This window comes from Malaya genurostris, chromosome 1, assembly GCF_030247185.1.
Source record: "Malaya genurostris strain Urasoe2022 chromosome 1, Malgen_1.1, whole genome shotgun sequence".
In the NCBI taxonomy this organism is placed as follows: Eukaryota; Metazoa; Arthropoda; class Insecta; order Diptera; family Culicidae; genus Malaya; species Malaya genurostris.
Window position 1 is genome coordinate 74,441,803 of NC_080570.1, and position 72,089 is coordinate 74,513,891.

Sequence of the window (72,089 nt, forward strand, 5' to 3'; positions counted from 1 at the left end):
ACCTTCGACAAAATGTCTCCAATAGCTACATTTTTTGGCTCGAAGTATGCTCTTGTACTTGGTTTCTAAAACCATAAGTTTTTCAAAATTCTGAGGAGTTCCTCCTCCCCGTTTTAGAAACGTCTTGCAAGCATTTTGTTTTGCGAGTTTAGCCTCTGAGCACTCTTTGTCCCACCAGGGGTTGGGAGGCCTTCTGTTAGTCGTTGGCCCAGGAAAGCGTTTAGTTTGGGATTGTTCTGCTGCCTCCAGAATCGAACAAATGAGGAAGTCATATTCTTCAAGTGGAGGGAGCTCTTCCATTGAATTCAAAATACTAGAGATACTACTTTGGTATTTAATCCAGTCGATATTTTTTGTCAAATCATATGGAATACTAGCGGAAGTAGCAATGCAATTGCTACTGCTAATTGAGATGATGATTGGTAAATGATCGCTACCGTGTAAATCAGGCAGTATTTTCCAGGTGCAATCTAGTCGAATTGATGTTGAGCAAAGAGATAGATCTAATGCACTTGGGCGTGCCGGAGGTCTTGGGATCCGTGTCATGCTACCCATATTTAATACCGTCATGCTAAAATTGTCACAAATGTTTTGTATTAAAGATGATCTGCTATCATTGTAAACGGAACCCCACATAATACCGTGCGAATTTAAATCCCCCAGAATCAATCGTGGTGCAGGAAGGGCTTCAACCATTTCATTAAGCTGTTGCTGTCCAACTTGTGCTTTTGGAGGAATATAAACCGAAGCTATGCAAATATCTTTGCCTTTAATGTTTATTTGGCAAGCAACAACTTCTATACTAGAAGTTGAAGGGATGTTTAATCTATAAAAGGAATAGCATTTCTTAATTCCCAAAAGCACTCCACCATACGGAGAGTCTCTATCGAGACGTATAATGTTAAAATCATTAAAATTTAAAGCTATGTTTGAAGTAAGCCATGTTTCGCATAAAGCAAATACATCATATTTTTGACTATGCAATAATATTTTAAATGAATCAAGTTTTGGCATGATGCTTCGACAATTCCACTGCAGGACAGTGATTGTATCATTTGCGACGGGTGATAAATTATCCATCAAAAGATACAAAACCTGAGACAATTGGCCATTGAGCTGATAACTGCTTCAAAAAGGTTCTAGCTATTGGAAGGAATGCCATTATGAGGGTCTTTAAGGGTTCAGATATATTGAATGCTGAGAAAATCCATTCAACAATTTCCGAAAACTTCAGTAATCCTGTTGGTGGCTGTGAAATGGAGCCCACTGGATTATTATCTTTTTCTGTACTAGATCCTGGATTGGTTTGTGAATTTGACAAACCAGGAGGCACAGTCTTTGGTTTTGACTTTTTTTGTTTAACACGGGGATCTTTTTTTGAAGATGAAATTTTAGGTGTCTTTTTTGGTAATTTGGAGGAAGACTTCTTTCTCTTAACTGACCCTTGGGTAGTGATAAACGAATTACCTTCACTATTTTCGTCAGATTCAGAGTCCTCTGGTTCCTCTAGATTTGAAAACCCGTTTTCGGTTTCCAAAGGGGGGACATCAATGACCGTTTTAAGCATTTCTGCATATGTGCGCTTAGACCGTGCTTTTAAAGAAAGCTTAATTTTGTCTTTGTGCACTTTAAATGCAGTGCATACTGAAATATCATCATGAGGACTATTCCCACAATAAATACATTTTTCAATTTCCTTGTTGCAATCATTATCTTTATGAGGCCCTTCACACTTAATACATTTTGGTTTATTACTACAGTAAGTAGCTGTGTGGCCGAATTTTTTGCAGTTCGTACAATTCATTACATTTGGAACAAAAAGCCGAACAGGGAGGCGAATTTTATCGACATAGACATGGGACGGCAACGCAGACCCGGCAAATGTCACTCGAAACGAGTCTGATGGGCGATAAACTTTTTTTTCCTCTTCATGAACTACTGAGTACAGTTGTTTGCACTCCAGTATTTTCACACCCTCAAGCATAGAGTTCTTGAAACGACCAACACCATGCTTGAGTAAATCATCTACCGAAAGACTCGCTTCGGTAACAACACTGTCAATTTCGACATCTTTGGAGGGTATGTAAACTTTATACTCTTTATTGAAATGTTCCGAAGAGACAATATCATTCGCGTGTTTCAAATTATTTACCACAACACGAATTTTATCGTTATTTACTTTTATGATCTCTTTGATTGAAGAGTATCGTGATGTCAAACCTTTATTAATTTGAAAAATGTTTAATGGCTTTGATATACGTCTAAAAAAGACTATCCAAGGCCCAGAAGAGCTCTCCTGATATTTTTTCGTTCGTGGGGGTATCGGATTCATGCTAGGATTCACGTCCATGGATTCATCCATTACATTAAAATTTTTAACTAAACTTTAAATAAAATTTGAAACCAACACTACACAGTACTCAATCAGAAGGAAAAGAAAAAACTTCTACCTTGAAATTGTTGTCTATCTCCGTTGCACTGCCGTGTAGATCCTCGTTGCTCTAGATGTTCTTGTTGGATGTATCTGGACGTTGATACAATGCTGAAGCTCACTGTAGCGATAGAATATGATGTGATGCTACTGCTACCTGACATCCAGCACCACTCGAATTCCGATTTGCTTTCGTCTTCGCCAGCTGTAACCAGCGCAGGTCACCGGTGTATACCTGCGTGTTGTATGGCAGTGGAAAGACCGAGTTGTCTTGTCTCCTTCTTCCTAGTGCTCCGCACCGATATGCTTCTGCACCGAAGTGCCTTCGCACCGGTGTGCCTTTGCACTCTCCTGCTTCTATGTGCCTTTGCACTCTTCCTCTTCGATGTGCCTTTGCACTCTCCTGCTCAGCACTTGTGGCTGTATATTGCGGCCTGGGTAGAGTTTGGGAAACGCCCTTTGTTGTTTCCTTCACCAGCTTGGCCCAGCACTAGGGCTCTCTTATGCAGCACGACTATACGTTTTAACGGCTGCTGCCAACAGGTCTCTACCTGTAGTTCAACCGTTGTCGTATTTAACGCGTGTAAACCAACCAGCGTTATTAAACTGTACGCTTCTATACACAACCTTCTCGGTTGAACGGCTATTACTGAAATGATTTATCATTTATCTTTGGTATGGTTATTTTCATAGGAACGTTTGTAATGTTGTTTTCATCGTTGATTTGATACTATCACGTAATGATGCTTTGATCCCCTACGGTTGGTCGATTTCGATATCCATCATCGTAGTCTTTGTTCTCATCTATTTGTACGAATTCCCATTACTAGAACCAACTACAGATGCAATGAACCTTTTACAGTAGGTATTGCTTTTTAGTATTTGCTACGAGAACATTGATTTTCATTTTTTACGAAATGTAATGTTGTTTTTTACACAATGAAATAATAAATCGTTATTTGTTCAATGACTTGATGTATATGAAATGTGTTTATCAGGTGCCATATCAATCAAACAAAAAGATTAGGTTCGTTTACACCAAATATTCATTATCGACATATTCGTATCTCAACACTCACTTTATATCGGTATAGCTGGTATATCTATGTTTCCGGAATTCAAGAATTTTAGGTAAAAAATTATGTGTCCATTTCAACCCCGCACAGACAATATCACAATAATAATTTAATTTTCACTGATGCACAGAAATGAAATATCTAACAATTAAAAAAATACAGTGAAAAGTTTTAACATGAACACGATTGATGCCAAACTGAATTGATTCGGCGTTATCCAGCTAACTGACGTCTGTCTGTCACACAAAAGCGCGCTTACAAAGTCAATCCATGGATCGAAATAATTGTTTGTTTATATGATATTTAAGCTGTCCGGTTAAGCCACAGTCTTTTTTACTTATCAATTCAGTTGAAAACATTTGTAAACATATACGTAAATATCTCAGGCTTAGCTTGTAAACATTAAATACGCCTTTAATGAAGCATTTGGATATTGTAAACTCATTGGTATAGAAGATGAAGAGGTTTTAACCATTTTGGAGGTAGAGATTGACAATTTCCGCTCCAGGTTTGTAATAAATAGGTTACCTATTATTAAAAAGAATAAATAAACGAGTGAGAAAAGCGCAAGATTGAGCAAAATGTCAAAATAATTGAATATGCGAATCGTACTTCCTTGCGATCCATTCATTGATTTATCCGCTATTGCGTAACGAAGTTATTGCAAAATAAGAATTGATCGGACGATTTCTTAGAACCTAGGAGTTACACACTAGTCAGTGCTTAATTCTATTCGGTTTATTCGGTTTTGGCTTCTCATAATTTTCTGCCTTATACTTTTATGCGATGACCAAGAATAAACTGTTTTCTCACTTAGACGTATTCTAGGAATTCGGCAAATAATTTCAAGTTTCAATTATTTTCACATTGATAAGCAAAATAGTCACACGAGTTCGTTGTATAACAAATTTTTCCTTGTCAGTAACGGATTTTACTAGGTTTCATGTTCAGGAATCGCTCTGTTTAGAACACATATATTATTGCTTGTTTTGGTGAGTTCACTAAAATTGCAACCAAATGATATGGAATATTACCACAAAGGACCCATAATAAAACATTCAAATATATACCGAAACTATAATTTACTTCTAAGTCGGTTAGCTTGTTGAAGGCCTGTAAAATATGAAACAATGAAGAAAAACAACGAAAGAGCGGCGTGCGATAGACCGCATACCTCACACATAGTTTTATAAGGCCGACCAAGCTTGTAGTGGGCATGTTTGTTTACCTCAGTTTGCACGTCAACCTGATATTATTTTCCCCAGGATAGCTTGCCCCTATTAGAGTCATTGATTGGATGACCTTTTTCATTCTCCTGCTTATGTGTACTCTTTTATAATGTTCTGTTGTGCCTTTTCCTCTCACGGCATTTCAAAGAGATGATTGAAGTCATGCGACATTCATTTATTCCTGGATTATTTGACCTTCTCACTAAACACGCCTGTCATTGATTGTTATACTATATGGTTTTCGACAAGCAGAAAAATGTACGTCATAAAAATATTTGTAACTTTTTATAGATCCGTTCATTTAGCTTATTTCATAACTTTATAAAATTCGCATGCGACATATGCTCTATACAATTTACATGACGATTCCAAGAAAATTCACAATTCAAAAAAGGATCGATCGGTAAACATAATGAATGGCTTCGGGAAAATCAAAGTGGCTGCATTGCATTTTTGTGTTACCGACAGCGGCTACTGGTGTGACAAGGAGTGAATTCATTCAAATATGTTCTATCGATGTCGGGTGACTGCAGCCATTGATAATTTGTTTTGTGCTCAAACGAACACATAGCAAAGTAACATGAAGATTTGATAGCATGCTGGCTGAAAATCGTTGTAGTCCTTTAATTTACGTGTATTGTTGTCCTTACCCCATCGAATTGTATGTTCAGGTCATCCCTTACGACCAGCTGTTGCCGAAAGTTATCTTTCGGAAAACCGGTTTGTTCATTCAATAACGTCCCGGTAGGAAAGTATTTGTTCATAAGTTTCTCTAAAAATATTTTGTCCTGGACATTTTTAGCAGACGAAACGTAGAAACATGGTTTTTATAACGATCTTAAAATTATTCTTGTAGATAACGAAAAGTTAAACTATAACTATAAATTATGAAAGAAATTATGGTCGGCTAGTAGATCAAGGTCATATAAAAGAGAGATGATCATCACCATAGTTTATAAAATGAAAAGTCTTTCATCGTGGGAAATTTCAGAAGTGAAAAGAAATAAGCAACATTATTTTTAATTATCACCTTCACCTGACGTTTGCCAGCGAACATCAAAAATCGTGATTCTTCATTTAAAATCATATAATTATACTCTACTCTACGCATTTTCCACTAACCTCATCTGCAGTCGCGGTTACCGCTAACGAGTTATTTACATTTTTCGGCGTGGGTATTTTAAGTACTGCTATGTGAAAATTTGAACTCATAACGTTTTAACATTTTAACAAAGGATCAACACACCGACACTTCACAATGTTTCGGTATGCCGGAGATAGTCTCAAATTAGAAATATAAACAAATGCTGATTGTCGAACAGAGATGAATCTTGAGTGTTGATATCAAAGTTAAACACTATTTAACCGATTAAGGCTTTGATTAGGCAGCTCAAGAGACATGGAGCTCTTTGTGTGGTCATGACTCGACCAGGAAGGATTCCTGAATTGTTGAAAGATTCGTTGCAAGGCCGTGCCTTATGTGAATTGAATGCGTCATTTTGCGTGTCTTTAAAAAATTTACCACAACAACATAATCTTTTCTGCATATCATTGGATTATTCAATTTTCGTTGTATTTGATAACCACAAATTACACATCATTAAAGTTTCCTTGCAACCTCTAATTTAAGGTGCGAAAAAACTTTGTTATGCCCGCGAAAAAATGTTTTTATCGTAATATGTGGAGACCTTTAGATTCTACATCCCATTCTCCAAAACCAATTTTATTTGGAGTTTATTATTTATTTGGTTAATAAATTTCTATAGTTTGCAGATCATAATAACCTATGACCAAATAAATTCATATGAGATTTGTTGAATTCTATCTTAGTTAGGTCATGTTAAAAGTCATTTATAACGGAGGTACGGAACAGAGTCGTCAAATGGTGAGATAACTAAGTCCTCACAAGTCCCTATCTCATGCCTCCCCGAGCGTCTATGATGACATTTGGTCAATAGAACGGTGTCGACTGGGTGCTATCGCCTTCTGCGTTAGTAGCAGAATGAGAGGGTGCGAAATGGCTTGTAGTTTGAAGCCCATCCTAAAGTGCAATATTTATCATAGTATATTGCAACATGTGGTTCTGTTGCTTGTTGCATTTTTTGTTATATATTGAATTGAATTATATTACATTGTATTATATATTGTTGTTATTACTATTATAATCATTATTATTTTAATTCTTATTAATATTGTTATAATTATTATTATTACTATTATTATAATTATTATTATTATTTAAAATGAAATAATATATTTCTTGCAGTACTGCGACGAAAGAAGAGCATAACTTACACTGCGACATCAACTGTTATACATTGTATCATAGCATATTATCTTCTGTTATGTTATATTATGTTGCATGGTATTATACTGCATTGCATTATATCATATTATATTGTATTATATTATATTATATTATATTATATTATATTATATTATATTATATTATATTATATTATATTATATTATATTATATTATATTATATTATATTATATTATATTATATTATATTATATTATATTATATTATAAGTATATGTATTGTTTTATATTGTATTATGTTATAGTATATTGCTAGAATATATTGTGTAATGGTATATTATATTGTGCTATATTATATTATATTATACTGTGTTATATTATTTTATATTATGTTATATCACAGCAGGCCCGTATCTAGGATTTTATTTCGGGAGGGGCCCAAAGATTTAAAAATAATGTTACTGAAGATTGCTTATGTACCTAATTCTAAGTGTGCATTTTACGGCTGTTTTTGACATAGATTGAAATTTTTTTCACTGGAACTGATAGTTTTACATTTCATTACGTTTACTGTCTTGTTATTTCTGTAACATATGTCTGAGACATTCTAAATAAAATTATATTCGGATCTACTGTAAGTCTACCCGCATACATTGGTAATGCCTTGAACTGATGGTGGCTTCACACATACATACATACATACATTTAAATCGGAGGTACGAAACATTTTGAAACTCTTTTAAGATGGTCTCAAAATTGTATCAAATTGTAGTTCATATTAGTCTTTGGTTGAACGAATCGACTTTCACTATACTGGTTTCCTATTTTCGATTTCGGAAATACCGGAAATAGCAGTCAAAATTTTAAAATGCCGCTTCATTTTCTCTTATATGATTGGAACGTTTCCATTTACTTCAATTCAAATGTAACACATGGATCAATAAGTCCCGAGACTAACAATGGAAACAACATTTTTTTTGCAAATTTTTTTTTATTCACCTACATAATCACCTTTTAGGGTGATACAATGGTTCCAACGTTTTTCCAATTTTTCAATACCATGTTTATAAAAAAAAATGTATCTTTCGCTTCAAAATAAGCTCCAGTTTCAGCGATGACCTCCTCATTTGAGCCAAATCTTTTTCCCTGGAGCATTTTTTTAAGATCAGCAATGAGCCAGTAGTCACTGGGGGCTAAATCTGGCGAGTATGGGGGATGGGGAAGCAGATCAAAGCCCAATTCGTTCAATTTCGCCATTGTTTTCATCGACTTGTGACAGGGTGTATTGTCTCGATGAAAAAGGATTTTTTTCTCTGCCTGTGCGATCGTTTTTTTGCGATTTCCTCCTTCAAACGCACCAGTAAGTCAATATAATAATCACTGTTGATCGATTTACCTTTTTCGAGGTAGTCAATGAAAATCACGCCATGCATATCCCAAAAAACCGACGCCATGACTTTGCCAGCTGACTGCTGCGTTTTCGGACGCTTCGGACGGCTTTCGCCAGCTGTGCGCCACTCAGATGACTGCCGCTTCGACTCTGGAGTGTAGTGATGTATCCATGTTTCATCCATGGTCACGTAACGACGCAAGAAATCTTTTTTGTTGCGAGTAAAAAGCGATAAACTGCTTTCTGAATCATCGACTCGTTGCTGTTTTTGTTCCATCGAAAGCAATCGCGGCACCCACTTGGAAAAAACCTTTTACATGCTCAATTTTTCATGAAGGATAGTAAATACACTTCCATATGATATCTGTGTCATCTCAGCAATCTCACGGAGCTTCACTTTACGATCTTTCATTATAATTTTTGTCACTTCACTCACATTTTCCGGTGTAATAGCTTCCACAGGTCTACCCTAGCGTTCCACGTCATTTGTGTCGGTACGACCACGTTTAAACTCGGCGAACCACCGACAAATCGTTGCTTTTGATGGACAAGAGTCCGGATAACTTTTTTCAATCCATTGTTTCGCTTGCACGGTGTTTTTACCCATTAAAAAACAATGTTTTATCAAAACACGAAACTTGGTTTACCCATTTTTTAAACAAACTACAAAACGACTTTACTCCAACCTCGATAACTCAGCTGTTTCTGGTCGGATCGACTTATAATTTTGACCCGTTTCAAGCAAAGGTTAGTACTCTAGAAAGATGTGGTTACTGGTTTACTACGAGCGCCATCTCTGCTTCAGTCTCGGGACTTATTGATCTATGTGTTAGTATGTAAATGTCTATGCAAATCAAATTTTCAAAACTTTTTCAATTTGTAGTGTTTTGATGAATCCTGTTGTAATATATGGAATGTAATAAATAATATGAGAAAGGCATCATTGTACCACTAGGCTTTTAAGTGATTTACCACTACTGCCGGAACCGGTATCGGTATTGCCAAAGCCATTTCATTTGGCCATTTACCAACAAGATTTACAAATTAGTGCAGGTTTTTAACGTTCTTTGCATCGTCGTTTAAACAACAGTTGGAAATATTTAACATTCTTCGCCTTATAATTCCAAGACCGGCGAAAATAGTCCGGGTTGGCTGTTCAATGCATAGGGCGCTGGTCTTACAAGCCAGTTGTCGTATGTTCGAGCCACGACCTGGAAGGATTCTTAGTGTCAGTAGGATCGTACAGCCATGCAATGATCCTGTACGCTATGAATCGGCTGCGAAGTCTGTTGAAACAGAGAGGCCACATTCCACAAAAAGGAATGTAATGCCAAGACTTTGACTTTTTGAAAATATCGCAACACTTTTAGATATTGGGATCATTTTTTTTAAATCGATAAAACCGTTTCTGATAAATTGAAGCAAGTTCCATTTTAGATTTTTATATTTTGTATATTATAATTTCAATCAAAATTAATTATGAAGGTAATTTTAATTTGAATTCGAAGAAAGCAACGCAGCAATTTTTTCAAAAATAACGAATGTTGCTCGATCCAGTTATGTTGCGGTGTAGTAAAATGTATCCAAACATGCCGGGTTATACTGATTTCGAATATGCAGCCAAACAAAAAAATACGGAATAAGAAGTGATGATGCTTTTCACCTCTTTAGTAAGTGTACGTTTGCCTTATTCCAGAAGGTTTAAAAGAGATCGTTATAAATTTCAGCTTATCCGAACCTCTTCACTCGGCGTGAGATAAAAATGTGTTACTGTTCCTGCTGCTGGCCGGTTTGTCTTTTTCCTGTTTTTGTTTTTATTATGTGCTTTTGCCGTTCCCTCTGTTGTCAGCCGATTTAGAAGCTCTCGATTTAGCTAAACGATTACTAATAAAACCTATAACGTTTACGATTATTTTATTCAAATTGTCCCCCTGTTGAACGATGTCACACCGTACCGAAAATCACTCTACCGCCAGTCAGCGAGGGTGCGATGAACGAAAACTGTAAAAGATGACCACGGGATACGGTGTCATTTGGTGTGGGATGACGTGAGAAATAATTTTTGTGGCACTCGGAAGACAGGAGATCTCTAGGTTCCCGAAAATTTGTGAACATGCCAAGGATGAATAAATGATTGACTTTATGGACATTCCTATCTGTCAATTCGGTTGGCGCTTTCAGTTTTTCATGTTGTACTGTATCGTATCGTAAGAACATAGGCGCCACTTCTGAAAGAACACACTAATGCCTTAACTGCAATCACGTTAAATTATATATTTGAAAGTTGAAAACGAAACCATTCGCTCAAAATCGGCAATGAGTTCGATTTATTCAAACATGAACCTACGCAACCAAAAGGTATGTCGTCAAAGTAATCGCAGGACATGACATCTAAAATATACAGTGGACCCTCTACTGATTTTCTGTTCAAATGTTAGTTTTCGTTTCACTTTACCATACGACTTGTCTTTCATTGGCTTCCTGTCCTCGAGGTTCGTCGCTGACCGCTCGAATCTCATACAATCCCAAAATCGTCACGGTCTCTCACGATCGCATGTGACCAACCGATATATCGTCCGTAGAGTCCATGCACCATTCTGCTGTTCTAGAGCAGACAGTCTTTGACTTAGGCCGATGGTCTGAGCGAAATTCTCATGCATTCTATTGCAAGTTCTCGATCCTCGTGCGACGATAAAGGGAAGCCTTTCGAACATGTGAAACAAGGGCACAACACGACAGCTCGACATCACGGTGGGTCTCCATTCGATTTCTTTAACTGCATATTATAATGTTTTGTCGTGAATACGACTTACTTTACTATGAGGTGCCTTTTCAGAATTTACCCTCTTATAGAGTGATAAGTTTTTGATCGTGAATATCTCTTGTTGTATCTAACGAATCAACATAATTTTTGCTACATGCCGTCGGAAATATGATCACAATTTTATGATAAAATATTCAGTTGTGTGACATAATCTCAAATAATTCAAAATTAAACTTTTCTGAAATGTTTGGTATAAACGAGTATCAAAGAGGATAATTCATAAGGCGCGTTTGCCTTGTTCGCTCAGTGATCTGTGAAAGGATTTATATAATCTAACTACCAATAGAATCGAAATTTTTCAACTTCAACGTGTATAGCAACAGCATTGAAGTATTTCAATAACACAACATAGAAAATCCTGTCTCAGTTGACCTATATCAACACCAGCCAATCAGAACGCGTTCTGGGGAATAGAACAAAATATCTGCTGCTGTACAACAATCGTTCGAGAAAAATGTTCCGAACAGTGTTTAATATCGTAGTGAGTTCCACAATTTGGTCCTTCTGAAAGGCAGGAATGAATCCCGTACAGCATCCGGATAGTTTCTTTCAATGAAATGCAAATCCGAAATGAAATATCGAAATTAAAATTCTATATGCTGCTATTTAGGACAAACGAAATCAGCTAAGAACAAGCCTCTCAACCAGGGATGCCAGGTTCACAGATTGTTCTGTGGTTCACAGATTTTCAATTTGCTGCACAGATTTTAAAAATGACACAGATTTTCACAGATTTTTGCTCATCAAATTGGTTTTGATCTGCTATTATGGTACGAAAAAACGGGCACAGATTTTCACAGACAAGTTTTTGGCTTGGTCACAGATTTTTGAAAAAATGACCTGGCATCCCTGCTCTCAACAAAAATTGGATCAGTTTGGATGCTATCGCCACTGCGAGCAGATGTATTTTGTGTCGTTTGCAAAGCTAGTTTCGCCTCCGACAAGAGCGATTACGTCACAGCTGCCAGTCATTTGTTTGAATTGGTGAAAAAACAACGGTGGAGAGCATTACACAAAATCAGCCGTTCTAATGGCTCTAAAAGTTTTCTAAAGAACTGTTCGGATTTCTTGCTCGCAGATCGAAGGGAAATATCCTCAGTTTAGTGCAAATCTAGAACAGTTTGGTTAGATTTGTGCACTTTTCGCTGTGTGAAATTCACAGTAATTTAGATCAAGTGAAACCTTCTTTGTTTTTGCGAAAAATGTTGAAAAGGGGAATGCTTGCATAATTCATACAATTAATCAACTAATTGATATTCGGAAGTGTTAAGGAACATGTCAGTTGTTTTCGTATTCACGACATCAAGTTATGTCTCTGACATTACCCACCCACCTTTTTATTTTAAAGCAAAGCTAAGCAAAGACCTGCCATTACATTCCTTTTGTGGAATTTGGCCTTTCTGTTTGAACAGACTTTGGAGACGATTCACAGAAAGTACCAGATTTTGGTCTACGTGGTTTATGAACGGTCCCTTACCTACAAATTGAAATAGTTTTGAGCCAAATTTAGAAGATTTTTTCTGTTTTGAATGGTCACTGACGGTTTGCAATTGTTAATGCATTCCACCTTATTCGTCCGGAAATGGAAATCGTATCTGAATGAAATTCGATAGCTGCCTATGGGACCAAAAGTTCTTACAATTGAGTGATTTTTTGTGAAAATCGATGGCGCTATCTCTGAGAAAGTGGAACTTTTCACAACTATTCCGGAACCGGGATCGGAAAAGCCGAAGTTCGGTGGGAATATGAATCTATGCACGTTCTGTTGTAGTTCTCACAGTACAATTTTTACGAAAATGAAAATTCAATGAAGTCAGAGAAATCGGAATGAAGAATTAAAAATAGTGAAATAGAACATATTCAAAAATTATGAAACGATTTGTGCATCCGAACATTTCCACTCACAACGATTTGAGTTGAAATTCATTGGAAATGGTTTACTACCTCATTTTTAAGTAAACAATGTTAATTAATTTCATATTCCCCTTGAATTCTTCTAGAGCCTAAAGAAAAATTAGAAGACATTGCTTCAAAGAACATTCAACATTCAACAGCAGATTTCGATTCCCTCTATGTAGTATATGGACCCTCGAATAAGAATGTTGAAAAACTAATAATTCATGGTAACTACAACAGTTGCTAATAATCTTCGAATCATATCGAATGGTAACATGATTATATTAGGATTATGTGCGTTCTAGAAATTAACTCGAATTTATTTGTTGTAATTTGTTTGTAATTTGAAAATGCTTTAAAAAATGTTCGAAACGAAATTCGGCGATTATCGTGTGGAACACAGTGTATTCAACCCACCGTGTATTCCATGAGACTTGCTCATGTTTTCTTTACTGACTTTCCATACGATGTATGGTTGTCGAAGGGTGACCAAGCGAGAGCAGCAGTAAACAGCTCCAGCAGAAGCAGCTTCGAAACAACGACGGCTAACGTTTGTTCCTCGGTCGTTAAAACGTAAGTGAGGACGTTGGCGGAAGAAGCGCATCGGCTGCGGTGGTGTAGTGTGAAGAGAGAAACCTACGGTGCGGTGTATCATTTAGCGTGTTTTCTTTCCCGTTTTTTATGTTGTGCCTTTTATTATTATTTGTCCGATTCTCATTCTTCACTTCACACAACACTAATATTCAATTTAAAATATTTTAACAGACGGGACCACACACATACAGGCACGCGCGGAACCGGCTTGCAAGTTGGAGGCGATGATCATCCACTGCCGGCTGCCTGCGTCGCTTGGGTTCCTACAAATCTGTTCCTGCGGATCGCTGAATTTCGTTTTGGTTCTTCGGCAGCTTGTTAGTGAGTGGAGGCAAAAGAGAATGTGATGACGGTCGCCTGGCCCGATGATGATGATCATGAGGTGCGCGTTTGGGTGATCGTCAGCAATAGTAGCAGCAGCCGCCAATAGGTATGTAAGGATGTTGAGAAGTCCAATGTGCAGAAGTTGAAGCGATCTTTTTGGATAACCGCATGTGTGTTCACGCCAAACACGAGTGCATGCAGAAGGAGATCGACGTACCTTCTTGGGAATAAAATAAGCTTGGATTCCGGCGGCGTTTGATGATCTTGGAGACCCTGTGTGAACGAAACGATTACGGCTGCGGGAAAGAGCACGATGGGTGCCGAGCAGGAAATCGAGAGTGCGGAATGCGAGATTTTAAACGCGCTTTATGTGAGCCAAAGATAACGAGAAAGACATGGAATGGGATGCTGTTTCAGTTTATTGAGAAACGTTTTAAAAAATGGGATTTTTTATCTTTTGGAACTTCAATTTTTTCCATCTCACAGTATTGGCGGAAAATACAATGTATCAGCTCCTTGCATTTCAGTTTTCCTACATGCGCATAAATTTTATAATGCATATTCGCAGTATGATAGATGAGACAATGCTTGAATAGCAGCTTGTTGTAATTTTATTTTGGTTTGTTACACATATGTAGCCTTTGCGGTTCGAACCGGGATGTGTTTATAGTAGCTAAATATATGATGATGGAGAATAAATGTAAAATTACGGCGCTGTATTGAATGTAAATCTTCAATATCAAATATCCTGTATATATTTCACACGCTAAACTTCATTCGGGAACAAGCAGCTCGCTACTGCTACCGACTGTTCGTTTCGATTAGGTTTGTTCCGGAACTCAAGGTTGTGTATAACGACTGGATTGGAGATTTATCGGAAGATATGCGGCTTTCTGAGTCATATGCAAATAGGCAAACGATTTGTTTATGAAACCGCTAGACGTTTCGGCCGTTTTTGTTGGGAAAATCAAATGACTATCGTTTCTGGTTTCGGAGGTAAAATGGTATAATTGACGTAACCGAAAAATCGCCCGTTTTTTACAGCTCATTTTTTCCTGAGAAGATTAAACGACAGGACTCATTGCTAGTAATTTTTTTTCGTATATGGATAAATCGATTCCAAGTTTATTCGAGACTTATATAGGGTTGGAGATAGAGTTCGGAGATCAAATGGCTGACATTTCAAGTATCGGAGATGTGATTGTACAAAGGACGTAATAATTTTTCTCTGTCCGCACAATTATTTCAGAAGGTGTCCAGTGATCAAGCTCAAAAATGTTATTGTAGATACATTTGGTTGGAGAAATTTTGCCGAATATGTGACGTAAGCTTTTATGAACTATCTTAATTAACCTGAATGAAAAAATAGCTAAAATTCGGCATTATCACACCACTAGGTGAATTAAGAATAGGTTTTGTTTTGAGAATCCGTTGAGCCTCAATAGTAGGCATATTTTTTCCAAAATACTTCTAAACAATATTTAGATATTTTTTGAGGTCACAATAGAGAATATTTTCGGATTTTTCCCGATCAATAAGAAGAGTTGCTGCCATGATTTCGGTTATTCTGGTTAGCTGAAATCAGCATATAAGTCTCTAATGTCTAAATTTAATATAGTGGAATTAAATGGAAATCATTTTTCTTTTTTAAATAAAAAACTGTTTTATTTTGCCTACTGGTGTAATGATACCTTTTTCATATTATTCCTTGTCTCCTATATTGCACAGCAGAATTCTTCAAAACACAAAAAATTGAAAAAGTTTAGAAAACAATTTTGTTGTCAGTGACCATCGATTCAATCATAAGGGACATTCTATAACAAACCGATAATAATAATAATAATAATTCAATCGTTTAAACCATACTTCTACAATGATGTCTCCAACGAAAAAATTGAGATAAATACTGTTGTATACGCTAGTTTTTAACTAAAAACCTCTTCTTAATCCACGTAGTGGTGTGATAATGCCATTGTCTTTCCATTTAAGTAGTCTCATTAGAACATTTGTTAGACTCTATCGTCGGTAATTCTTTCATCTCCGAGAAATTTTTGTGCATTGAAAACACTGGGGTTTGTCGGTTACGTCACATATAACAGTACATCTCTCGAACCGGAAATGTTCGTCACAAACCTTTCAAATTTGATTTACATTGTTAGCTTTGAATAAGCTTAAGTTTATCAAAGAAGGTTCAGTCAATAAAAAACCTGCGTTTAGCCGGTTACATCACTTATACTATTATATCTACAGAACCGGCACTTATTCCATTGTTCACCTCAATCTTATAAAACATTCCAATTCGTTCGAGATCGATAACAATGCTCTCTTGTCCAGTACTGAAATTTTCCAACTACAACAATTTGAGCACTTTTCATACGATTCCCACAACTGTGAAACAAATTTACTATTTCATGGCTTTTGGCATTAAAATGCCTTACTCTTCACTACACGGGCCGGGTATTAAAAAAAATACAAAACTAAATCTTTTTTGTCATAATTTTGGTGATAATAACTCATTCATATGTTGATGGATTGATGCAATTTAAGGCCATCGTCCAAGTACCATGCGCGCATAAATTATTTGTTTAATGACAGAAACTCTTTTCAATGGAATTTTTGATCAAAAAAAATATTTTTATTTGCTATATTAGACAATATCTTCTCACTGAATTTCATTGAATTTTGAGATAATTATACTTCTTTTCCTAAAAGTGCCTAACTTGAATTTTTGACTGTGGGTAATGATCACCTACACAGAAAGAAATAATGAAATTTACACGACATGTAAATCAATAGTGACATGTAACAGATCGGCTGAAAAGTTCGTATCGTTTCTATGAGAGTGCGCCACTAGAATTAAATCCATACCATTTTCAGTTAGTACCAACCTTCAAAAGATACTTGTATAAATTTGACAGCTGTCTGATTATTAGTTTGTGAGATATTGCATTTTGAGTGAAGCTACTTTTGTTATTGTGAAAAAAAAAATGGATAAAAGGAATTTCATGTGTTGATGAAACACTACTTTTTGATTAAAAAAAGTGCCGCCAATACCAAAAAATGGCTTGATGAGTGTTATCCAGACTCTGCACCGGGCGAAGCAACAATTGGTAAGTGGTTTGCAAAATTTCGTACTGGTCATATGAGCACCGAAGACGATGAACGCAGTGGACGTCCAAAAGAGGCTGTTACCGATGAAAACGTGAAAAAAATCCACAAAATGATTTTCAATGATCGTAAAGTGAAGTTGATCGAGACCCTAAAGATTGACACCCTAAAGATACCAAAGGAACGTGTTGGACATATTATTCACGAATATTTGGATATGAGAAAGCTTTGTGCAAAATGGGTGCCGCGTGAGCTCACAATCGATCAAAAACAACAACGAATTGATGATTCTGAGCAGTGTTTGGAGCTGTTATATCGAAATAAAACCGATTTTTTTCGTCGATATATAACAATGGACGAAACATGGCTCCATCACTCCACTACGGAGTCCAATCGACAGTCAGCTGAGTGGACTGCACGCGATGAACCGAACCCAGAGCGTGGAAAGACTCAACAATCGGCCGGTAAGGTTATGGCGTCTGTATTTTGGGATTCGCATGGTACAATTTTCATCGACTACCTTGAAAAGAGAAAAACCATCAACAGTGACTATTATATAGCGTTATTAGAGCGTTTGAAGGACAAAATTTTAAAAAAACGGCCTCATTTGAAGAAGAAAAAAGTTTTGTTTCATCAAGACAATGCACCGTGTCGATGAAAACCATGTTGAAATTGAACGAATTGGGCTTCGAATTGCTCCCTCATCCACCGTATTCTCCAGATTTGGCCCCAGTGACTTTTTCCTGTTCTCAGACCTCAAGAGAATGCTCGCTGGTAAAAAATTTAGAAGCAATGAAGAGGTAATCGCTGAAACTGAGGCCTATTTTGAGGCAAAGAACAAATCGTACTACAAAAATGGTATCGAAAAGTTGGAAGATCGCTATAATCGCTGTATCGCCTCTGTTGGCAATTTTGTTGAATAATAAAAACGAATTTTGGCAAAAAAATGTGTGTTTCTATTAAACGATACGAACTTTTCAGCCGAACTGTTAATAGACATGGGTTGAATCGAGATCAAAATCGAACGCTATGGCATGGTTTTGAGATCGGATGTTTACTTTTTGAGTTATACGAAGTTTTATGTCAAAATTTTGACAGTATCTGTCACACTTTACCTGGAAAACAGAATGTGTTTCTATACTTAGATTCCACGCGGTAATAGCTATCCAACAAGCCATAGATTGTGAAAATCCGTCCATTTTCAACGGAGATATCGACATTTTTGTATAAGCGACTTTTCCCCCTATTCCAGCAGTAGGAGTTTTGAGCGCTGTATGACAAAGAAATGCTTGGGAGCAACATAAAACACAATTTTTTATACTGTTGCATTCATTTGTTTCTAAGTACCCAAAAGAAAAAGACTGTGTACAGCGTGATATTTTGCCTCGGACCGATTTTTATCACGGTTCGTTTTTGGCAACATAATCGTTCGAATATACCATATGTAAACCAGATGATGGCAGAATTTTCGAGTTGAAAGTAATTCCATAATTATATTGATTTAAACTACTTATAGCAATAAATGCTGGGAGAACAGAACTTCCATATACCATACGACTCAGTTAGTCGAGATCAGCAAATGCGTGTGTGACAAATAATTTCACTCGATTTTCTCGGAGATGGCTAAACCGTTTTCTACAAACTCAGATTCATATGAAATGTAGTATACTCCCAAACAAGGTTCCTGAATTACGTTTGGATCCGACTTCTGATTGCGGAACCACAGGATGATATGTGAAACGAAATTAAAATTATGCAATTCATTTTTCTCGTAGATGGCTGAACCGATCTAAGATTCAAATGAGAGGTCTTAAAATCTTACAAAACATCCTAATTTTTTGCCAGATCCGACTTCTGGTTTAGGAGATACAGGGGGATTAGTATAAAAATGTCCATTTCACATAAATTAATTAGGTTTATCGGGTTTGCAGATTTGGATAGTCGATTACCAAATAAATTTATTTCACTTTAAGCGGTATTCGTTTTTGGATTCGGAATGTACCCCCAAATTGTAATTCGCACTTCAATTTCTCAAAGATGTCTACACACTCCTCAGGTGAATTTAACTGATTTCGGTTACACCGATTTTAGAATTCCGGTTCCAGTATCGAATCGTTTCTCAAAAGGCCTAATCGAACTTCAAAAACAAAAACTTAATTTAAGGACTTAAAGTCCCATACAGAATTGGTGAGTTTTATCCGATTCTGGAATTACAGGATGATGAGTTTTTAAAATTCATACCGCTATATAAGATGTAAATTGTTGGGCGTAATAATTTATGGCCATTCGAATCATTTTGAATTATGCTAGTTCCTGAATACCGGCTCTGGAAGCACCATAAATAATGACGAAAAACTCTAAAGTGAAACTTACTTCGACATCTCATGGAATGTTCAATCGATTGTAATCCTTTAAGATTGAAATTCGATACGATTTGCAGTTTCGACATTACAGGGTAATGAGTGATTAAAATCTCAATTTACCGTTTAAAACGACGATAATAAAAATAATGTCATGAGAATTAAAACACCTAAGAATATCCATGCAAAAAACACATGCGGATTGATAAAAAAAGGTATCATCTCACTGCTAGGTGGATTAAGTTGGTGGAAGTTTTCAATTGGAATTTTCTGTATTTTTTTGAAAGAATTATGGGTGTGTAATGTCCGAGAAATAACTGGAAATAACTGTCGTGAATACGAATAAAACTGACACTCTTTCTTTATACTTCCGAATATCAATTAGTTGATCGATTGTTTGAATTATGCAAGCTTTCTCCTTTTTCACTTCTAGAATATGAAACGATACACCTAAACTAAAGTACAGATTAGTTACATTGAACATTCTGACATACAATTAAATATTACGAAATAATCTGAATAGTTAATTATGATAAAATAATGGTGGTTCTGAAAAAAAAAAACCTTTTATGAAGGCGTTCGTGATGGAGAGAGACGAGTTGAGTTCGAATCTATTCTGAGTCGGTGCTATGCATTTTATATAGCAAATCAGCAGAAAATTCTACTACAAACTACAACTGGTTGAAAAATGGGCCGTATACAGTATAGTGAAGGAAAATTTCGCATAATTCTTTGGGTATACAATTATGGTTCAAAATAGCAACATGCAGAATTTTCATGTCGGTTATATCATTCTGGGTTTGGATATTACAGTGAAAGAAACTTTCATATATGCTGGTCGGACACAACAATCTTTTGTGGATCATTATTCAACGTCACCTAATAACATGCATCAAACATAGCAAACAATTTACCGGTTGCGCTGGTCGTGAACAGAAATCTCTACTTACGAACGGAAGCGGGAGTTTGTCAAACGACTTTTGTTGTGAATATTATTATAAATACTTCTCGAACACACCTGACGCTGATATATTAGTAACCGAAGGTTCTAACGTCCTAAAATTAGCTTCAGAAACCTAGTCTCACTGATAGTGTTTCACAACTATTTTCCTTTGTTCAAATTCAAATCTGTTGAGTTAGTTTGCATTTTTAATGATTATGATCATTATAATCGGTCGTGATTCGTACACAACTCTGTAATTTTTTCTAACCAACGATATTGCAGCACCTCATATAGTGGTAATCATCTGTTGGAGTTCGCTAAGCTGTCCATTCCTAATTTTACTCATAGTTCATATGGGAATCTGGATATCTGTTTTCTATTATTGTCCTTCGACTAATAGGATGACTTTGGGTGTAACTGCCTATATAAACAAAGAAGAAAATTATACCCCGTACTCCGTTGCATAACCAAGGTTCAAATTATGTATAAATTTATTGGAAATAGAAATCGTTTGAGCGCAAAATCGATAACATTAGTATGAACTGGGCGTTCAAATTTAATCCCAAGTTCCTTACCAGAGGAAGGTGAGAGTTTAAGCATTATGAAATACATTCAAAATTGCACGTACATTTTCAATGTAAGAATTATAGCGATAATAGGTTTTCAAAAAATCTATCGGATAAAATATTTAGCTTTCAGTTTTCCATGAGCATTGACGCAGTTTATATTGTATCTCATTGCTCAGGTGTAATATCAAATTCGCATGAGTAACATTACTATGTTACATGCTTGTTAAATTATCCATGAGCATTACGATGCTTAATTAAAATGCTTGTTACAAGCCCGCCTAAAAAAGTTCACGTGAAGCTTTTTGTGTGAAGTTCAATTACTTGTGCAGTGATGGCGCTACAATAGCAAAGAAGTTTTCACTTATCGTTCGCCATTAATATAAACAAGGTATCTTTCTTTCGTCTCTTATGCTGTAGGTGGATAAACCGATAACTCGACATCGTCACGTACGCAAGAGCCGTAGTCAAAACAAAGAACTGAACAAACGAAAGTCTAGCATCAAAACAAAGCAGAACGGCATATAGTGAAGTCGTGTTTTCGCGAGTCACTACCATTGATTGTAAACAACGCAAGCTGGAGTCAGATACCGTAGAAAGTGTATTTGTGTGATGCGCGATTGAACTGCCTAACGACAAACAAGGTTGTGTGGACGGATTTCAAGCATTTTAAGTGTTGTTATTCGCGTAATTCTTCAATTCTATCAGCAAAGTAGATTGCTGGAGCAGAATACATTTTTCTTCTAATTATTGTTTTCCAACATACAGTGTGTTGTGATCAGTTAGTGATCAAAAATATCACTGCAAGTGAATTTGCATTCGCAAATCATCGTTTGAACTGCGAGGACGCTGGTCGTATCGATAGTTCGAGCGAGTTCATCTGTAGCTGAGTTGGAAAAGTATTTTCTGCTTCGTTAATCTTTGTGGATAAAAACGCCATTTTATTACCTCTTGTTCAGGTAGTGAGAGCTCACATCAGGTGCAAATATTTGCCACAAGGTTCGATGACAAAACTGTATACGTTAAATGTATAGTTTTCCTTAAACTGCGTTGAGGTATTGCAACAAAATATATAAATCGTATCGAAGTACATGAAAAAGAAACTGGATCGACGTAAACAGTTGTGCGTGAAAGTGTGCGTTTATTTCTAAATTGCGCGTTGAAAAGACTGAAAAGCAGTTACACCTGTATATGTGTATTGTTTATGCACTGTTTCTCTTCTGTTGAAATTCGTTACCCAGAGAGAAAACTGGTTAGTAGACACGTACACTTTTGGATTCTTTGTTTACAAATATACCATAGCGGAAGAATTGATTTTTCGTTACTTCGGTACCCTCCAGCGTGCAGAGGATATTTTCCTGACAGCGGGGTTTTTACATTCCAAACAAAGAACGGGAGAATGTTCAAGTCAATCAACTTATCAAGGGATACAGTCAAAATGACATCGACGCCAAGAACTAGTGAGGATTTACTGGGAGGTGAGTACGAAGTTTTATTATCTTCTTTTTTCTGTTAATTTTTACGAACCTTGTAAAGTACAGTGTAATAGGGTCTGTTTTCCATTGATGATTCAGAATCAGCTCAAGCCGGATTGCCACATCTACAGAAATATATACCAGATTATTTACTATATGTATTATTATCGCGCATTGTCTCCTTTCGTACTCTTGTGCCGTACTCGGAGAAGCGTATTGCGTTGTATTTTGTGAACAAATTCCAAAACATGGCGGGGTTTGATTATTTTCGCATGTCACATTTGCGACCGGTAGTTTCGAAGCATCTGTTATCTTACTTGATAGAAAACACCAAATTTATTTAATGTTGAAGAGAGATTTAATTGCCAAAAACGTTCAGTTTCGTTATTTTAGAGGTTCACACTTTCTCATAGTAAACAGGCAATAAATTAAACTATATGTATTTAGTATATAGCAGAAAAATTAAGATGTTGAACGAGATATTTCGAACTTATCAACTCAACCAACAAGCATCTGGTTATTTTGTTTCAACAAATATGTTCGAACTGTTAGTCAGCTAAATCCGACAATGTCGAGACTATGGCTGACTATTGAATGAACTCATATCGCTTCGATAAAAACCGCCGATAAAAATATTCAAATAAACTATAAAGACTATAAAGGCTGCTTACGTTTTATTAAATGGGCATTGCCTGAAAACAATGGGGTCAAATATGTATGAAATATTACATACAGTGATATGGGGAGCAACAACCGTACGCGAGAGCCAACTCATCAGACGAGTGGCAACACGACTAGCTTCGGTTTGTACTTCATGTCGTTTTCTATTTTTGGCAAAACAAATATGCGTCTTTATGGGCGAGCAAGAGAAATTTTTGTTGTGAATCATACTGAGTAGAACCTAGCAACCTGTCGAGTATGTTCTAAGGAACTGGAGATGGTGCTTACAATTTTATGAAGTGCTGACGCAAAAGTTTTTGATGCGACACGTCAAAAACTGCGCTTTTAGTTGATCGATAAGAAATCTGATAACGAAGTGTGTTCTGTTATTTATTTTAATCAGATTATTCATTGACGTCAACTGATTTTAGTAGCTCGTTTGTAACTCATGTTCAAGTATTTGATACTACGTGTAGGTTGTTTCTAGCATATATTGTTGGTTAACGGTTTGAAATCTTCAAGATAATTTAAAATAAAAGATTTTATGTACAGATCCTTGAGCAGAGACATCTTTCACTTTGGCACATGCTAATGATACCGGAAACATCATATGCAAATTTCGCCCGTGGTTCAAAAACACTTAGGCGTAACGTGAAAAATTGAAATCAGTCATGTCTACTTTTGCACAAACCGGTACCCATGAGGTACCAAAACCCCTAAATGACTACAACCTGTTGGCGGTCAGAATATCGTCAGTTTCTTTCGTTCTTTCGGGACGTCAGGAAAGACCTTACACCTCGGTGTAAATAAAGTGACTTGTAAAAAGGGATGTCGAAAATTTCGAATTACTCGATTATTTAATAATCGAGTATAATTTTGAGACTAATCGATTGTAATTTATCCGATTATCTAGGTTATTAATCGATTACTCGATTATTCATTCGATACTTACTATGGGAATTTTTCAACTATTCGATTAGCTCAATAATCGAATATTAGTTTTAAGCTAATCGATTAAATATTACTCGATTATCTGAGTTATTAATCGATTACTCGAATAATCGATCGATATTACGACATCCCTACTTGTAAATAGCAAGTACTTTACGTCTGCTTAGCGGATTATGTTGATCCGTGACGTGGCATTAGCAGATCAACATAATCTGCTAATTGCATTGATGAGCCCAAGGCGAAACGTAAAAAAGTAAAAAAAAAATGAAATCAGTCATGTGTACTTTTGCACAAACCGGTACCCATAGGAACCAAAACCCCTAAATGATGAAAAAATATTATAACTAATTTTGGGGACAGTAGCACTATTTTTCATGCAACGAAGCTAATTTCTATCAAAAAGGTTATGAGTCACCAAATTTTGTTTGTAAATCATGCCGACTTTTGCAAAATCCGCATTAATTTAAAGGTGTTCAGTCATAATTACTTTTTCACCAGCATATGTACAATAAAAATAAGACCGCATAAACTTTTAACATGGAGCCTCAAAATAGTAAATAAATCTATGATATTCTTAGTATACAACCCTCAAAAACGGCATGGCCACACATATTCCAAAAAATGCTATCCACGTAACAGTTTGTCCGTTACAAAATTTTCATGAAAAGGATTATGTTTATCATAAAGCTAATTTTAAAACCTTTTTGAATATTGAATCATTCCGAAATAGATTTGACATAGGTTCGAAGCTTAATTTTGCTTCAAGAGTCTTAAGAAAATTGACTACTAGGCTGGAATATAATCTCAAAATGGTTTTCAGTAGGTTTTTGAGGAGTTTAAAGTTGATATGCTATATTTTTTAAATTAAACTGAACACTACTACAAGTATTTATTAAATTGAATATATTACTTGGGATGTGTTCTGCTTCAATTAACCTACATTGAAAGACATAATTCAAGGTTTTCTATTCATACCAAAACTAAGACTCTTTTTTAAACAATTTAAAAACAACTTTTCTTTCCATCCAACTGCATTCAAACCGATGATACAAGACAAAGTAATAAGAAGATTTAGAGTTTCCAGGAGTCAATATAGGGGACCAATGTGATAAATGGAATTTCGATAGGTCATCAATAAACAGGATGATGACACAATAAACGTATTGGATATTTATCGTTTATTATTATCACATTATTTATGTTTTTAAGTCCATTTCAACAATAAAATTACTTGTTATTGAATAGAAATTACTGAATAGTGCTGATTTTATGTACAAATATGAATATATTGTTTTCCTTATTTGTACTTCGAACCTTCACCAAATTTATGAACATGTCTTGGTTTGACTGCTTTTTGAAAATATGCTACAACGTTGATAAAGTATATAAGTAGTATGCTGCTTGTTAGAATTTTACCGAGATTTTGTTCGAAATAAAACGATGGTTGTTTGTTATTAAATGCTCAGACGATGGAAATATTGTTTCATGAGTTCACCATCGCTCGCCAAGGGCGCTGGTAGCAGTAAACAGTGATATGATTTTGCACAGTACAACGATAAATGACCGTAGTACGGAAATCACCGTTGTATCGTAATGCTCGCGTGATACCACCGTGATTCAGGGTGACAGACATGTGGTTTCATGGTGTACAGTGATAACGATATCACATGTCTGTCATAAGCATGAGGGAAAAATGGAACGTTTCAATGAGGTGTCACTCGTGCAACCGTGCAATGACACAATCCCAGCAAAACTATCTGTATGCATGAAAGCAAAAAGTGTCTCAGTTGTTTTAATCAATTATTCAGTTATCGCTTGAACAATGAAATTTTGCCTAACAACCTGCTTATAGCTTTATCACTAAACTCACAGATGCTATAGAAATGCAACAAAAGATTAAAATTCCCAAGAGGGAATTCCCCAGCAAAAAGTTCACAGGGCATTAAGAAATTTTGCCTCCACTTGCCGAATGGCTCGCTGGAAGAGCTTTTTTGATTCAATTTTCAAGAATGTGGCTGATAAGCCTAATGCTACAGATGCACTTTCAAGAAAATGCAAATACTATCACTTTATTTTAGTAGTAATTTGTAAGCGTTGAGCGTTTTTAATTACATTGACATAAATTGTCCGAAAATACATTACTCGCAGATGAAATTAAAACATTTATACTGTACTCTATTCAGTACATGGAAACTTGTTTTACAAATAACTCATAACATATATTCTTCTGTTACATGTCTCCCCTTTGGAAACCGAAAACGGTTTTTCAAATCTTGCGGAGCCAGAGGAATCTGACTCTGACGGAAATAGTGAAGATACCTCGTTTGTCACTCCTCAAGGGTCTGTTAAGAGGAGATTAACAAACCACAAAATACCAAAAAAGACACCTAAAATTATACCTTCAAAAAAAGATCCCCGTGTTAAAGCTAAAAAGCCAAATTTAAAACCAAAAACTGTGCCTCCTGGTTTGTCAAATTCACAAACCAATCCAGGAACTAGCTCAAGAAAAGACAATAATCCAGTGGGCTCCATTTCACATTCACCAACAGGATTACTGAAATTTTCGGAAATTGTAGAATGGATTTTCGCTGCATTCAATATTTCTGAACCTCTAAAGACCATCATAACAGCATTCCTTCCAATAGCTAGAACTTTTTTGAAACAGTTATCAGCTCAATGGCCAGCTCTTACAGGTTTTGTATCATTTGATGGATAATTTATCATCCGCCGCAAATGATTCAATCACTGTCCTGCAGTGGAATTGTCGAAGCATCATGCCAAAACTTGATTCATTTAAAGTTTTGTTGCATAGTCAAAAATGTGATGTATTTGCTTTGTGCGAAACATGGCTTACATCAAACATAGCCTTAAATTTTAATGACTTTAACATTATACGTCTCGACAGAGACTCCCCGTATGGTGGAGTGCTTTTAGGAATTAAGAAATGTTATTCCTTTTATAGATTAAACATTCCTTCGACTTCTAGTATAGAAGTTGTTGCTTGTCAAATAAACATTAAAGGAAAGGACATTTGCATTGCTTCGGTATATATTCCTCCAAGAGCTCAAGTTGGACAACGACAGCTTAATGAAATTGTCGAAGCCCTTCCTGCTCCACGTTTGATTTTAGGAGATTTCAATTCGCACGGAATGATGTGGGGTTCCGTTTACAATGATAGCAGATCATCTCTAATATATAATATTTGCGACAATTTTAGCATGACGGTACTAAATATGGGTAGCATGACACGGATCCCAAGACCTCCTGCACGTCCAAGTGCATTAGATTTATCTCTTTGTTCGACTTCAATTCGACTAGATTGCACCTGGAAAGTATTTCCTGATTTACATGGTAGCGATCATTTACCAATCATCATCTCAATTAGCAGTAACAAAGGCATTGCTAATTCAGTTAATATTCCATATGATTTGACAAAAAATATTGACTGGATTAAATACCTAAGTAATATTTCAAGTGTCTTAACTTCAATGGAAGAGCTTCCCCCACTTGAAGAATATGACTTCCTCGTTTGTTCGATTATGGAGGCCGCAGAACAAGCCCAAACCAAACGATTTCTTGGTCCATCGTCTAACAGAAGACCTCCAAATCCTTGGTGGGACAAAGAGTGCTCAGATGCTAAACACGCGAAACAAAATGCTTTCAAGACGTTTTTAAAACGAGGAGGAGGAACTCCTCAGAATTTTGAAAAATTCTTGGTTTTAGAAACCAAGTACAAGAACATACTTCGGGTTAAGAAATGCAGCTATTGGAGACATTTTGTGGAAGGTTTGTCAAGAGAAACCTCAATGAGCACTCTTTGGAATACGGCCAGACGAATGAGGAATCGTAACGTAGGAAATGAGAGTGAGGAGTACTCGAATCGATGGATATTTGATTTTGCGAGGAAAGTTTGTCCAGATTCCGTTCCTACGCATAGCATTGTTAGGGAGTCTTCTTCAAATGATGATTCCATTGATAGCCCCTTTTCAATGATGGAATTTTCCATAGCACTCATGTCTTGTAACAATAACGCTCCTGGATTGGACAGAATTAAATTCAACTTGGTGAAGAATCTGCCCGACCTCGCAAAAAGACGTTTGTTGGAATTGTTCAACAAGTTTCTTGAGCAAAATATTGTTCCACCTGACTGGAGACAAGTGAAAGTTATCGCCATTCAAAAGCCGGGGAAACCAGCTTCCAATCACAACTCATATAGACCCATTGCGATGTTGTCCTGCATCAGAAAATTGTTCGAAAAAATTATTCTACGACGTCTCGACACTTGGGTCGAGACGAACGGTTTGTTGTCAGATACTCAGTTTGGCTTCCGTAGAAATAAAGGGACGAATGATTGCCTTGCATTACTTTCGTCTGACATCCAAATTGCCTTCGCTCAAAAGCAACAAATGGCATCTGTATTTTTAGACATTAAAGGAGCATTTGATTCAGTTTCCATTGATGTTCTTTCAGACAAGCTCCACCAACATGGACTCCCAGCGGTTATAAATAATTATTTGCACAACCTTTTGTCAGAGAAACGCATGCATTTTTCACATGGCGATTTGGCAACAATCAGAATTAGCTACATGGGTCTCCCGCAAGGCTCATGCCTCAGTCCGCTCCTCTATAATTTTTACGTGAATGACATTGACAGCTGTCTAGTAACCCCATGTACACTAAGACAATTGGCAGATGATGGCGTGGTTTCAGTTACTGGATCCAAAGCTATTGATCTGCAAAAACCATTGCAAGATACCTTAGATAAATTGTCCGTTTGGGCTGTTCATCTTGGTATCGAATTCTCTGCGGAGAAAACAGAGCTGGTCGTCTTTTCAAAAAAGCATGATCCCGCGCAACTTCAGCTTCATATGATGGGAAGAATAATCGAACAGGTTTTGACTTTCAAATACCTCGGGGTGTGGTTTGATTCCAAATGCACGTGGGGAGGACACATTAGGTATCTGATAACGAAATGCCAACAAAGAGTAAATTTTCTTCGAACAATAACAGGGTCTTGGTGGGGTGCTCATCCGCAAGATCTAATAAAATTGTATCAGACAACGATACTTTCAGTGATGGAATATGGATGCGTTTGTTTTCGTTCCGCTGCAAATTCTCATATTATCAAACTTGAGCGAATTCAGTACCGTTGTTTGCGAATTGCTTTAGGCTGCATGCATTCGACACATACAATGAGTCTTGAAGTTCTGGCGGGAGTTCTTCCATTAAAAGATCGATTTTGGGAGCTTTCATCACGCCTGCTAATAAGATGTGATGTGCTGAATCCCATGGTAATTAATAATTTCGAACGACTAGTCGAGCTTCGATCTCAAACAAAATTCATGACAGTATATTTTAACCATATGTCACAGGAAATCAACCCTTCAAGATATATTCCTATCCGTGTCAGCCTCCTAAATGTACCTGACTCAACTTTATTTTTCGACACATCCATGCAGCGCGAAGTGCGTGGAATCCCGGACCACCTACGCTCGACGGAAATCCCAAAAATATTTTCAAGTAAGTTCAGGCATATTAACTCTGAGAAAATGTTTTACACGGACGGATCGCGAATGGAAGAAGCGACAGGGTTTGGTATGTTCAACAATAATGTTTCGGCCTCATTCAAGCTTCAAGAACCTGCATCTGTTTATATAGCAGAGTTAGCAGCAGTTCATTATAGCTTGAATGTAATCGTCACATTATCTCCAAACCATTATTTCCTCTTCACAGATAGTCTGAGTGCAATTGAAGCCATTCGCTCAAACGCTGCTGGCAAAAATGAACCGTTTTTCTTGGGTAAAATAAAACAGTGTCTGAACGACATATTGAATAATAATTATCTAATCACAATAGTTTGGGTTCCGGCTCATTGCTCCATTCCAGGCAATGAAAGAGCCGATATTTTAGCCAAACGTGGTGCTATTGAGGGTGAAATTTATGAGAGACCGATTGCTTTCAACGAATTCTATAGCGCGTCTCGCCAAAGAACACTTGCCAGCTGGCAAGCTTCTTGGGATAAAGATGATCTGGGTCGGTGGATGCACTCAATTATTCCTAAAATATCGACAAAGGCATGGTTCAGGGGACTGGATGTGAGTAGAGATTTCATTCGTGTGATGTCCAGACTCATGTCCAATCACTACACGTTAGATGCACATCTCCTTCGAATTGGACTTTCCGAGACTAATCATTGTGCTTGCGGCGAAGGTTACCGCGATATTGACCATGTTGTTTGGACATGCGTGGAGTTTCGTGATGTCAGATCTCAACTAATAAATTCCTTGCGTACCCAAGGTAGACTATCCAATGTCCCAGTTCGCGACATTCTTGCTTGTCGTGACCTTCCATACATGAAACTTCTTTATCATTTCATTAAATCCATTGGAGTTCCAATTTAAATTTTATTTTATGTTAAACTGTTTTCTCTTCCATGAGTTCAACCAATAGCCAACTATAGGATATTGAATATAAGTGGTGAACTGATACAAACAATCCTGAAATAGTTATAAGATCATGTACAAAATAAATGTATTTTATTTAATGTAATTTAAAATAGCAACTCGCTTGATAAAAACAGTGTTTAGATTAACTAATGAGTACCAACATACTAATATGATATTCGAAATGTATTAGGTTTAAACTACTATGTATTGTGGATGCCACGGCGAAGAAAAACTTATGTATATTGCCTATGAAATAAACGTATTTATGAAAAAAAAAAAAATATATTCTTCTGCATACTTTCACTGACATGAAACGGACACTACATACTGACATTAATGACGTTCATTTGCAATCGAAAATTTTCAATATGAAACGTTTCTGGTGAAATGAAAAGAAATTTTTTTTCTGCATTTTGCTGTCTTCGTTCTCCGCCAAGTGACAGCATTTGAATACAGAAATTTCGTTTACCTGAATGGTTATGACAAAATCAACAGTTAAATCATTAACATTTTAGTTGAAACAACAATTGCAATATTGTAATTTTGTGATCTGCGGGTTCTCCGTGTAATTGATTGTTGTTTTTACTAAACAGTCGTTTTTGATAAATCATACTGGCTGCTTAGCAAAGAAATCCAGCAAAAACACTTTATATTCTGTAACAACCGATATAATGATTGGAACGGCACACTGTCACCTAAGCTTTCATTATAGCAATTATTATGTACTATCACTACAAGGTCCGGCACTCGAAGTGTAACCAATTAAAAAGGCCATAAATTCAGTTTGGAAAATTACTTTTACTTAATTCAAAGTACAAAATGTGTAAAAATAATACAAAATTCAGAATCAATTCACTTTTGCTCGATATGACCACCTTTTGCCTTGACTATGGCCTTGAGACGGTCAAAAACGAATCGCAAGCTGCCCGAATGTGACTTGCAGGTGTATTTTGGCCCACTCGCGGACAATAACTTTTTTCAGCGCCTCGAGACTTGTGTATCTTTTATTTCGGACTTTGCTCTCCAAAATGGCCCAAAGAGAATAATCCATTGGATTCGCATCTGGTGAATTCGAGAGCCATTGTGTGGACGTGATGAAGTTCGGAACGTTGTTTTTCAGCCATTCTTGGTTCACTCGAGCTTTGTGAGACGGTGCCGAGTCCTGCTGAAACGTCCATGGTCTGCCACCGAAATGTTTGTCTGCCCACGGCTTCAAAGCAACCTCCAGAATACTTTCCCGATAATATGTCGCATTTACCTTGACGCCAGGCTCGAAGGTCTGAAGTTGGTTACACTTCGAGTGCTGGACCCTGTAGCTGAACTATGCACATAAGTAATAGTTTTTAAACAATGTTGTAGGAATCAGAATCAAAGACATTTGATAGATCACTTATCGAATAGTCAATGCAATGCTAGTTAATCGCTAGTAATAATCATAGTTGCTACTGGTACTGGGAGAATGCCCGTGCTTACAGTAGATCTGCAAACAGGTAGCGCTTTGCATTGGTCTCCTCGAATCATAAGTTGATCTAGGTCAATAGGTTTGCAGTGATTTGGGTAACTTGGAGGCTAATGTAATCAAACAATAGTTGCGTATTAAAGCGTATCTAGGAACAGTGTGGCACTTTCGATCAATTTAAAGACGAAATATTGTTCATATTCAATTGAAATCACAGAGTCTTTTATTGGCGATCCTCGATCAAGAGCAGTTTTCTTGGAGTGAATTTAGAGCATTAAGAGATAACTGAGCACTTGGACTTCCAAGGAGCCTATTTCATTAACTTTGCATCGGTAGTATATTCAACTGTGCTTGTTGGGGTTTTATAAGATGAAATAACTCTAACTCATACATTTAATTGAAATATTCGAATCGTCGTTTCAATGCTTATTTGATGTCAATCGATTATGACTAAAACGTGTAGTATTTCTGATATGAGCTGTCTTTAGTCAAAAGGATATAAACTGGACATTTGGTATTCTTTTAGAAATAAAACGGTTGGATGATATAAGCTCATAATAATAAAATTAGAGCATTTAATTAACCACAGTGAAGATAAAACTGAAATGATCTCATTATTATGTTTGTTAATAGCTTACAGAAGAGTTTAGAAAAACATAACGTTCAACTGTAGACGAATAATTCTGAAAAATAACGTAAAGAACAATGCCAATGATAACCCATTGGCTTCGGGTAAAAACCAATTCACCCCAGTTAGCGTCAAACTGATTACAAAAATAACCGTTCCACTCATTGGAGCGGAGAAGATAATTTCAGTATACTGTGCGAAAAAGACCGATCTTCATTCAGTTCAGTTGCGGAAAAATGCATCAACTGCCGTAAACAATGCATTTGTGTACATTTGAGTAAGATGACCCTGATATTTATACTGGTTGTTTTCTACTCGGCTGCACGTAAAGTTCTGCTTATCGGTATAGGTGTAGGGAAGAAGCTCGGCACCAACCAAACGCAAGCAAGGTTCAAATCTTAATCGACACGAACAAGGAATCTCTGGCCAAACATTCTCAACTGACTTGGCACTCGGCGACGAAATAAAGACTATGACAAACATTTGCGTTGTTTTCTGTCGGGAATCGTCTTTGAAAGAGAAAATGTATTCCGTGTCTAGGATAGGAGTAGCATGGTCAGACATCGTGATTACTCGCCCGCTACCGACGGACGTTTTCTTTCGTATAAGAAACATAACTTATTAACGGCTTGAAACAACACCCCGTACGCAGCTGTTGATTTCAACGAGCGGTAAAAAGAGTAATTAGCACAGTAGGTGAAACCCTTAGATTAAAGGCTAAGTCGTGTTTTGTTGTTGATGAAACAAGGTTCGTCCATGAGTGATGTAGCTTTTTGTTCAATTTATGACACTTCCTGCTATTGCAATTCGTTATAAATTAGTTCACATTCTTTTCATAAGTGAAGGTCGGATATTTGTGTATATCACTGATTTGTGCGACAATCCTGCTTTTAGATATATTTCAGATTTGGGGCAATCACATCTGATAAGTGCGTAAAAATACAAAATTTTAAAACGAATTAGGATTGATTTATGGAGTATTGGAATATGGAAGAAAGCTTTGCCAATACTTATCTAATTACCCTGCCTTTTAATTCATGGTACGTCATTCAAGAAAAATCTTTGCATTCCACATTCGTCATTGGTTTCAGGAAATGAAACAAAATATAAGATGATTACCCCCAAGCGCAAGTTTTATTCAACCAAATCGAATTACTTTGGCAAATAATATACTTCCGAGGCAACTGCACGGACTACCGGGAGTTCATTTATCAGCAGAGTTCGCGAGTGAAAAACAAATATTTTTTTAAGGACAACGTGAGTACAAACACCGACACTCTGTCTCTCGAGTTGAAATATTTTAACATTTGAAGAATACTTCAAGATAGTCTATGATTCCCCATAAAGGTGTTTATCTTCAACGGTTCCGCATGTTACAAGGTTAAGATATATATACTATTTTTTTGAAAATTTTGTAGATTTTATTTCACAAAACAACTGTTGTTACGGATATATACTCAAATCCGAGGATTATTTTACTTTTCGCATACAGGTCCGAAGTTCGTTCTAACCCGAAAGGTGAATGACCTCAAAATTTAATGCTCTAATATGCGCCACATGTTGTTGAAATACGGTTTCCACTCTTCTGATATAAGGCTGGCAGCGTTTTGTTTTGCAAAGTAAATCTTTAAGCCTTTGTATTATATTCCTTTTGTGGAATTTTACCTTCTATTCCGAAAAACTTCTCAGCCGATTTTTAGCGTACAGAACATTGTCGATGATAGGAGAGCACACGGCCTGGCAGATCAACATTTCCAATCCTTCGAAGAGTTGGAAAAATGGATTGCTTCATGGATAGCGTCAAAAGAGGACTTCTATTTTCGAGCCGGGATCCGAAAATTGCCGGAAAGATGGGAGAAAGTTGTCACTAGCGACGGACAATACTTTGAATAATACATCTGTAAGCACTTTTTCGCAATAAAGCTTTTAATTCTGGAAAAAAACGGCGGAAGCAAAGTTGTACACCTGATTATGAAAGCATATGAAATCGGTTTTACGTGAGGAGAGTTGTTTCTTATTCGTTCATTTTAATTTTAGATATGGTAACAGATCCAGTTGTTATCTCATATACGAAAACCAGTAGTAAGTAAGATCTGCTGGCTCTGTTCGATAAATTGACCTTAGGGGAATGATTAAAATAGGTGCATTCGCTTCGAGTTGTTGCGTCGCCAGCAGCAGTATAGAAAAATTTCAAATTTTTTTTGCGCTATTGCTGCTTAAAGTCGAAGCAAAGATATTGTTTCCAATTTTATTACATTTTTTAATTAAAAGTCAACTAATCGGCAAAATAATATAGCGATTCTACTAATGCGATGACTATTGGTTCAATAACCCTATATTTATGTTGTAAAATAATTCTGGAATTTTTAAGGTGTATATAATTATATACTAGGCTAAAATAGTTTTGAAATACATTCCTAGTTTAAATAAGTCTTAAGAAGGGCTAATTTTACAGATAACCTTAAAAAGATTAATTATTCTTACGTTTCGTCTTTGACTCATCAGTGCAGAGTAGTTCAAATTAAACTGCTTAGTGCTAAACTCGGCAGTTCAATTTGAACCGCTAAGCAGACGTATAGTTTCTGCTACTTACAGCACACTTTTTGTTTTGCAACGAAGTGCAATGTTTTTTCTGATGTGCCGAACGAAAATGTGTTTTCGACTATTTCTGGCCGATGCAGGTTTGGTCATTTAGGGGTTAGCCAAATTTTGTGCTAGGGCACATAACCAGAGTTGCACTGAGTCGTGATCATCATCCAAACGTCAAATCATACGAAATAGTTCCGTCACGAACCAAAATGATCGTCATTAAAAGTTGATCGAATTCATGCCATGGGTAGCGTACGGCGAACATGAACAACAGTGACGCGAGAGTGGCAACACGCAGAGAGTAAAATATTTCGAATGAGAGAACAGATCGGTCATTCTCTGTTTGTTTTTAAAACGGTCTGTTTATAGTTTTATAGTAAATTGAAAATGATAATACTTTGATCTTCATTATCATTTTCTGACATCACATCATTGCGAATGCACTTTTATTTTCCTTCTAAGAACTAAGTCAAACCGAGAAAACGTTGTCCTTGCAATTGATGATCACGACGGAAATTTCAAAAATTGTAAATAGGTTTTAAAAATGCAGAATAAATATTAGGCTTTAAAATGACTGATAGTATTTCTGGTAACCTTGAAAAACGCTGTTAAAATCGGAATAACTCTAAGTAGCAACAAATGTTTTCATTATATCACCAACAGCTATCGAATTTGATGTGAAAGCTTTAAGAGCATCATTGGATAAAGCATGACAAAGATTTTTAATGTTGCACTCCTTAGTAAAATCAAAGACATCATATTAACAAGATATCCAGCTCTCACATTTCCCTAACAAATTATTGGCAACATCCATTTTTGCGACCATAACGACCTAAGGCGAGTCCGCATCGAATCTCGTACATAAAAGAAGGGGAAAGAAATATCAAATTAGTGCGCGCCAAAATAGCAACACTGCGCACCCATACAATTGGCATGATATGTTGAATGTGATGCCGTGCGATGGCGTTGCTGAACTGAAGATTGATTTCGCTCCAAGCTGATAGGGTCTGGTAAAATGCAAGACTGATTACATTGTTCTTATCCGTTGGCCAGATATGTTTCTTGTTTTGATCCTACTGTTACCTCGAATTCCTTTATATTAACCAAAAGGCTGAGTTATCATCTTGAGGAGCTAGTGGATACGAATAGCATTAGTGGGGAAGTTACAGACAAAATAAAGATGGAATACATTGAGCAGTCAGTTCGGAAGGTAAACGTTTGGACAAATTGTGGATGAGATTTTTAAACCATGTTTCAATGATTATTAAAATCTGAAATCTTCTATCAAGCAAGTCTTCATACTCCCGCACAAAAACGTATTGAAAATCTTGTGGCTCAGCGTATTGTTTATAAAAATATATTGAATGCTGGGAGCGTGAATAAAAAAATATTTAAAATTACATAATCGATACGAGGAAGCTGTCGAACCGACAAAGGACAAAGAAGAATTACCATTGTTACATATTAAACTTTTGAATTGTTTGTTTTTAATAAAAATCAGAGTTGATATTTCCACTATCCAGATCTCTTATCAAAAGCCGGTTTCAATCCACCTAGTGCATTTCGCATCTCTGAGAAAACGAAGTAAGTTCCACTATTACAGGTACTTCCGGAATCGGTATAATCGATCGTCAGGCCATCAACTAAAACTCCATTAAATCCACTTTAGAACATACGTTCGTGATGCTTAGTCGAATTAACAAACTTTAAATGTACTTGTGGTAGTGCTATTTTTACATTAAAAGTTGAGCAGAGAATTAGATTTATCGGTTTGAGTCTTAGATTTATCGGTGCGAATTGTACATAACATTTTTACTACTAGTGCAACTTAGCAGTTTAACAAAAGCCGCTGAGTAAATTATGTTTATGATTGCTTAGGCTTAGGCGATCCCTAAAACGCTACAATCAGCAAAGCATTCAATTCAGCGTTTAGATACAATGGAGACGAAACAAAACAAAAAAGAAACATACAAGTTAACAGCCTTTGTATAGCAAGGTAGTTCCAATGCTTTGACAGCAGAAGATCCACTGTTTGAATGAGTAAAGATGAAGCATCGAGCCGCTTAGTTACAAGTAAAATTTTTTCGTAGGAAACATTAAACGCATTTTTCTTGAAACCGCTTTCTACTACCTTAGTGGAAGGGTTATTCAAAAACTTCTCAACCGATTTTCATGAAAATTTTACTCAATGGTGCTTGGATATATTTCACAGTAGCTTTTCCGTATTTTATCATAGTTTGTTATAAATCATTATTGGATTAATTGGAATGTTTGTATGTGAATTTGTTTGAAAATATGTGCACAAACTTTTCTAGGAGATGACAGCAGAGACTCCAGGTAAAAATTTTAAATATCTTCACACAGGGTTCCAAAAGTCTGTATATCCGAAAAAAAATCAGCAGTTAGTATGTCTTTATTTCTTTATGAAGTATGATACGCTAAACTGACTTGGCGAGCAAATAAAATAAAGGTCGCGGCAATTTCAAAAGTCTGTAAATTTTGACGAAAGTCTGCGAAAAACAAGATTTTCAAAAGTCTGCACAACAAAAAATGTCTGCAGCACTATGTGCGAAATCTGCAGATTTACAGACAAATCTGCAGATCTGGCATCTCTGGATGACAGAATCGATTTCAACAACATTAGATTCAAATGGTCTAAAGATCCCACAGAAAAATCCTGAATACGATCTTAATCCGACTTCCGATTCCGGAATTAAAGGATTACAATTGTTGAACATTTGAAGCAGTTGTACAGAACAGTTATACAAAATATTTCAAAACAAGACTTAAATCAATTCCAATCAATGGGACTTGTCAGTTGACGGCCAAACGTATTCATTCCTGCTGTACCAGTTCTCGGCTTTCGGTTCCGGAAGCACCGAGAGTACTGGTCTCAAACTCTAATATAAAAATAACTCACTTTTCTCAGCGATGCACAGTGGTTCGAATCAATAAAAACGTGGACATAAATCAGTAGCTGCCAAACCGTTCTTTTAATGCATATAGTTGCTTTGAAGAAATTATTTACAATTATATACCGCGTAATTTGATCCTATCATTATTTGTTCATGGCCTACTTTGACAAAAAATGTAACCATAACTTTTTTTTCTGAAGAGATAGAAATTTTTTTTCTTCTACAAAGTTTTAGAACTATTAAAAATAATTTACTTTGTCAAATATACCAAAAGTCTAGGTCGCACCGTTTCGGATATACAAGGCGTTTTTATGGCAACCCCCTTAAAATCAGTTTTTTATTCATAAATTGTTTCGAGTTATTTTGTTATGCATACTTTGTTTGGAATAATTGTAGAATTTTTAAAATCGCATATTTTTGTTGAAGATAGTGCATAGGTTTGTTCTTTTCTGGCAAAGTTATGCAACATTTTACCTTTTTTTTACCTAGGATAAAACCTTGCACCGAAGCGAAATATGCAACTTTATGCAACTGATTTTTACAAAATTTGTAGGAAAAGATGTGCACAATATTATAAAAAAAAATCTAAGTGGAACTCGGTGGAACTTTTTTTCTAGGTCTTTTCAAAGTTAGTTTTAATTACTGAATTATGGCAACCCCCTTAAAACTAGTTTTCTAGTCATAACTTGTTTCGAGTGATTTTTTATGCATACTTCGTTTGGAATAATTGTAGAAAATATAAAATTTCATAATTTTGTAGAAGCTAATGCATAAGTTGTAAAAAAATATTTTTTGAAATATTCGCTTTATTTTAAAAACAGTTTTTTTTCGATATATCTACGTAGAATTTATCTATATTACCTAAGTATCTACTACAAAGTTAGCATTTAAATGAGTAACTTTTCCCAATACTTTTCACAACCTAATCAATCAACTAGGTAGTTAATGTTACATTCGATCAATCAGTATCAGTAACGCATTCGATCAATCAGTATCAGTAACGCTATCGTCCGAGTTTTCCGTATCGCTAATTTCTTGTTCTGTTGTAAGTTCTAGCATATCAATTGCTTCCAGTGACAATTTCTTTCCAGTTTTGATAGGTTTGTAATAAATATTCGAAATCAGTGGGTCAGAGGCTACTAGGAGTCAAACAAAAACCATCTATCATCGTTTTTTCACGGCTGTTTTCCTTGTGCCCAAGTTTGGATTTCTTTTATTTGTTTATTAATTTTTAACTTTTTTCATTCAATAAACTATAAAGGTTGTTTTATGGAATCGCTTATTTGAAACCTAAGAAAAAACCGTACGTTTATGCCTTGGACGAATTTTTGTATCTTTGTTATATTTTACGGGCTGTTGAAAAAAGGCTTTGTGTGAAATACCCCATGGATTATTACTATACATGCTATGCACGTATGCAAATATATGAAAGATATTTCTATCCTATTTCCGACTACCAGTCTGGACGCGCGTAAACACGCATAAACAAGTTCATGTTTGCACGCGCAACTTAAGCAAATTGTTGCGATTTTTATTTTGTTGCTTTTTACAATTGGCAATATTAGAATAAATCTAAGTGAAACTAGAGGCAATTTTAGGCCTTTTCAAATTTAGTTTTAATTATTGAAAATCCGAAAAATTATCAAAACTTCAACACATATTCAAAAAATGGAAAAATGTATTCTAGACAAAATATGATAAAGTATTGTTAAAGTACAAACCTTTACGAAGAGATTTCATGTTTGAACGTGTAAATAAATTGACTTATCGCGAAGCAACACGATTTTTAAGACGAGATGTTGATCGGGCGACGCTCACTGCAAAAGTGAGTTACAGAAATAGCAGACGCGTGACGCCCTCTGTTTCTTAACCATTCATGGTTTCAGCATGGCCATAGTGAAAATGAGTCATACGAATATTACTCAAGATATTCTCATTGGAAAATAAATTTGATAAGGTACATGTTCTCCTATAAGTATTATAAAAACTTAGCTGCATTAAGTTGCATATTTCGCTTCGGCACAAGGTTTCCTAGGTAAAAAAAGGTAAAATTATGCATAAATTTTCCAGAAAAGAATAAACTTATGCATTAGCTTCTACAAAATTATGAAATTCTATATTTTCTACAATTATTCCAAACGAAGTATGCATAAAAAATAACACGAAACAAGTTATGACTAGAAAACTAGTTTTAAGGGGGTTGCCATAATTCAGTAATTAAAACTAACTTTGAAATGATCTAAAAAAAAAGTTCCACCGAGTTCCACTTAGATTTTTTTTATAATATTGGGCACATCTTGTCCTACAAATTTTTTAAAAATCAGCTGCATAAAGTTGCATATTTCGCTTCGGTGCAAGGTTTTATCCTAGGTAAAAAAAAGGTAAAATGTTGCGTAACTTTGCCAGGAAAGAACAAACCTATGCACTATCTTCAACAAAAATATGCGATTTTATAAATTCTACAATTATTCCAAACAAAGTATGCATAACAAAATAACTCGAAACAATTTATGAATAAAAAACTGATTGTAAGGGGGTTGCCATAAAAACGCCTTGTATATCCGAAACGGTGCGACCTAGACTTTTGGTATATTTGACAAAGTAAATTATTTTTAATAGTTCTAAAACTTTGTAGAAGAAAAAAAATTTCTATCTCTTCAGAAAAAAAAGTTATGGTTACATTTTTTGTCAAAGTAGGCCATGAACAAATAATGATAGGATCAAATTACGCGGTATATAATTGTAAATAATTTCTTCAAAGCAACTATATGCATTAAAAGAACGGTCTGGCAGCTATTGATTTATGTCCACGTTTTTATTGATTCGAACCACTGTGCGATGGTTTGACCGATTTTCACAAACATTGATTCAAATGAATGGTCTTATGATTTTATTCGGAACTCACGAATTTCATCTGGACCTGACTTCCGGTTTTAGAATTGCAAGGTAATGAGCATCGAACCTTCTAATAAAGTGCAACGGTACGTACATGCGCTAGTATGGAAGAATAAAACACAAAACCGCCACTACGAACAAAGCACGATGTGTTTGGTGTTCAATTTTGTACACGCGATAAAGAAAAAGAATACCAACTCTGAATCTTGGTTTTAAAAACACAAGCGGATCCATCGGCACCGAGCACACATGAGCACGAGTTTTCAACCGTTTTGCCCCTCCGTATCATCCAATATTATTATAACTGAGAGTTGGGTCCGTATAAAATATAATGGTCAATATATATAAATAGGAATAATTTAAACCCGTATATTTAAATCTAATTTTATACAAGTTGGCTAACCCTGGCCTGGTGAATAAACCCAGTTGGTTAAATATGGGGGAAGGGGGGGAAGCTTATCAAAATCGGTTCAGCCATCTCTGAGAAAATTGAGCGGTAAAAATAACACGTTTTGTCGTTTATGCCACTTATACCATTATATCACCGGAACTGAAGATGACAGTCATTTGTTCTTAGAACTTCATCAATGGCCCAATAGTAACTTTCAAACGAGCTTAAGCTTATTAAAATCGGTTCAGCAATCTCTTAGCAAATTGAGAGGAAAACAATAATGCGTTTTGTTGGTTACGTCACATGCGATGATAAATATCGTTTACAATTTAGCGAAGAATGTAGTGATAATCAGCTTAAGTTAAGCATTCAGTAGCAAATTGAGAGCCAAACTTGTAAAGGTAAACTACAAGTGTTACTACTGTTTAAATCTGCGCTGTTAATTAGAGTCAATATTCTTTCTGAAACCACTTGTTTCATTCATTGATTGAACTTGACACGAATCTCGATATCGTTGATGTTTTACTGCGACTTTGCAACTATTTTTATACATGCTATACAAATTTGAGGGGTATTCCCCGATGCATCAATTGATGAAGTAAAGCGGACGTAACAATCAGTAGAGTATAGTTGTGGTTTTTGATATTTTTATACATGGTAGACCGGGGTAAGTGGAAACTGATCTGCCAATTGTATATATTTAATTGTTCTTAATGCATAACATTTCGACGTGAAAAAAATTAAATGCAATCCGATTTGGTGATTGATGGAGAACTACTGACAGCATTTATGTATCATGGCTGTGTTATATAGAAAGTGGAGCTCATACACGAAGGGTTTTCCGAACACCGTTTGAATTTACCCCGGTATACCGAGGTTTTTCGTAGTTATCTTACACGACTATTTGCGGGATGTTGAGCGCTAAATTTAGGAAGGCAACATGGTACAGCGTAAATTCTTTTCGCGACTCGGGTGGTTACTGTGCTGCTCATTCAAGAATTTTCGATATAGCTTCCGTGTTTACATGTGAACCTGACCGAACGAAAGGTTAACACGTTCCTACAGAAATAGTGCTTTCTTACAGAAATTTTCTACCACGCGAATAGTCATTTCGTGGTGCGTAATTTTTTGAATGTACGTTTTGAGGAACTTTTGCAGCGAGTATTTATAGGAAAACTCATTTCCTACATCCTACATCCTTGCTACACTCAAAAATGCGTGCCAAATTGGATTTATATGTTGAAATCCCTACATGGATTAATGTCATGGCACCACTAGCGGATGAATGTATGTGTTTTCAGCAAGTTGAACTGATTCCGTTCACAGTTTGCTAGCATTGATTGTAACTTGACACAACATCTGCCGTTACCGTAATAATACTGATAACAGCGACGATGATTGTAGTCATAGCAAAGAGAAAGAGTCAATCAACATACAATGCACATGGCCTCGTGTAGGTGAAATAGTTTTTACTTTGTGAGACTTCAATGAACTTTCATTATCGCACCCATTCGACGTGTTTCGCGTATTGGTAGTGAGGGCATGTGTATTTATAGTAAATCGGTTGCTTAGCCACTCTGTACAGAGATTTTTTTGTACACTGATTATATTCTGAAAATACATTATTGATCTGAAAGAGAATCTTACTTAGTCGGACCATGAGACTGAGTGCGGAGCTCAATTTAAAAATTTTTCTCTCTTGTGGTCATACGATGTTGCGAAATAATTGTGAGTTCAATTTCAAAGTGATCGGTATGGCCAAAGAGGATATTTTCGTGCAAAAACTAGCAAGTCCTTTAAATTAGGTCAATTTATTACTAAAGAATTGTTTTTTTTTAATTCACGCTGCCCACCTGGGTTTGATTCCCGACCCCGCACATAAGGACAAAAAGTCAGTTTAACCTGTGCTGTGTCAAAGACACCACTCTTCAAAACAATTCTCATTTCTAGTTATAAAACTACAAGGATCAGCCCCACGGGGTTGTTCGAGCCATTGATGTGGAACAAGACAACCAAAATTTCTAATGATCGACATATTAAATCAAACAGTTCAATCAATCGTCACACTTTTGAATCAACAATTGCACGAGAGTCTGCTTATATTGATCTTTATTAAGAACCAACACCGAACACGCGAACCTAGAATATAGACTCTGTTTGTCTTGATTTGTATTTGTTTTGTAGCCGACGAAATAACATCAATAGCTCGAATGTACGCAATTATATCTTTCTACATACTTGCGAGACGGATTTCGATATTTAAGCTTCTCTTAGTCAAGCTTGTGTTCAAGTTTTGCTTGCACGCAGCGATCAAAGCGGTGCTGTCCCATTGATATATCGCTTACTCCTTCAAAACCGTCGTCTAAGTTAGGGAAATCCAGTATTCCGGAAATTTTTGGCAGTCAAAATAGGACACTGCTAGCTGTTAATCAACGGTTCAATGATATATAATTGAAAATACAAGGCTATGTATATTCAAATCTGTAAGTAAGTGTTCAAACGCTGGCCACATTTTTACTTGTATTTGCCCTTGAATTTCTAATTTGCACCTCTATATAGAAAACAAAGATGTGTTCCACATCAAATGCTTAGAACTTTATATGTTGACGAATGTTGCCTGAGAGATAACATGATAAATATTTTATCAAATCATCTAGGTCTAAGGTACATTAATACACTTTTCCAAGAAAACCGTCTTACCAAATCTGCATATATTAAAAACTCGCCCAAAACATGAAATGTACGTCTTTTTTTAGCTTTCAAATATGCGATCCGAAAAACAATCTTATATTTTATTTAATAAAAAAAGGTAAAAATTCATGAATCAAAAAAAATTTCAAACCTGTACTTAATTTCGTTCTTGTTTCCTTTCTCATATAGAAAGGCTATACAATCACTGTGAAAACCGACTTGTGAACCGCGGCCCGGAGGGTCGAATGTCATATACCATTCGACTCAGCTCGACGAACTGAGCAAATGTATGTGTGTGTATGTGACAAATAATGTCACTCGATTTTCGCAGAGATGGCTGAACCGATTTTCACAAACTCAGATTCGAATGAAAGGTGTTATGGTCCCATAGATCGCTATTGAATTTTATCCAGATCCGACTTCAGGTTCCAGAATTACAATGTAATATGTGCAAATCTATGATAAAATGCGCATTCAATTTTCTCGGAAATTGCTCAAACGATTTTTATAAGCTAAGATGCAAATGAAAGGTCCTAAAATTATTTAAAAAGTCCCCGAACAGTTGATCCAGATCCGACTTCCGGTTCCGGTATTACAGTGCAATTCGTGAAAATTTTCAATTTCATGAGTATTTTTTCACAAGCGATGGCGAAACGAGGTACAAATTTTTATAAAATTTACTTGTAAATTCATCTAGTTGGTAGACCTTGTTAGTTGGTGGATATATAAATCTGCTTTGAGACTACTAGTGCCCTGCTTCCGCTTCCGAACGCACCGGTAATAGTGAAGAAAAGTTCCAAAAACGGAACTCACTTCGATTTTTCAGCAATGGTTAAACCGATTTTCACAAATCATGATTCAATTAAAGCTCTAAGTGTCTTAAAAGATACTGTGAAATTTCATCCAGATCCGACTTCCAGTTCCGAAATTATAGGGCAATAAGTATCAAAATTTTCAAGCTGTCATACAAAATGAAGCTCCAAATCGTCCATAACTGGGAAAATTCTGTCACGAGACCATTCGATTTGCATGAAACTAGCATTTTAAGCAGTTCGTTTTTCAAGTAATTATAATTAAGCAGCTTCTTGAATACATTGTTTAGCTTCTATACAGCATGAAATTTCATGCAGAACTTTCAAGTTGTCAAAAGTACCACGCGTACTCTTAAGCAGCGAAAAAATTCACGCGGAACTTGTTCTGTACTTTCAAGTTCTCAAAAGTTCTGCGTATACTTTTAGGCGGTAAGAAAATGGATTATTTCAGTAGTTGTGGAACTTTTGGTTTTGGCAATTTACGAACAAAACCAATATTTTGCTTCTTCTAAGTCGATGGACAATCGAGTAGTAAAAATCGGAAGAAACGAACTCTTATAAAGTTTTCCTGAAAATAAATAACAGTTTTTGTGATAAAAAATAATCGTTTCCGTTTGTTTGTACAATTGTTGTCGTGGTCTGAACACAAAGAAAGTTTTTTGTTTCCACATCAATCAAAAGAAATAAAACAAAAGTTAGTCTCTGAGAATAATAAGTGACATTGTTTGATCTTGTCAAATTTGATACACGTATTTGCACGGTGCTTTCATGTTTGAAAATATCGAAATGCTATGTAATCAATTTTAATGACGGGTTAATGCAGTGCTTGACATTATAAACGATCACGTATGACTATCAAAAACCATTAATAAAACTGGTGCTATTTGTTTTCGATTGTAGAATTTAGTTACTTAATTACATTGTTTTGTTATAAGCATCTTGTCAAAATTATTGGTTCATAATGGGCAGCTCAGTTCATTCAAGATCGATTGACTGCAAAACCTGACCAGTATGCAAATTAAAAAACCGACGTCTTTTAATCGTGTTGCGACTTGCAATTGCTTGTATATCATTTGATATAAGAAACTGAAACCATTAGGGCGCTTCAACATTTGTAATGTGCAGTATCGGAATGATTCAAAAGTTCAAACTTTAGTAACATACAGCTTTTCAGTTTTTGTTAAGAATATCGTCGTTACATTTATAAGTTGATTAGTCGTATTAATATATATGATTTATTGTACGCGAACGGCTTTTTTTTTTCAACACGAATGTTGCAGCACCTTACTATCGAACGATGATACCAGACAGGGAAACTAATCAGTCCCCAGCCACGACATTGTCGACCGGTATCGCGACCTTGAAATAGCGGAATGTAAACAAACAGAGTTTTATTTATTTTTATACTGTAATATGTGCATCGTTTATTTAATGAATATCTTCTATTATTTTTCCGCAGAATCATGGATTGAGTTATCGTCAAACACAAACACATGTCCCAAAAGTCCCGACCGGACAACTCCATTGCCCTTCACCTCAGTGGAAGAGTACCTAAGACTGTTGCGAGAAGCTCAACGGGAATCGAAGGAATCGAGTCGAGTTGCTTCGTTGACCAGCTCGCGACGGGACTCTCCTCGTGGCAGTCCAAAATCACCGCCCAATAGTCCCAACACAGAACTGGCCACCACGGAAGAGGAGCTCAAAGGAGTCTATATCAACTATCTCAATAGGGTGAGTTGGTTGGTTGGTGATTTTATGATCATATGCATGTTGACCTTGGCAATTTTCCGGTTGTTGTCGGCTGTGGTTGGTGAATGGAATATATTATCATTTTAATAACAATGTTTACAGCCAGCAGCTTTAGTAAAAGATACATCAATTCACACACATTCATCGTTAGTTGGTGTGCCTTTCCAACTATTGTAATAATGCAGCTTCATCGTTGAATTGAGCTCTTTGGATGTGATGAGCTGGAATATGTTTACATATTTCAAATGCGGAATAGATTTAGTGAATAAAAAGTTTGCTAATTATAGACTGCAAAATTTTCCATTGGGAGTGAAACATTGGTTGGTCAAATAAAATTCTAAATGTTTTATTACCAATCAGTTATTCAATTTACATAGCGAATATTGTCTGCTACATGATGTAATTGAAGTTATAAAACATACATTCTAATCTAGAAACACGGTTGCTGTTATTGTTTGTAGCAGTGCACAGTGGTTCAAAAGCGCAATTTCACGCTCTTAATTAATAACTCATAGGAACGTGGTTTTATAGGTACAGTATCTTCAGCAAAGTTGTTCAGAATGATAGACGCCATCTTTTGGTAAGTTTTATTTATGTGATTAATTCCCCTAAAAGTGAGATAAAAATATTATTTTAGTTCAGAGAAAACATAGGGGCTAAGTTACTTCGACAAAGTTGTTCAGAAGGTTATTTCAAACAAATTTGCTGAAGATACTATTCCCGTAACTTGAGTGTAATTCATGATATAATGTATTTTCTGAAAAGGGTGTCCTAAAACCAGTTTTTGTATGAAAACACATATATTATCAATTTATATGAGTTTTTCATGTTCTACAAAGTTTTTCATCATTAAAAACTACACAACTTTCTCTAACATACTATGTTGCTATCATTTCAGTTTAATGAAATAGAGCCATTTTTCATGGTTTTTATTACAAAATTTCAACTTGTCTATCATCAAAAGGCGCAAAAAGGTGCAGATGAGACTACTTACATATTAAACTACTTGACAAGAGCTTTCATACCGTGGTTGAATTACTCGTCTGCGATCGTCTGCAGGCGAGATATGTTCTTTTCAAATAAGCTTGTTCTTGACATTTGCAATGATAAAGTGCACTTCATGTCATATCAGACTTCAGTATATATTCATTATTATGGTACTTGCCACAAAATATGATTTTTTTTGCACATCTAAGTTTATAAATTGAATAGTTTGGTAACTGTTTTGTCACGATTTTTAACAAAAGCAATCATTATATCGAATTAAGTTATATCATTTTTTGGTAGAGATAAGTATGATCAAAACTCATTTTTAGTTATTTGTATTTATTTTATGATAGCTGACAATGTTCTTAACCAGCTGAAATACTCTTAGCATCATCCGACAGATCCTTCTTGGACTGTTTTGTCCATTCACGAATATTTGTAACCAATGGATCTGATGAAACTAATAACAAATTCCTGGGATCCCGACTCGAAAGTGATATGTATTGCTTGCGTGTATAATACTCTCGAAATCTGTATGAAAGAAACTTCTTAATTATTGAGAACAGTACAATATAGCACGCGTTTATCGATCTTCACTTCAATTGATGAATGGAGGACATTTGTCCGCAGAGATTTTCTATAGAAAAACTTACCAAAAAATGACATAACGTAATTCGAAATGATGATTGCCTTTTTTCAAAGCCGTGGCTTCTTATCTCACTTTCAGAAAACGTCTGGTATGATTACTAAACTTTTCTATTTGTAGACTTCGATGTCCATAAAAATCATTTATTGTGAGAGTTACCATGGTAACGAATATATACTGAAGTCTGATCTGATATGCAATGAACCTTATCATTGCAAATGTCAAGGACAAGCATATTTGAAAAGAACATATCTCGCCTGCAGACGATCGCAGACGAGTAATTCAACCACGGTATGAAAGCTCTTGTCAAGTAGTTTAATATGTAAGTAGTCTCATCTGCACCTTTCTGCGCCTTTTGATGATAGACAAGTTGAAATTTTGTTATAAAAACCATGAAAAATGGTTCTATTTCATTAAACTGAAATGATAGCAGCATAGTATGTTTGAGAAAGTTGTGTAGTTTTTAATGATGAAAAACTTTGTAGAACATGAAAAACTCATATAAATTGATAATATATGTGTTTTCATACAAAAACTGGTTTTAGGACACCCTTTTCAGAAAATACATTATATCATGAATTACACTCAAGTTACGGGAATAGTATCTTCAGCAAATTTGTTTGAAATAACCTTCTGAACAACTTTGTCGAAGTAACTTAGCCCCTATGTTTTCTCTGAACTAAAATAATATTTTTATCTCACTTTTAGGGGGATTAATCACATAAATAAAACTTACCAAAAGATGGCGTCTATCATTCTGAACAACTTTGCTGAAGACGCTGTACCTAAAAAACCACGTTCCTATGAGTTATTAATTAAGAGCGTGAAATTGCGCTTTTGAACCACTGTGCAGTGCTCGCCTCATATTTCTGTTCTAAAGTCAATTAATACTATAGCACAAAATCGGAACATACACTACAACTCGTTTATTAACCCCTTCGCTGTTAATCAACCTACAGCTTGCATCATAATGTTTACATTTCTTGTTTACAATTCATTCTCAAGTTTTTTTCGCAGTGGAATGAGGTTAACCACACACCCGAAATATACTAGTTAGCTGGTTTCTATCTCATAGCATTTCAATTGCTTAGCGATAGAAAGTTTTTGGATTGAGTTGGACAATATATTGAATAAATGATCAACATATCACACTTTGCTTAGGTTGAATTTAATTATGAATCATTTACCGTAATGAACGAGGAAAAATTATATGTCGCTTTCTTTGGCTATATATCTCTAAAAATCAAAATGCTGTTCATTCAAAATATTTCATTTAAGTCATAGTTCAACTTAGTTTTTTATACAAAATCAAAGTCGTGGTTTAGTATTTTTTTAACAAATAAGTTCAAACCCAATGATATAATTATTTGGTATATTTTTGACAACTGATGGTTAGCATTTGATGTAATAATATGTTGAATGTGAGCAGTCGTTGTTGAACAATCATATGTATTGGCTCCTGAAACTGTATTTTTGATATCTGAAGTTGTTTTGAATTTAGTAGTCTTTGCCAACGCTTCATTTAAATAGCTCTGTGTAAGACTAAAGAAGTTAGTTCCGTTTTCAGAAATTTTGATCACTATTCGCGATTGCGATTTATTGCGCTATTTCGCAGCATGATTCTAAATTCTGGTTTGTAATTTCAAACACACTTGAAATTTTTCGTCCACTATTTCCGGTACTTCCGAAACCAGGAACTAAAAACCGATACAGCCGAAATTGATCCGTTTGACGAGCAACCAAAACGAAATTAAATTTGAAATAATTTGGGCCAAATTTAGAATAATGTTTCCATATATAGCGTCATCGTTCTAAATGATGGTATGAGATTTTAAACAAACTTCATCCTGTAATTCCGGAACCGCAATTTGGATCTGGATAATATTCAATGACGTTCTATGGAAAGGTAATACCTTTTATATCAATCTTAGTTTGTAAAAATCGATTCAGTCGTCTCCGAGAAAATCAAGTCATATTCGGGAAAAATCAAGTGCATACGAACTGATTCGAGTGGTATATGACACTCGTCCCTCCAGACCGCAGTTCACAGCTCGGTTTTTATTTATTCATTTATTTAATCAACAGACAAATTAGAGTCCTAATGATCCTTTCTAAGAATATTTAAAAAATTTTCTCTTATTCGGCTGCAGGAAAAAATGAAAATCGAATCCCGTAGAAACACCGTTGAAGGTTCGTTGCAAACCAATTACGGCACCGTTGATTCCGTAGTTAGTACGACGTAGAGGAGGTTGTTGTTGCGGAGAGCTCTGGAGCGAACATTGATGTTGATTTGACTAAGAAGTGCTGGGCAATCGATATTGTTCGTCAAGACATCGGCAATCAGCATTGCACGGAACAGGTCACGACGCACTTGCAAAGTATCGAACCCGATAAGCATCCCACGGCTTTCGTAGCTCGGCTGCTGATGAGGGTTGTTCCGGGGCAATTTGCGAAGAGCGAAACTAACGAAACGTCGTTGGATTGACTCAATTCTGAGAACACCGTTAACATAGTGAGGGTTCCATATCACCGAGAAGTATTCGAGTGTTGAGCGAACAAGTGAGCAGTAGAGCGACTTCAAACAGTATATATCTGAGAAGCGCTTAGCAGTTCTCATAACAAATCCCAAACAACGAGAAGCCTTCGTAACTGTGTACCCAATATGCTGCTTGTAATTCATTTGTTCGTTTAAATAAACTCCAAGATCCTTGACACAAGTGACTCTTTCAATCGCTGCATCATGGAGGCAATAATTAAACCGCAAAGGGTCTTTCTTACGAGTGAATGTGATAATAGAGCATTTGCTAATGTTTAAAGTCATTCGGTTGATCTCGCACCACCTTGAAATAATGATGAGCTATCACTCAAACTGAGCTTCACACATACCTGCTCAACGTTGTTGTCAGAAACGTTTCGTAAAAGTTGTACTTTCAAACGACGACGAATAGCAACAAGAACTCCACCACCGATGATTTTGTTACTATTGCGGGAGCTGCGATCGGTTCGAAATACTTCGTAGTTGCTATCGAATGCTTGTATGGACAGCGTATTTTCGGTCAGCCAAGTTTCTGTTAATGCGATGATATCAAAACACTCGTCCGAACAGGCTAGTCGGTAGTTTTCCAAGCATGACTTCATACCGACAGCGTTCTGATAATATACTTCAATTTGTAAAAGGTTTCGAAGAGCAGGTAGTCTATGTAAGTTGGAGCTGGAAACAGAGAGGCAGTCAATTGTTGAATTGTGCAAGTTGCTAGTATACAAACTCGCGAAAGTAAATTCCTTGTGGCCACGTTGCGGGATTTAAAGCGACGGACTCCAACCCTCGATCAAGACCGACTTTGAACGAGACAAAAGTCATGATGCACCTTTGACAATGAATTTAACAACAACCGGGTCCTGTGCTAGTCCGAGATTGGCTCGTACCATGGCAGAAATCTCGTTATTCGTGACATCAGGTCGAATACGGGACAAATAAAATAAAGCCAAAACTTATCAGTCGATTGTTTTCACCGTGATGGCATATTCCTTCTATACGAGAAAGGCAAAACATAAGGAAGAACTGTTCATCTTATGAAGCGGTCCAGTCATTTTCATAGCAAGTGCGTGAGACATCGATGAAAACAAATGATAGTCGGAAGAGGTCAAGTCTGGGGAGTATGGTTGTTGGGGTGAAAATTCTTAGAAATGAAGACCTTTTTTGACCGCTTTTGCTGTCTGTACTGACAAGTGACTTACTCATGTCTTGTGGAGCATACTGGCTATTTGATTGAATTTCATCATTTACTGTCGGTAGTGATAAATATTTACAGTTTCGTCTGGTTTTGAAAGCAGTAGTAGTACAAGACACTTTTTTGATTCTATTCCTGGGTCGACCTAAGGGTGCGCTAAGGATCCTCAAAGTGAATCTATTTCTCATCTTCCATCACGATCCGGTGCTAAAAACCTTTTTTTCCTGCCGGGAAAGCAAAATTTCGCTCTCTCATTCATCTCATGAGGAATCTTTTTTCCTACCTTCTGAATTTTGATCATGACGTGTAGATGATCGGAACTAGTTTCGAAGCTAGTGTTCAACGTCTCTGCAATTTCTGTTTGAGTTTTGGTATTGGCTTTATTCAATAACCCGATCAGATGCACATAACAAAATCATTACACATTTTGAGATAATTAACAAATGAAAACAGTTGAAAGTTAAAACTTATGATAACAATATCAAAAAACTAAAAGAAAAAACCAGATCAATAAACAAATTATTCATTTAATAAAAAAAATTTACAATTTATGGTTGGAACAATGCTGAAAATTGGCTGTGATATAGTTTTCTAAAACCTATTCTATTTTATACATTAATTAACAATATCAATCATAAAAATAACATTATTAAGGACTGTTCGTTATTCTATCTAATTAATCACAACTATTGTTATAAATTTCTTCTTTCGGACTTCTGTATATATATCAAATTCAAAAATAATTGTGATACAAACGTTTCATAATCTGTTACGATTTTGATATTGCTAGAGTGATTTTTGTTATTTTAACAGCTTACCAGTCAAAAATATTTCTAAATTTGTTTCAAAATATTTTTAAAATAAATTATTTCAGTGTTTATAATTCAGTTATTACCACCTGATCGGGAATGCTTATAATTCAGTACCTTCATTTTTTTTAGTTGGCTTGTGCGTTCTTTGTTTTTCACACTGAAACCATCACCATCGTTTTACCCAACTCACAAGCCGCGAGGGATAGAGCATGTTCTCCGTAAACTTCAGTAAGAATTCGATGAGATTCAGCAGGAGTCTTATTCAAAACAAAATAATGAATCAACGCTTCCCACAAATGCTCTCTACTAGAAAAGAATTTCGACACTTTCCGTTCAAAGCTAAGCTTGTGAAAATCTGTTTAGCCATTTTTTAAAACATAACTGCTCACTATTTCCGTTTTCTTGCAAATTTTGTGATAACCGGTGCGATCATCTCTGAGAAAAGTGAGTGAACCCTCTGGTGTTTTCGATAACAGAAGTTGGATTCGATCAACATTCAATAGTAAACTATGAGATCATGAGACATTTCATATGAATCTGAATTAGTGACAATAGGCCCAACCGTCTCCAAGAAAAGTGCACATTTTTGTCACAAACATATACAAACAGACCAACATTTTGTGATCTCGATAAATTGTGTTGGATGGTGCATGACATTCATTCTTCTGGGCCTTGGTTCATAAGCCGGTTTCAGACTGGAAAAAATTAAGGAAATTCACATGACATGTAAATCAATAATACTATGAAAAAGAGATTCGTTAAATCGAATGCATTGTATTCATTTTGCAATGAATAAGAGTGTGGAGTATTTGGAGCATAAATTTAAATGTTATTTTTGGCTTTTGATCCAATAGTCATCTCATTACTAGACTCGCCATAATATTTTGTGGATTACTCAACGAATTGTGATAAAATCTCGAATTTTTATTTTCATCTTACCGTTAGGGTCAATAGATCGAATAGAGACAGCACTCTAACTTATGGTTCTAGTGTATAAACTGAATAGTGAAGCTGACATGAATGGGCGCATATTTAACCTATTTGCTCACATCCTCATAATTCATTCTATACACGTTGCTGCGATCCAATGTCGCATAAAAATACAAAACTGACAACAGAGAAAATGAAATTGACAAAATGAAACATCGAAATCATTTGTGATTATCGAAGGATGCATGGGGCGTAAAGATATATTACATTTCATCATGTCTTTTGTTTCACTTAATGTGATATGGTGCTACCTCATCTACCGATTGTTTCAGTCCTATCTCGCTCACCAATTCATCAAAAGCGCACGCGTTTTCCCCAATAGTAATAAATCGATACAAAAAAAATCATATATTTCTCTTCATTTGTAGGAGGGCAAAACTACAGCTCAGAAAGATAACGATTGGATTTGGGAATGGAGCAGTCGGCCGGATCAACTGCAATCCACGTAAGCAACACAATGCATTCGAAAATTTATATATCGTGAATCTGATCGTATCTTTTCTTCCACAGCAACTGGAAATTCGAACATTCTAAACAAGGAAATCGCAGAGGACAGCAAGGATATTCTATGAGGTTGGCTCGAGTAGGCAAAAACTCACTTTTTTCTCGTGAAGTTCTCTATTCGCTTGTTCTTACCAATGTATTATCCTTGATTCTAGGGGCCGGAATTGGGTATGCATTGAAACGTAAATATATCTTTGTATATTCATTTAGAATTCTTTTGGTTTCTTCTAGCGCCTGGTTACACAAACGAGGACTTCTGTTCACTAGGATTTCAATCGAATAATCTGATAGCATTGCTGGATAATCTCAGATTGCATTGTTCTGAGTTACAGAAATACCAACGTACGAAAACAGTTCACAATCCAAAGTTACCCTTCCTCATTAGGTGGTGTAACAAGTAATTGAGTAATGGTTCCAGAACCTTATGTCACAGACTACAGATTTTCCTAAACAGAGCAACATAATTATGTATGCAAAACTTTACGGCATCTGGATTTATCTTAATAAACCTGTTGGCATTTTTGACTGCTAGAAAACTTAAACGGGAACTCAGGAAAAAGATCGATCAGTAAATTAAAGTAAAAAAGTGCAGTTGTAATGATTTGTAGAAAACGAAATCAAATACTTAGATCGGTTGATTTGTATAAATTTTCAGTTAGAATTCGTTTAGAACTTTGCATAGATATCCATACAAATTCCAATTGACTGCATATTGTTGCTGTTGTAAAAGCCTTATTTTGTGATTGATTATGTTATTTTATTATCGTTGTATTGCATGTTGAACGTGTGGGTATTATGTCATAGCTAGACCACAGAGAGCTGCCACTCAAATCTTGACAAGAGCTGTCTAAAGGCTTATTAGTTATCTATGGGCTCTCATTCAGGGTAGTCGCGTGTTGATGCTGCCTTTTCTAATGTACAGCCAAAGTGTTACATATGAAAGTCTTGACTTGAACATATGTTTTCTGTGGCTAGGTAAACCGATGATCCGAAGAGTCAGCTTAAAGTGATAATATTAAATCCAGAATTAATTTGCTATAAATTGATATATAGCATTTTCCATGGGATTGCTGCTCATTTCGCTTCATTTATTTCTGTGACAACGTTCTGCAAACTCTTCGGTAGTACAAGTTACTGTAAACGAATCACTGCATAGCTTTTGCTAAAACATAACACAAAGTGTATCTTCGGATTATCGGGGCTATGAATGGAATTTTTTCTGACAATTACACACACGTCATTTTGATGAATCATGCGGTTTTTAACAGTTAAACTAGAAGTGAACTTGCATTTTTGCAAATAGGTGTGTAAATGCAACATAGGCCAATTCATAAATGCTGATTTCAGTTTCCACGATTGGAATGCCAATAAAAAAAAACAATTGATGAAGATTCTAAGAAAAGATTCAACATTCGTTTTCAAACAGAGAGTTTTATATTATTGTAACGATCTAACTCAATGCTAGTAAATAATTTATGTATTTATCATTTTATTTTATAATCAGCTATTCCATTGTTATATGAAATATTTTATAATATGATACACAGAATATAGATCATATCAATAGTTTTATATGCGAAGTTCTTATAAAACACCTTTTATATCTAAAATTATTTCATCACAAAGGTAAAACGCAACTAATCCAACATTCAAAATAACTCTCTGATGTTCGGTGCGCTATCTATTAGAATTGTGTTTAACCACTTCAAGCTTTCCATGTTTTAAGCGCTTACAATCAATCTATCATATACTGTACGAAAGTTGAGATGTTTGGAAATGGAATGAATACTTCTGCACTTTAGAAAGTAAATCTTTTCTTAGCTGAACAACTTTGTCATAGTAGGATAAGAATATAATCTGAATTCAATGTCTTATTGGCTTTTCTGTAATCGGTAACGAACAGTATATATAACATATATAATTTATAATTTTTAACCAAAACAATAAACTATGGATCTTTTTGTATTAGTCTTTAAAATGAAAACAATAAAAATATTCACAAATTGATGCAACCATACGACTACTAAATGTCTTTATATATTTAGTCTATACGCAGTTAGTAGTACCATTATACAAGGAAATTGTCTTAACTGACAATATATTACCATACTTATAGCTTAGCACTTTTCTTCCGTCAGTTGTACTTGAGTTTAGATATTCACCCAAAAATTTTCGTCATATGTCTGATGTACAAGGTACTTTATAACGACCAACTTATATGAATATATGAATATAATAATATGAATATAATTATGGTACATTATTCCATTCAAAATTATACCAAACACATTCATAACAACTAACGGTAATCTTATGAATCTATTACTTAGAAAAATACAACAGTTTTTACCTATTTTTATATATATAAAAAATAGGTATAGAATTCGCTCAAACTTTAGAAAATTTTTCCGAGGCCCGGAGGGCCGAATGACATATACCAATCGATTCAGCTCGACGAACTGAGCAAATGTCTGTGTTTGTGTGTGTGTGTATGTGTGTGTGTGTCTGTATGTGTGTTGTCAACTAAGAGGTCGAGATCTCAGAGATGGCTGAACCGATTTTGATCAAACTAGTCGCAAATGAAAGGTCTCCCCGTCACCCAAAACGCTATTGAATGGTTTTGAGATCGGATGTTTACTTTTTGAGTTATACAAAGTTTTATGTCAAAATTTTCAGTTTTTTGACAGTATCTGTCACAATTGACCTTGAAAACAGAATATGTTTTCAGACTTAGATTCCGCACGGTAATACCTATCCAACAAGCCATAGATTGTTAAAATCCGTCCATTTTTAACGGAGATATCGAAATTTTTCTGTAAGCGACTTTTCCCCCTATTCCAGCAGTAGGAGTTTTGAGCGCTGTATGACAAAGAAATGCTTGGGAGCAACGGAAAACACGATTTTTTATACTGTTACATACAATTGTTTCTAAGTACCAAAAGGACTGTGTACAGCATCCTTTTTCATGACATTTAGCCTCGGACCGATTTTGGCACGGCTCGTTTTTGGCAACATAGTCGTTCGAATATGACATATATAAACCAGATGAAGGCAGAATTTTTTTTAATTATTTTGTTTTAAACTACTTACAGCAATAAATGCTGGAACAACATAACATACATATACCATTCGAATCAGTTCGTCGAGATCAGCAAATGCGTGTGTGACAAATAATTTCACTTAATTTTCTCGGAAAATTTCTTTTCTACAAATTCAGATTCATACGAAAAGTCGTATGCTCCCAAACAAAGTTCCTGCATTATGTTTGGTTCCGACCTCTGGTTCTGGAACTACAGGATGATATGTGAAACGAAATCAAAATTGTGTAATTCATTTTTCTCGTAGATGGCTAAACCGATCTAAGATTCAAATGAAATCTAAGAATCATCTAAGATTCAAATGGTTCAAGGTTCTATAAAACATCTTGCATTTCAGTCAAATCCAACTTCCGGTTTCGGGGATAGCATAAAAATGTCTACTCCACATAAATTAATCAGGTTTATCGGGTTAGCAGATTTGGATAGTCGATAAAAAAATTAACTTTTTTCAGTTTTAGTGGTATTCAGTTGTCGATCAGAATGCACCTAAAAATTTAATTCGTGCTATGATCTCTCAAAGATGTCTTAGCTGATTTGCAAATATTTTGAAACAAATGTAAACTATACAGCTACTCAGGTGAATTTATCTGACTTCGGCCATACCGCTTTTAGAATTCCGGTTCCAGTATAAAATCATTTCTCAAAGCTCAATCGTTTTCTCAAAAAAAGCCTAATCAAATTTCAGAAACAAAAATTCAAATTAAAACAATCTTATATACAAAAATTAATTAATTTTATCCAATTATGACTTCCGGTTCTCGAATTACATGATGATGAATTTTTAAAATTCAAACCGATATAGAAGATGACAATCCCGAAAAGCTTCAAAGTTGGACTCAAAACCGTTGTAATTTATTCGTCATATGTCCATACGAATCGGTTTGGGTTATGCTGGTTCCTGAATACCGGCTCAGGAAGTACCTTAAATTACCGTAAACTCTAGAGTGGAACTTACATATCATGGCATGTTTAATCGATTATCACACTTCTAGATTCAAATTCGATCCGATTTGCAGTTTCGACATTACAGAGTAATGAGTAATTAAAATCTCAAATTGTCGCTTAAAACGACGGTCATTAAAATAATGTCATGAAAACTTAAACACCGAAAAATATTCATGCAAAAAACACATGCGGATTGATAAAAATAGGTATCATCTCACTGCTAGGTGGATTAAACACGTTTTGGATTATCTACACTCAAATAAAAATTCACGTTCGATTCACTTGAAAAATCACGTAGAATGGTTTTAAATGTCAAATTGAATATTTTACGTGACGAAAATGAATGTTATACGAACATCCCCTAAAATGAATATAGTCATCACATAAGGTTTACGTGAATTGACCAAACGTCAAACAATCTACTGTCGTTTTCGCTTGAGAAAACTGAAACTAACCCAGGGTAGTTTCATCAAACAAACGCTTTTCACGAAATTGTGTTTGGCTCGCACTTAGCAACGGAGGAGTGAACAAACCTGATATAAAAATCAGGTTCGAAACTGACACGATTTTCAGTTCAATAACGTTGAAACTAGGTTCGAAACTGGCTTCAAACAAACAGTTTGACAGCAGTTAGAGTGGAAACTGGGTTAGGTTTTGCATCAAGCGAAAACGACATACGTGAATTTCCAGTGTGAAAAACTCGATTTTGAAAATGGCGAGCAGTGGCCCTCGAAGTGTAAGTAGTGTAAATATTTGCGAGAAAAGTTATTTAATTACAATTTTTTACTCCATCGACCAGACCATTCCAGTATGAAAGTTTCCATGTGTTCAACTGGACCAAGTGCCTGCGTGAGTCTGGAAGTTTACCCGCTCTTGCCGAATGCTTCAAACAGGCCGTCGGTATGAAGCTAGAGACACTGGAACCATGTAATGCGACTTCAACCTGCATCGGTAGTGTTGTGGGAGTTCTTGGATCTCGACTTCGGCTTCGGTTGGATGGCAGTGACAACATAAACGATATCTGGAGGCTTGTCGATTTGAGATACCACGACGTTATTAGTTGCTTTTCAAGCCATTGGAATTATATGACAATATTCTGAAATAAATGTTTTATATTTCATGGCATTTTTCATTTCATAGATTTATATCAAAATCTGGAATCTCCTTTTCGACTTCAACCAATATATAAAATAGTAATTTTCTGGTATCTAAATTTGATATGAACTGATAGATAAATGTGATATGAACAGTACATTACGTTTTACCTATGAAACACGTAACTTTTACTGGATTATGCATTAAACAGCTTTTAAATGCCAGTCCATTAAAACCTACGTGAAAAGTAGGGTGGAAAATATTCACATAACTTTTCACGTAACTATAATATGATTATTATTTTGAGTGTATTAACTGGTGTATTAGTTATGAATTGAAAACTAAATGTTGGTTTGAAACACATAGTAATGACAGTTAAAATTCAATAGTTTCGGAAAATCCACATTCCAGGAATGCTATGATCGAACTCTTTAGTTTTTTTAAATATTTTACAAACTGAAAGTGGGTTAAATCATAAATCATAAATTGACAGTACCTCTAGTGAGAAATGAGTGTACTTTTTTCCATTAACTACTGTGGTTGTGTTAAATGCGCAGGACGGTTATTGAGAACTTTAGAAGCATTTACGCATCCATCCATTTTAGAAGCATTTACGACGGCGTTTTTGCTGTCACGGGTTGTTCAACTATACTACTATTGAATTGGAGAATCTATATGTATGTCATTTATCGTTAAATGCAAAATATTAAAATAAATCACGACTCATTCATCGAATATTTGCTTGCAGAATCATTCGGGATTTCAAATATTGATTACCAAATACTGTACTAGAAAAAACGAATCCACCTTTCATTCAGAATGGTAAACATTAATAATTTGAAAAGGAGCTTCGATACATTTAGCGACTATTCATGCTTTAAATGAAAGAATAAATATACATTGTATTCTCTTTGTCAATTCATGTTTCTTTCCTATTTTGTATCATTTGTTTGATTAGAACGATACACTGTTGCTTCATCGCATAAATATTATATATCCTGCTTTTCCTTTTTACAGAAATTAAAGAACTTCATGTAAGGGAACGGGTATAGCATGATGGATTATTCGATGCCCTTCATGCAGCCCACCTGGGTTCGATTCCCAACCCCGTAAATAGGGTCAGAAAGTTTTTCTGGTCCAAAGAGGCGAATGACTTCAATGTTAAAACCTCTATATATTCAGTTCGCTTTCTCATCTCATCCAAGTCAGTCGATAAAACAAAACCGCTTACGTTCGGGACAGAAGAAACCAAGTACAGTATTGTGTAGTGAACAATAGAACGATCTCGAAATGAGTGAACCAAACGAACAAAAGCTACCGCCGACACGAAAGAATACAATTATTGTTGACTTCAAGCAATGCAAAATTCGACCTTCGATACGAAAACTTGAAGGTTTGATAAAGGAGCAAATGCATCTTGACATTAAACGTGTGCATTTACTTCAATGCAATAAGACCAATAATGTTGTTTATATCCAATTCTATAAAGAGTTGGATGCAATTCAATTCGCTAAAGACAATAATAATGTGCACTATGTGGAGCATGAAATATTGTTTATATCCAATTCTATAAAGAGTTGGATGCAATTCAATTCGCTAAAGACAATAATAATGTGCACTATGTGGAGCATGAAAATATCAAGTACAACATTCCAGTATATATGGAAGATAGTGCTATAGAAGTGCGTATGCATGTTCTTCCCTCAAGCGTCACCGATTCATATATTCGCAAAATTATACGGAGAGATTCTCTCTATCGAAAAAGAAAAGTGGAAGAATTTTTTCCCCGGTATTCTAAATGGCGTACGTTCGTTATGCATGCGCTTGAGAAGGCCTATACCTTCTTATGTGATTTTCGGTCAAGATACAAGAATCCCGTGCAAATCACTTGTTACCTATGACAATCAGATGGCCACATGTCAATATTGCCAAAAAGCTGTTCACTACGGTAAGCCATGTGATAACTGGACAAGGAGACAACTACACCGAAGGACAACGGTGCTTCCTTCACACCAACCCCAAGCAACCCCAGTACACCTGTGACAGTCACCAACAACAGTGCAACCATATCCCCTATAGAACAAAGTACACCAGCTGCAGTTAACAACTTACCATCCAACCAACCAGCAACTGCAACCAATGTACAACAAGGCGCATCTACAGCAACTAGCAACGAAATCAACAACAATACCACCGATGCGGCAATGAATGACGAGACGAACCGCGAACAAAGTGCCCCTCAATCCTCGCAGGAGGAAAATGGAAGTACAGTGCCTAACGAATTGTCATCGCCGTTTCAGTGACAGTTGTTCTTGTTTTCGTATTATTCACGCTCGAAAATGTCTGTTTATGTGCCCAATTCTCGCCATTTGCGGGAAGTTTTATTTTTCTGTTACAATTCGAAAAAAAATGCAGCTGAAGCGCATCGAATGCTCTCAGAAACTTAAGGTGATGCTACTCTGAGTAAAAGAACGTGTCGGGAGTGGTTTCAACGTTTTAAAAATGGTGATTTCGATGTCGAAGACCAAACATGGTGGTGGAAAAGAAAAAACCTTCAAAGATGAACAACTAGAAGCATTGCTAGATGAAGATGCGTGCCAAACCCAAGAAGAGCTTACCGAATCGTTGGGAGTGCCAAGCCATTTCAAAACGTCTCAAGGCCCTGGGCATGATTCATAAAGAAGGAAACTGAGTGCAGTACGAGTTGAAACCGAGGGACATCGAGCGCCGTCTATTTGCATGTGAGCAACTGCTTCAAAGACAAAATCGTAAGGGGTTTTTACATCGAATCGTAACCGGTGATGAAAAGTGGGTTCGATACGATAATCCTAAACGCAGAAAATCATGGGGAAAGCCCAGGTATGCAACTTCGTCGAAGGCAAATTTGAATATTCACTGCGTCAAGGTTATGATTTGTATTTGGTGGGATCAGCTCAGTGTGATTTACTACGAGCTCTTAAAACCGGGTGAAACCATCACAGGAGATCGCTACCGAACGCAACTGATGCGCCTAAATCGCGCGCTAAAAGAAAAGCGGCCACAATATCAAGAGCGACATGACAAAGTCATCCTCCAACACGACAATGCTCGGCCGCACGCCGCAAAAGTGGTCAAAAAGTACCTGGAAACGCTGAAATGGGAAGTCTTGCTCCACACGCCGTATTCCCTAGATGTCGCCCCTCCTGACTTCCACCTATTCGGTTCGATGGCACACGGCCTGGCAGATCAACATTTTCAATCCTTCGAAGAGTTGGCAAAATGGGTTGCTTCATGGATAGCGTCAAAAGAGGACTCCTTTTTTCGAGCCGGGATCCGAAAATTGCCGGAAAGATGGGAGAAAGTTGTCGCTAGCGACGGACAATACTTTGAATAATACATCTGTAAGCACTTCTTCACAATAAAGCTTTTAATTTTGGAAAAAACGGCGGAAGTTGTACACCTGATATATAAAACAAAAAAAGCTTCATGTAAGCAAATGCTCACTCAAGACAGAGTTCTTGAGTTAAAAAAGTTAAGTACTTTCCTTACTCAGGCATCATATTGCTATTGTATTGAACGTCGTTCAGTTAGCCTTGGCGAAATGAGACTTTGACTCAACAACGTCATTGGTATACAAATAATTTGTATTTGATGGAACGACGATATATTTACTATATTATTTATAAACCCACTTATATTCCGCTCTAACTGCTGTAAAAACGTTTGTTTGAAATCAGTTTCGAACCTAGTTTCAATGTCGTTGAACTGAAAATCGAGTCAGTTTCGAACCTGAATTTCATATTAAGTTTTGCTCAAACCCCCGTTGCAAAGTGCGAACCCAACACAGTTTTGTGAAAAGTGTTTGTTTGATGAAACTGCCCTGGGTCAGTTTCAGTTTTCTCAAGCGAAAACGACATAAGATTCAAACAACGTTTGGGGGCTAAGGCCAGTGTGTTTTAGGGCGTTTTAAAGGGCTATTTTCACGCTTCAAATCTGATTTTCTCAGAAACGGTGACGAATATCAAAAAATTAACTGAAAATCTCTTAGAAAATTAGTTTAGATTATTCTGTGAAAATTTCAGAATGATTGCTTGACTTTAGCGGTCGGGAAAGTCTTTTTTCTGAAGTAAGAATTGCATAGTTGAAAACGGCAACTTTCAACTTGTTCATTGAATATCTCGCCTTCAAAAGCATGGATCAAAAATCTATCCTGACAATGGGCCGTATGAATAAAATGTAGTAAAGTCTGTTGTTTGTAGTATCTTCTCAAAAACAAAGTCCACAGAGTATAACGCGGTTTGGTATGAACAAAAAACAAGTTCGAACATGTAGTTAATGCTACATCCGAATTTAAGCATTTACTGCATACCGTATAGACACAGAGCCGGAAAAGCTGGCATAAGCATGCACAAAGCAAGAAACGTACTTACATATGTAAAAATGCCACTTTTTTAATTTCTGTACCTCACTTTATCAGCAAACATACGAGTAGCAACCTCTAGAGCTACCTACCGAAAACTTGTAGTAAATACTACAATATACTACTATCGGCTCAAAAAGGCTGCCAAACAAGCGGCAGATTTCTTGGATTTTATGTGATGTAGTCAAACTTGTAACCGAAAATATCAAAACTTTCTTGGCCACCCGGCGACATCGAGAGTCATTTTGCACATACTGGCCTCAGTCCTTAATGCCTATTTTTCACCCACTTAGTTATTATCGTTATTGTTTTTTATCCCGGTTTTGCCCCCAATGGTCACTGACCGGATGGATAAGAATATAATTATTAAATTTCATTTTATAAAAAATACTCGATAAAACTTTGAATAATACCTAATTCATAATTTCTTGCAAAGAAAAAATGATTAAGGCGACATTTGCTTACAAATTTATAATTTACTAGAAGTAATATCGTAAATCAAGATGAATGATATCATGCAACATTGTTCGTGCTACATTCCTGGCGATCGGACGTGCGAGTGTCGGTATCCGCTTTTCGTCGCGTCTGCAATCTTCACGAGTGTTTAGTGTGTCGGCGACAGTGCTGACTCATCAAAGTGCGAGCGTGCTAGCCACCACGCGTATCGAGTAGAATAGCAACAAATTGAATCAGAGCTAAGTCACGCAACCACCACTCATTCAAATAGTGACAGTAAGTAAACTAAGCCACACCTACATCCGAGAAACCAAAACCAAAATGGGAGGCCCAGAGCCCCCACCCCTCAATAATTTCCCCCCCTTACCCCCATCCAGTGCCTCCCCCGCATACATGCAAAAAGGTGACGAAATAGATACTCACATACTACTTTTACGTCCCACAATCAATGATAACCAAACAAACACGCTCCCCCCCAACCCCTTCCTTATCCAAAAAATTATTCAACAATTCATCGGGGCTGACTACAACAAATTCCTAAGTGCAACGAAAACGGCGCGAGGAACACAATACATATTAAAAACAACGTCCAGGCACGTATACACGTATACACTCAGGACTCTCCAAAGCCTCGGAAATGATTACCCGGTCGAGGTCATACCACACCCGACCCTTAATAGAGTCCAGGGTGTTATCTACGACGTCGACACTATCAACCTCTCCGAGGCAGAACTGCTAACCGAACTAAAAGCTCAAAACGTTATTGACGTTCGGAGAATTACTAAGACTGTTAATGGAACACTCACCAACACCCCGCTACTCATTCTGTCATTCGCCGGTATCAAACTACCGGAGAAAATCTTCATTGGGTTAATCCGCACCGAAGTAAGGCAGTACTATCCCGCTCCATTGCAATGTTACCGATGTGGCCACTTCGGTCACGGCAGCAAAGCATGCAACCAGAAAGAGATCTGCTTAAACTGTAGCGAGGAACACGAGAACTCTCGCGAAAACCCATGCAGAAAGAGCAGCAGATGTCCAAATTGCAACGAAAACCACCCCGCTCGATACAAAAAATGTTCGAATTACATCGCCGAAATGAAAATAGTGAAAACTAAAATCGACAATAACCTCACCTATGCGGAAGCTAGGAAACTACACAAGCCAAAACAACAAACCTTCGTTAATGTAGCAAGCAACGAGGCAAAGGAGTGGCGTGAAAAATCAGAAAAATTGGAAAAAGACTTCGAGGAACTCAAAAACCAATATCGCTCAAAGATCACACAACTGGTTAATAGCAAAGACACTCTAATAAAAAAACTGAAACAAGAGCTACAAGAAAGCCAAAAAATTAACATGCAGATTCTCGCTGAGATGGCCGAACTAAAGAAACATATTACTGGAAACTACACCCAGTCACAAAGCACATGGACACATCCCAAAGACAACACCCGAAAAACCAAACACAATTCCAACGATGACATCCCCACATCCAACCCTGAAAAAGCAACGGCCAACTACGGAAACCTATTTACGGAGATAACCCCAATTATCAATACATCGAAGAAACTACCTCAACAAAGTGCAGACAAACATAGAGAAAACTCCCCTACCCAATCACCACGAGCAAAAAAACAGAATACAAGCAGAGCCAACGACAATTTCTCACCCCCTCCTGAAATGGAGGGGATAGAAACCGATCATTCCTCGGATATCGACCCAACAACCGAATAAAAGGACATTAAGATACTAACCCCTCCAACAAAAGACATGCACCGAGATCAACTAACTCTACAAAACAAAACAAAAATGATCCAAAACCGAACAACACTCGCATTACAATGGAACACTGACGGACTACGAAGCTCTCTAGGCGACCTACAAATATTAATCAATAATACCAATCCAATCTGTCTGGCTTTACAAGAAACCCACCTCTCCGACGCCACCGACCCCACTGCATGGCTCGGACACAATTACACATGGGAAGCTAAAACCGGGGAGAACATCTATCAAACAGTCGGACTTGGAATACGTAAGGACATTCCTTCTACCATCATTCAACTGCGGACAGATCTGATCGCTGTTGCCAGACAGATCACATACCCGTTTAAAATAACGGTCGTCTCGATTTACCTACCCCAAAACATTTCCAATTTAAACCACAAATTCCGCAAACTAATTGAAGAAATTCATCCCCCATTCCTCATCCTGGGGGATGTCAACGCCCACCACGAACGTTGGGGAGCACGCCAAAGCAACCAACGAGGGAACCTAATAATCGAAACCATCGAAGATCACAACGCAATAATTCTAAACGACGGCAGAATTACCTTCACTCGCGGGAACTCCGAATCGGCAATCGACATCTCCATAGCTTCATCATCAGTAGCCAGATTATGCTCTTGGGAGGTCCTCGATGATCCTGCCAACAGCGACCATTTTCCCATTACCATTTCCCATAACCAACACTCACCCGACACTACACGAAGACCACGATGGATCACGGAACGTGCGGACTGGCCCGAATACGAACGCCTTGTATCAATCAACATAGAACCTAACAGGGAGTACACCGCCACAGAGCTCGGCCTTATAATGAACCAAGCCGCCCACGAAACCATACCTAAAACAGGTAAAAAGGCTGCGAAGCGAGCCATCCACTGGTGGTGCCCAGAGGTGGCAGACGCCATCAAAGCCCGCCGTAAGGCACTGCGGGTACTACAAAAAACCGAAATTAATAACCCAACCCGACAGGAAAAGGAACAGATATTCAGAACTAAACGGAACCAAGCCAGGAAAGCAATCCGAGAAGCAAAAGAGGCAAGCTGGACCCGATTCTTAGAAGAAATCTCAATCGACTCAAACACAACCCAACTTTGGAGAAGGGTCAACGCCCTAAACGGCAAGCGCCGCCACACCGGCTTCACCCTCAACACTAACGGCACCACCACAATAGACCCCTCCATAATGGCAGAGGAAATGGGCACCCACTTTGCCTCATTATCAGCCAACAATGCCTTACATCCTGCATTCCTAACAAAGAAAGCCAAACTTGAACTCATCAAAACTACCTTTCCCCCCGACACCGGACAACAGTTCAACCAACCATTCTCCGGCTCCGAACTCCAACAGGCACTAGCATCAGCACACGGTAAATCAGCCGGAAGCGACGGCATCAGCTACCCACTCATACAGCATCTCCCACCCGACGCCAAAAAAGCACTACTGAAGTGTTATAACACAATATGGGAGCGCGGGGAACTACCCGATTACTGGAAAAGTGCCTTAGTCGTCCCTATTCCCAAGAAATGCGAGGGGAACAGAACCGTAAAAGACTTCCGTCCCATCAGTCTTCTCCCATGTATTGGAAAAATCATGGAAAAAATGGTAAACCGCCGCCTGTCAGCTTATTTAGAGACTAACCAACTGCTCGACCAAAGACAATTCGCTTTCCGCCAAGGCCAAGGAACAGGAATCCACCTGGGAACCCTGGGTCAGATTTTACGCGACGCAAAAGACCAAAACCTGCATGCCGACATAGCCATCCTAGACATAGCCAAAGCCTATAATACAGTATGGCGAGAAGGCATACTGCGCACGCTACTTAAAGAAGGAATCACCGGCAACATGGGTGCATTTCTCAGCAACTATCTTCAAAATCGTCAATTCCAGGTTACCATAGGAGGAAACCGATCATCAACCTTCACCGAAACCAACGGGGTACCCCAAGGCTCCGCACTAGCCGTCACACTCTTTTTAATAGCAATGAACCCTGTATTCCGAAACATAACAAGCAAACTCCACATACTTGTCTATGCCGACGACATAATCCTCGTCTCAACAGGAAAAAACCTCAAATTCATTCGCAGGAAGATCCAAACCGCGGTTAAGAAAATCGGCCAATGGGCGAACTCTGTCGGATTTTCCATAGCACCCCAGAAATGCGCCATTGCACATTGTTGCAACTCTCACCATGTCGCTGCAGGAAATCCAATTAAACTGGATAACACTAACATACCCTTTCAACGCCTACCCAAGATACTCGGCATCACGATCGACCGAAAGCTCACTTTCAACGACCACTTCAAGAACATTAAAAAAGACTGCGAAAGTCGGCTGCGACTTATCAAAACAATAAGCTCCTGCCACCCCCGATGGAACCGACGAACAGCTCTCAACATCAGCAAGGCCCTAATCAACAGCCGGACCTTCTATGGAATTGAAATCACTTGCCTAAACCGGGAAGGCATGCAGAAGACATTAGCTCCTCTCTACAACCGCTCAATCCGTCTGGCAAGCAACCTCTTACCTAGCACCCCGGCGTTCGCTGCCTGCGTTGAATCCGGAGTCTTACCCTTCCAATGGTACGCCAATATCACCATTTTCAAAAGGACTCTCGGCTTCCTACAAAGAACAAGAGGCAACAATCGAATATTACTCAGTATTGCCAAAGACCTGTACCTAATGTACAATAATACCAGAATGCCCAAACTTGCCAGGATACAACAGATCCGCCGGCGGGAATGGTTTGCCAAAACTCCACGCATCGACACCAGTTTAACCCGCACCCTCCGGGCAGGAACACAATCAAACGTAGTCCGAACCCACTTGCACCGACTAATAGAAGAGAACTACCCCTATCATCATCAAATTTTTACCGACGGATCCAAACTGAACGAACATGTCGGAGCCGGTATCTACAGCACAACATCCAACCACAACTTTCGGCTACACTCATCATGCTCAGTATTCTCGGCTGAAGCCTCAGCAATCCTCTACGCAATCAAATCCAAACCCCCCAACACTCCAACGATAATTCTATCCGACTCCTTGGCAGTCCTCACCGCCCTCGAAACAGGCAATTCCCTACACCCCTTCATCCAAGCAATAGAGGAACAGTGCAACAACCAGACGATCATCTGTTGGATACCCGGACACTCTGGAATCCCCGGCAACGAAGAAGCCGACGCACTCGCAGCTTTAGGCAGGTCCAACAACCACTACCTTACCAGAACGGTCCCAGCTATGGACCTCATCAGATGCGTCAATACAAAAGCTTTACACCACTTCATCAGAACCTGGAGAGCATCCTCAGGGCACACCCAAAAAATTAAAGGTGAACCCGACAAATGGATCGATAGAAGCAGCCGGATGGAGCAACGAGCCCTATCCAGATTGCGAACCGGCCACACCAGAATTACCCATGCACACACCATTTCAAATTGTCAACCACCATCCTGCCCCATATGCAACGTCAGGCTCTCAGTTGAACACATTCTCATCAACTGCCCCAAATTTCACGGTCTTCGCAGACATCACAGTCTGCCCAGCTCGATCCGCGAGGTACTCAGCAACAACCCGGACAACGAACATGCACTCCTTAAACTACTCCGAGATGCCAATCTACTCGAATGTCTTTGAGTGTCACGACCAAAAATCCTCACAAACGCAAGAGGAACCTAACTCCGTAACGCAAACCCACCCGAATGCTATCTAGATACCCAAACCAAAACACCAAACACCGAAAGAATTACGACCGAAAGTCTTCAAAAACGCAAGAGAAACCTAAAACAAAATCGAAATTAACTTCATCTGCCAACTAGATTAAAAATTATACCTACCGGCAGCGTAAACAAACAGCTAGGCGTTTTGTGCAATAGCACCGACAGCAGCTGACAATCACTCGGACACCTAAAATAGAGACCAAAATGAATACACCGATCGAATTGTCGAACGGGTGGTGTCAGCAGTGGTAATCATACAGCGCACCGCTCCGATTCACCGACCGAAGCGCATATCGATCAATTTCCGATACCGAGGCCCAAACCATCCAGTTCAACATCGCCAAGAGTGTTAGTCAGTCGCATTCAGAATGGGCTTTTTTTCATCGTCCGAAGAAGAGAATAACCGTGCCGAGATACACGGAAACACTCTGCTAACCATAGTGGAAACACAAAACAAACACTCGGAGGAATTCTCCAAACAATCAACGGCGGTAATAGTTCTCATCATACTGGTCACCATCCTTATCCTGCTCATCATCATGAGGAGCATCCTGAAAGTGCTAGAAGGAGGATGGACCAATGAAGGAGTGAGGACGGCCCAGTCCATGGCGAGTGTCACCAGAGTCTGAACGGAAACGCACCGATATCCTCACCTGAACACACCCGGCCGTCCAATCCAACACAGTCCTGCTCCACACAGTCCGGAGTTCCACAAGTCCAGAGTCAATAAAAGTAGAAACAACGGCGGGCCCCACTATCTTGAACCATTAAACAGACCTTAAACATCAACCAAACAGAAAACGGCTGATCACGCAAATCGAGTCGACGACCAACACGAAGCAGCTCAAAGTTATAAAGAAAGCACACAATATTGCAACCAAGGTCGGACAACGGCATCTATCAGCCAGAATTACAACTAAGCAACACGGGGGAACCCTATCTCCACAACGAACGGCCCAAGGACAACGACACCTGCAGGTCACTTTCTTAACAGAGTCGACCCCCAGACGAAAAACTTTGAGGATCATCCACAAGGAAATCAAAGGAATTATATTTCAATATATTATAAACAATACAATGTAGCTATATCAAATGAAATGTAATTATAAATCCTATCCATCCCACTCATCCCCAAACTCCCCTCCCAACACTATATCACCTCGGCGAATGACCAAACGGTTAAAGCCGAGGCTCTAAATAAACGAATAATAATAATAATATCATGCAATTTAATGATAAGATATTTATTTATGAAATTTTTTTTTGCAACATTCGAATTGTAATGAAATCTATAAAATCAAATTTACGACTTACATTCTGTCAATTTTATGAATGTAAATTTACAAATTTACAATTTAAATTCAGTCTATTTTATGATGAAAAATCTTGATACGAAAAAACTACTTTGTCGTTACAAGAATTAGATTAATTGTTTTCTCTTATGAAGTATTCAAATATTTTCGATGAAATTTGAATGAATTTCATAAATTGTATTCGATAACTATTGACAAAATGTATAGAAACTTCAACTCAGACAACAATTTTCTATCCTTATTACCACATGACTGCTATTCGACGTGATTATGATTTGTAAAAATTCATTAACGAAGCGTTATGTTATCTGTTATTACCCTCTTTTGACTCCGAAAGTGGTTTTTATATCCGTTTCAAACATTTAAATCGCCGTATCCGTTTCAATAATTTTGAATGCTACATCCTACTTCACCAAATCTATTTCAATTCGTTTTGTTTGAAGATTACAGCAAGCTTTTGAAAGTCAGTAGCGTAAAATTAATGGCGTGTAAATTATCAAAAAGCTATCCTCTAATACAAACACGAATGATCAATTAAATAGCCTGTGGGTTCAAATCAGCGTTGTGTACAATTTTGCACACACGAAGCGCCTCTAGTCTAATTACTGCTTTGTGGTCACTTTTGAATCCTTTGAATTTCTTAGAAACGTTCAACTTGTATCAGAGAAATAAGTTAATTGTATCGTTAGGAATAATTTTTCTGCTGTCACTTCAGCTTGAATATCTCTAAACTTGTAAGCTCTCTGAGCTCTCTCAAACAACATTCAAGTAAGTTTAGTTGATTATTTTTTATCTATATAGATTCATTTCGAAGTTACACTTCAGCTCCATGATCGGATTTAAACGAAATAGAAAGGATATTCAGTCTGACAAGCTAGGCTTCGAAGTCATTCGCAGAAAAAAATGAAAAATCCACAAATGAGTTATTGTGACTGTGATG

General features: G+C 36.8%; 1 protein-coding gene across 3 annotated transcripts; it reads left to right on the forward strand.

The window, feature by feature from the left end:
• Window positions 1–21,497: 21,497 nt before the first annotated feature.
• On the forward strand, window positions 21,498–56,284 carry LOC131440499 (BCL2/adenovirus E1B 19 kDa protein-interacting protein 3). Of its 3 annotated transcripts, none has more exons than XM_058611821.1 (6): window positions 21,498–22,257; window positions 22,346–22,483; window positions 46,377–46,648; window positions 54,201–54,277; window positions 54,343–54,504; window positions 54,568–56,284. In XM_058611821.1, exons 2-6 carry the CDS (start codon window positions 22,405–22,407, stop codon window positions 54,617–54,619), a joined length of 642 nt encoding a protein of 213 aa, XP_058467804.1. In that variant the 5' UTR covers window positions 21,498–22,257; window positions 22,346–22,404; the 3' UTR covers window positions 54,620–56,284. The 3 variants fall into 3 exon arrangements, with proteins under 3 accessions (XP_058467804.1, XP_058467802.1, XP_058467803.1); XM_058611819.1 differs by having other exon boundaries at window positions 21,498–21,904; window positions 21,965–22,483; XM_058611820.1 differs by having other exon boundaries at window positions 21,502–21,649; window positions 21,965–22,483.
• Window positions 56,285–72,089: the final 15,805 nt, after the last annotated feature.

Coding starts and splice junctions, on each gene's coding strand:
- LOC131440499 (XM_058611819.1), top strand. CDS start 22,210: ATGCACTGTTTCTCTTCTGTTGAAATTCGTTACCCAGAGAGAAAACTG. Junction 46,649..54,200: donor ATATCAACTATCTCAATAGG/GTGAGTTGGTTG, acceptor CTTCATTTGTAG/GAGGGCAAAACTACAGCTCA. Junction 54,278..54,342: donor CCGGATCAACTGCAATCCAC/GTAAGCAACACA, acceptor TTTCTTCCACAG/CAACTGGAAATTCGAACATT.